This window comes from Mustela erminea, chromosome 7 (genome assembly GCF_009829155.1).
Source record: "Mustela erminea isolate mMusErm1 chromosome 7, mMusErm1.Pri, whole genome shotgun sequence".
In the NCBI taxonomy this organism is placed as follows: Eukaryota; Metazoa; Chordata; class Mammalia; order Carnivora; family Mustelidae; genus Mustela; species Mustela erminea.
Genome location: NC_045620.1, coordinates 89,291,275 through 89,363,363, shown reverse-complemented (window position 1 = coordinate 89,363,363; position 72,089 = coordinate 89,291,275). Strand labels below are relative to the sequence as shown.

General features: G+C 40.7%; 1 protein-coding gene and 1 long non-coding RNA gene across 3 annotated transcripts; both read left to right on the top strand.

Annotated features, from left to right (window-relative positions):
• Positions 1–9,430: 9,430 nt before the first annotated feature.
• Positions 9,431–17,982, top strand: LOC116596541. The gene is made up of 3 exons (XR_004288167.1): positions 9,431–9,506; positions 9,615–9,737; positions 17,886–17,982. It is a non-coding gene; the product is annotated as an uncharacterized LOC116596541 (long non-coding RNA).
• A 22,969-nt stretch (positions 17,983–40,951) lies between these two features.
• Positions 40,952–71,622, top strand: PAIP2B (poly(A) binding protein interacting protein 2B). Of its 2 annotated transcripts, XM_032352407.1 has the most exons (5): positions 40,952–41,162; positions 66,636–66,784; positions 68,673–68,739; positions 69,149–69,325; positions 70,223–71,622. In XM_032352407.1, exons 2-5 carry the CDS (start codon positions 66,711–66,713, stop codon positions 70,277–70,279), a joined length of 375 nt encoding a protein of 124 aa, XP_032208298.1. In that variant the 5' UTR covers positions 40,952–41,162; positions 66,636–66,710; the 3' UTR covers positions 70,280–71,622. The 2 variants fall into 2 exon arrangements, with proteins under 2 accessions (XP_032208298.1, XP_032208299.1); XM_032352408.1 differs by lacking the exon at positions 68,673–68,739 and having other exon boundaries at positions 40,962–41,162.
• The last annotated feature ends 467 nt before the right edge of the window (positions 71,623–72,089 follow it).

Sequence of the window (72,089 nt, the reverse complement as noted above, 5' to 3'; positions counted from 1 at the left end):
TTATTATTATGGAAAGCATCTCAGGAACTTTTCCTGAGGCACTTTGAGAACCATTCATCTAGCTACAGGATAAGTAACAACAATGCTTTACTGATACAAAATGTCTAGATACTCCCTTTCCTTAGGGCCACTCTTCAACCCTGTTGTAACAGGCAGATGCAGAGAAGGTGAGAGGCTTTGGCCTCCAGGTTATCTTTCAAGGGCAAGGATAGGACACGCCAGGATTCAGAAGATAAGGAGGTTAAGTGAAACCTATGGAGTAAACTGTGGGACGCTTAGTCCCTGGTGCAGAAAAGAATTCTCATAGCAGGCCTGAGATTTCTATCCTTTGAAAGGTCTGCCTGCAAAGTTAACTCTTGGCTGGAATCTGGGAACTTTGATTTCAGAAAGGATACCACCATTCCCTGATAAGAGTTGTTTGTCATAGCTTGCACAAACACTGTAGTTCATGCTGAACACCTGCTTTCCCTGGGAGTCTAGAATTTTGGTGCATGGTAGGCAGAAGGTGGCTATGTGAACAGTCCCCGGTAAAAATCTTGGGTACAGAGTCTCTAATGAGCTCCCTTGTTAGACAACACGTCACACAAGTAATCACAATTCAGTAATGAAGGGATTAAGGACATCCTGTGTGACTCCACTGGAAGAAGATTATGGGAGGTTTCTGCCTTGTATCCTCTGGACTTCACTCCACGTTCCTTTCCTTTTTGCTCATTTTTCTTTGAAGCCTTTCATGAAAATAAATCATAATTGTGAGTATGACCATATGCTGAGTTCTGCGAATCTTCCTAGTGAATCACTGAACCTGGAGGTGATCCTGGGGACTCTTGACACGGTCCCTTTCATTGGCCCTGCTCCCAGAATGTCAACACCCAGGATTATATCGCACACCACAGAGAACTGGAGGCTTTTTTCTGAAGAAACTGAAAGATGAAGAGATTAAAAAAAAAAAAAAAAAGATGGCAAAGGGTAGAAACAATGCAAAACCCAAAGGGAGTTCCCAAAATAAAGCTACAATGAATATCTTTTTAAAAAAAATAAGAAAATAGGGTGCCTGGGTGGCTCAGTCATTGAGCAGCTGTCTTCAGCTCAGGCCATGATCCTGGTGTCCTGGGATCAAGCCCCGCATCGGGCTCCATGCTCAGTGGGGAGTCTACTTCTCCCTCTGTGTCTCCCACTCGTTCTCTCTCTGTCAAATAAGTAAATAAAATCTTTTTAAAAAATAAGAAAATATACTGTGTTTATAAAAAATAGAATGCTATAAGAACAAGAAAGAGTAGTATGAAATTGAAAATATAATAAAATGAAATTCTGAGTAAAATGGCTAGGAAACAGTATGGGAAAACTTGCCCAGAGAAGTTGGGGGTTAAAAAAAAAGAGAGAGAAAGAGATGAAAAACAAAAAAGAAAAGATAGGGTAATTGAAGGATCAATCTAGGAGGTCCAAAATTCCAGCTAAGAAAAAAAGAGAAGAGAATAAATGCAAAGGAAGAAATTATTAAAGTAAATTTTACCACACTACAAAAAACACAAGGATCCTACCAAGTGCAGAGCACAATGGATGGAAAAGAGAATCACATCAAGGTCACCAAATTATTAAATTTCAGGATACCAAAGAGAAGATTATAAAAAGCTTTCAGAAAGGAAAAGCAACCCATAAAGGGATATGAGGCTTAATGATACCAGATTTCTTCACAGTTAATACTGACAACAGACATTCTAAAGTTAAATATTAATCATTCTGAGGAAAAACCTAGAATTTCATACTCAGCCAAACTATAATTCAACACCCCAGCCATGAAAAAGAACATTTTAAGACATACAAGGACTTTGAAGATTTCTTTTTTTTTTTTTTGAAGATTTTATTTATTTATTCGACAGAGAGAGATCACAAGTAGGCAGAGAAGCAGGCAGAGAGAGGGGGTGGAAGCAGGCTCCCTACTGAGCAGAGAGGCAGAAGGCCCAATCCACTGAGCCACCCAGGTGCCCCAAAGATTTCTTTCCTTTAAAAGTAACTGGACTGGGGGGCACCTGGGCGGCTCAGTGGGTTAAAGCCTCTGCCTTCGGCTCAGGTCCTGATCCCAGGGTCCTGAGATAGAGCCCTGCATCAGGCTTTCTGCTCAGCAGGGAGCCTGCTTCCCTTCCTCTCTCTCTGCCTGCCTCTCTGCATATTTGTGATCTCTCTCTGTCAAATAAATAAATATAATCTTAAAAAAAAAAAAAAGTAACTGGACTGGGATGCCTGGGTGGCTCAGTCAGTTAAGTGGCCGCCTTCGGCTCATTCATGATCCCAGGTTCCTGGGATCGAGCCCCATATCTGGCTCTCTGCTCAGCAGGAGCCTGCTTCCCCCTCTCTGCCTACTTGTGATCTCTCTCTGTGTCAGATAAATAAATAAAATCTTAAAAAAAAAAATGTAACTGGACTAAGTGCTTGAGCAGAACAATTGTGTCAACCAAATCAAGTTCTAGGTAACATGATCCAAACCAGGAGAGAGGTAAACCAGGATTATAGCTATGCACCAAACCTAGAAGACTTTATCTTTATCTTTCCGTCCTTTTTTTAAAAATATATTTTTGAAGATTTTTATTTATTTATCAGAGAGAAAGAGAGAATGAGGGGAGAGATCAGAGGGAAAAGCAGACTCCTTGCCAAGCAGGGAACCTGATGTGGGACTCAATCCAGGGACTCCAGGATCATGACCTGAGATGAAGGCAGTTGCTTAACCAACTGAGCCACCCAGGTGCCCCTACCTTTCAGTCTTTCTATTCAGAATTCCATTTTGGCTATCATATGTTTAATTTCAGAGAACTCTTTCTAGTTCTCTGATTGTTTCTTTCCATAGCATCCAAACCCTATTTCATGGGTACAATCTCTTTTCTTAACTCTTTAAATACTAATCTTTAGGTTAGTTGCAAACCTAGAAATAGACAAGATGTATGTGAAGAATGAGACCAATAGGAAGGAAATCTTATGGAAAAAATGAAGCTGACAGAGTCTTGTAATTGAGCATTTGGCAGCATTTGAGTACTTGGAAAAAGCCAAACATTGATAGAAAATTAGGTAAGTGAAAAAAATATCTTTATCTTTTGGCTCAAAGGCTAGTCATGTTTACCTAATCATAAAAATATAAAATCTAACTACTTATTTAACTAAATGTCAAGATAAAGTCTCAATTGAGAGGATGGAGGAAGTGGAAGTAGAACAGAGAGAGAGAAAAAAGGCATTAAATCTTCATCATAAAGTATCAATTCTCAATTTATAAAAAAATAAAATAAATAATAACTAAATCATTTAAGTTAAGAAATAGTTATAAATTATACTTTCACTTTAAGACTTTAGGAGGTAAATACTACAAGAAAAAATTAAGAGTTGAAAGTAATTGCCTCAACAACGAGAAACAAGGACTTAAGACAAATGAATGTGTGTCTCATATTTTTGTGGCAACTGCTTTATTTTTAAGAACTGCTTTATTTTCTTCAAATATATATATACACATATATGTATACATTCTAAAATTAATTAAAATTAATTTAAATAATAATTTAAACAATTTAACAATAATTTAAATAACTCAATTTAAAATAATTAATTAATAATAATTAATTAATTAAAATATTCAAATATTTAAAGTTAATTTAAATGATTTAAATTTAATTTAAATAATTAATTTAAATAATTAAATTAATTTAAATATTTACATATATTTAAAATTTTTACTTCAAAATGTATATATTTTATATATGTATGTGTATATATGTATATGTATATATATGTATGTATGTATACATGTGTGTATATACATACATATATATATATTTGATTTTAAAGTAAAATTTTTTTTTAAATGGGGCACCTGGGTGGATTAGTTGGTTAAGCGACAGATTTTGGATTTCATTTCTGCTCAGGTCATGATCTCAGGAGGGTGAGATTGAGCCCCAAGTCAGGTTCCGTGCTCAGCACAGAGTCTGCTTGCCCCTCTCCTTCACCCTGCTTGTGCTCTTCTTCTCTCTCAAATAAATAAATAAGATATTTTTAAAGATAATTTAATACTATTTAAACTGGAAGTTTTTACAATTCCATATGCCATGTTCAAGTACACTAAGTGGTTTCCTCTTCACTCAGCAAGAGTGCCTTGTACTCAACAACCCAACCATGAAGAAAACTTACTTTGTTTTGCTTAAGGTCCTTCTCCTTTCTTTATACTGTCTCTATGTTCTAACCACTTTTTTAAAACAACCTTTTATTGGGGCACCTGGGTGGCTCAGTCAGTTAAGCATCTGCCTTCAGTTCAGGTCATGATTTCTGGGTTCTGGGATTTAGCCCCACAACGGGCGGGGAACCCACTTCTCCCTCTCCCCCTGTCTTCCACTCTCCCTGCTTGTGCTCTCTCTCTCTGTCAAATAAATACATAAAATCTTAAAAAAAAAAAAACTTTTATTGAGGAGCTACGTACTGATATGAAAAAAGTCTCCATGGTACACTGTTGAATGGAAAAACCAAGGGAAAAAAATGGCAAATATATCCAAACAGATCTATTTAGACTCAGGTATGCATAAAATATTTCTGGAATGATAAACAGTGAACTAGTAATAATGCTCACCCAGGGTGGGAGAATTGGAGAAATGAGAATTGAGGACATGAGGTACAAGGGAAAGAGGGAAACTTTTCATTGTATAATTTTTGTTTTACATTTTGATCTTTAATCCTGTAAAATCATTGTCTACTCAAAAATATTTTTTTAAAGATTTTATTTATTTATTTGACAGACAGAGACCACAAGTAGGCAGAGAAGCAGGCAGAGAGAGAGGAGGAAGCAGGCTCCTTGCAGAGCAAAGAGCCCGATGCGGGGCTCGATCCCAGGACCCTGGGATCATGACCTGAGCCGAAGGCAGAGGCTTTAACCCACTGAGCCACCCAGGCGACCCTCAAAAATATTTTAATTTTAAAGATATACCTCTTTATAATCTTTATCTTGGTACAAAATTACAGTCATTTTACACATTGAACTCTCACATTTATATGCTGACTTGAGAACTTAATTACCAGGCTTTTAATCATTATATAAATTAATCTATTAAGCTGTATTAAAATAACTAAGGCTCAGATAAAATAGAAAGAATAAATCTTGGGGATGAGCAGGGACATATGGATAATCCCCATTTATCTCTAGGGATTTGATGATTATTTCAAAGACAGAATGGTTTCAATGCCTACTTTCATAAATATAGTCTTTGCTTTTTTCCTTCTTTAATCTTAGCTCAAAGGTTTTTAAAGTTTACCGTGCAGAAGAATTTCTCTCAAAATGACAAGGTTGAATATTAAATCAAGCATAATCTTTACTACACTTCAGAATCATTTTATACTTCTTTTAACCGAAATGGAAAAATATTCATACCTTTTAAGTATTTTTTTACCCTGTATTATATTATGACCATCTTTTGATTTTGTCAGTTTTTTTCTACAACATGACTAGTAATGGCTACATTTACATTGTATTAATATATTGATCCTAATATATTAATATATTAATTAATATAATGCAATATCAATATTGCATTGTATTACTATATTAACATAGTATAATAGTAATCATTACATTGTATAGATATTCTCTTACTTAAATTATTTTACCATTTCCCTATTTTGGGACATTGAGTGTTTTCAAAATTTCACCATAATGAGCAAAATCACAACAAATACCCAAATAACTAACCCTATGTACATATCCATTATTATTTCCTTAGAATAAATTCCTAGAGGTAGAATTCTGGGCCAAAATATATCAAATTTCAAGAATTTTAACAACAATGGGCAAAATGGCCTCCAAAAACCTACTTAACTGTTAATAGGAAACTAAATATACGTAAGGGAAATGACAGGATGCTTTAGATTCAATGTGAGTCCTTAGGTACCCGAGTGAATCCCCAAATCTCAAGCTGTGAAATATTGCACACATAACACATCAAAAAGTCAAAAAAGAGGGTAATTAACCTTAACATTAAAACCACAGCTCTTGGGTGCCTGGGTGGCTCAGTGGGTTAAGCCTCTGCCTTTGGCTCAGGTCATGATCCCAGGGTGCTGGGATAGAGCCCTGTATCAGGGCTGCCTGCCTGCCTCTCTGCCTACTTGTGATTTCTCTCTCTGTCAAATAAATAAAGTCTTTAAAAAGAAGAAAACAAAACAAAAAACCATAGCTCTTACACAAATGCTGCAAGAAATGTAGAGGCTTCAGAGAAAGGGGGGAAAGAACTCTTAGCAATGACAGACACATCACTGAAAAATGGGAGATTCGAGTTCTCAAAGCCCTTCAATTTAATGTCATTGTAGAAGTCATAGTATCTCCTGTTAGTTATAACATTCAAAATTATTAAAGCATTTTTTGTCATCACACCCATATCTTAAGGGAGAAAAATGCCATAGAAATTTCTGCTGGTGCTGATATTCCAATGGAGAAAAATAAAATAGTTAACACAACCAATAAGCCCCACACTCCCTGAGGTTGCATATTCAACACCATAATTTAACACTGTTCAAAATTTGGAGCCTGAATATATACATAGTTATGGGCCAAAGCAGGCCTAAGTAAACTGGGAAAAAATAAACTTTCAAAATTGATGACTCAAAACACTGTATGTGGATTTTTCTCTTATTTTTCTACATTTTGCAAATTTTCCTCAATAAAAGAAAGTGCATAAACATACATTAAGAAAGCTAAAACTTATCTAGGAAACAAAAATGTGAGTGTTGCATTCAAACCATTACCCTGACATCAAAAACTATTTTTAAATGAGATACAGCATATTATAAAATTATAGAAATCACGAGAAACATAATGTAACTTTCTTTTTTTTTCATAATGTAACTTTCTTAAAAAGAGCAATCCCTACAAATTCTTTAAACCATGATATTCTCACAGATCAAAACTGAGTAAGTTCTCCTTACTGCCACAAAATGTCCCCAGAGGCCAAAGGTAAAAAATCACACCTGTGATAACTCACTCAGCTCTCCTCTCTAAAACACACTTAAGGTTCAAAAAAAATTGTTTTGACTGCAATTTAAAAAGCACCTTTGTTTCAAAAAGAGGGGAAAAACCTTAAAGTTCAAATAAGAAGTTACTAAGAATCCCGATGGCTAGGGACAGCGAAACATTACTCAAGTCATTTAAGCATATGCAAAAAAAAAAGATATACAGAAAAGATGAACTAAGGGTGCCTTTTGATTTTACAAAACAATTCATAGCAATTGTAAAAGGGTGTGTTTCAAGTACATACACTTTTCCTAATTACTAAATAAAATAGAGCAACATTTTTATTTTCCAATCCCCAATAAGAACAATAATTACAGTATTCTCCAATCTCTGATGTGCTCTCATTAAAAAAAAAAAAATCCATAATCTTCTGATCCTTGGAAAGCAGCAAACTAAATTCCAGCACCTTTTCCCTCAAGCCAGGAACTCCTTTCCCTAATCCTTATAGAATAAGAAATAGACACTCCTTTTCTTTTTCTTTTTTTTTTTTTTTAGAGATTTTATTTCTTTGGCAGACAGAGATCACAAGTAGGCAGAGAAGCAGACAGAGAGAGAGGGAGAAGCTGGCTCCCCGCCGAGCAGAGAGCCCGATGTGGGGCTCAATCCCAGGACCCTGGAATCATGACCTGAGCCGAAGGCAGAGGCTTTAACCCACTGAGCCACCCAGGCGCCCCTAGACACTCCTTTTCAATTTAAACCAATAAACGGGGTCTTGGGAAAGAGCAGAGCAAGCTCCAACAACGTCACCAGAACGTAGATCTAGAAAGGAGCGCCAAGAAGCATGACAGAACACTGGACGTTCGATTCTGCAAAATGTCTCTCTTTGTCCTCTCTGGACTCCCATCGACTCGCACAAACGCCACAAAGATTGGGAGAGGGCAGCACAGCACAGATACGGGGTTGTCAGAGCAATTCACTTAACAACTAACTCTAAGCCTCGATTCAGTCTGCTCCAGAGAGAGGACCAGACGCGGACTCCCGCCACAGAGCGAAAAGAGCTGATGCTGCTACCGAGAACGAGCTCCTGGGCGCCCCCCGCCCCCTTCCACCTCCCCGGGCTGGGATGTGACTAGTATCCTAACAGGTATGCAGCTCGCCTTTCTGGGGGCTCTCGGAATGTACAAATAGCTGCAACAAACAGCCGGCCCCAGCGGGCGTCCTCTTGCCCTGCCGGGACAGCGCGACAGCCTCCTGGAGCAGGGACAGCCCGGAGTCTGCAGGCGGAGCTGCTGTCAAGTGGGCTGGGGGCGGAGCCGCCAGTGCTATTTACACCATTCCAAAGTCTGGAACCTGGGTATGCATGCAGTTGTGGGTGAAAGCAAATCGAAGCAAACTGGGAAAGCAAAATCCCTCAAAACGGATGACTAAAAAAAAAAAAAAAAAAAAAAAAAAAAAAAAAAATTCAAAACACTATCCACGGCTTTTTTCCCCCTGTACTTTGAGAAATTCCTTTCATTAAGAAATCTATTACTCTAAGAAAGCTCAAACTTACTATTTAAGTAACAAAAGTGTCAACGTTGCATTCAAATGACGACTACCCTGCGATCAAAAACTACTTTTGGATGAGATACAGTATATTATGCATGCTACAAAGTAATTTTTTAAAAGAGCAAGCTTTAAAAAAAAGCTGCGGCTCGTCGGATCTGTTCCTCTGATTGAGAAGCGAACACCACACTGTTGGAAGACTCATCACCGCGGCGCCGTGCCCCTGCAGTGTAAACGATCGTTTACTTAATCGTGCTCTCTCAATACCCGCCCGCACAGCGCCGCGTCCACAGAGCCTGTCCAGACCCGGGGGAAAGCTGCTAGGACCGCGAAGCCAGCGACAAGTGTCCGTGAAGCGTCCCACCGCTATTCGGGGACCGCCCGAAGCCGCCGCACATACAGCTTGGGCGGCGCTTCAGACTGGCCTGCTGGAGAGGTGACAGTCAAGGAGGGGAGGGGGGGAGGAAGCGGAATTTGAACCCGAGCCCCGTGACACGAGGATGCCTGGGCACCGACCCTGCCGGCCCGCCGGCTCTCGCCAGCCCACCCACTGCCAATAGCCCCAGAGGACGCAGCAGGTCGGGGAGCCTAGGCGGCGAAGGAAGCGCTCACCGCCTCAGATGGTCCGAAGCCCGCCGAGCTGCGGTGGTCGCGGAGACCAAGCTCTGCACCGTAGCCCCTGCTGCAGCCCGGGTTGGAGCCCCGGCCGGAACCGGATCCCGGGGCATCGCCTGCGGCTACCACAGCACCCGCGCCGCTGGAGCAGCTGGGCGCACGCAGTCTCTTGGGCCTCAGGGCACTGGGCTCCCCGGCGCGCCCCGCCCACCCCCGAGGAGGGCCAATGGGCGCAGAGCGCGGGAAGCCGGGGGCGGGGCGCGAGAGGCCCGGCCGCCCCGCAACGCAGAGGGCTGAGAGGTTCTCGCCTACCCGCACAGAGCAGCCCCGCTTTCCAGGTCCCTCTCCTTGGTATCACGTGTGTCGGGAGAGTGTGGACAGGGTAGGGGAACCACACTCCGCAGTTAAAGGATCTGTGAGAGTCTGAGACGTTCGAGACACACTTCTGATTTTGCGGGGTCTCTTTTTTTCTCTCTTTTTCTCTTTTTAGACTTCTTCGTCCGCTGTTTCCAGAACACCAGCCACCGTGTTTGGAGATGCGCAGGAATGAAAAACAGCCCCTACTTTCGGGGGTCTCCCAATCAGTCGGGTGGAGGAGCAGATGAGGGAACAGGTAACTTAGCAGAGCCCTCTTAAGATGCATTCCAAAATCAAAAGTCAGGTTTTGCAATGGGGAATGTGGGGGGAGGTTCTGCCAGGTGAGAACTAAAAGGCTTGTTACTCTCCAATACTTGTAGCCAGGATTCGCAGTGAACAGTGCATGCATCTTTAGGTTTTCTTTTTTTCTTAATGATGTCCAGATAATATGCACGACCGTTAAATATTTCAACAGTATCAAAAATACATTCATGCAATGAGAAAAAAATTTCCATTATCCACTGCTCCGTCCTCCTCAATTTTCTTTACTGTTAGAGTATCACCGCTAATTTGTTGTATGTCCTTTCAAAGACACTCTGTGCAGTAAATACATATATAAATACATAGTATAATAAATATAATAAAATAAAACTAATTAATAAAATAATAAATGACAAATAAATAAAAATATACAAAATATATAAGTGTATATATATATATATAACATATATGCGCTGTGTATTTATATATATACTCTTCCTCAATCTCCTCCCTCTTCCCTCCGTCTCTTTTTCTCTCTCTCATACACGGTACTGTACACAGTTTTGCCATTTTGGTTTTCTTCACTTAACACTATATTTTGGCAAATTTTATTATTTGTGCTGATTGCATAGTATTTCATCAAATTATTGTTTCAAGTTTTTCCCATTCTTTTGCTTTTACAACGATGTTGTAGTCAGTAGTTATATTCTTATTTATAGCCACTTGGCATGTGAACAAACGTCTGTCTAGGCTAAATAGCTGGCTGTTGAATGCTGGATCCTAAGGTATAGACTTCAAAAATTCTGATAAATGTTGCCACACTGCTCTCCATACAGTTTGTGTCAGTTTATGCTCCCATAGCAATTTATCAGGGTGTCTGTTTCCTCACATCTCTTTATACAGTATGTTATCAAACTTAATTTTTTAAAACTTGCCATTCTGTGAACTGTCTGCTCATATCCTTTGCCCATTTTTCTGTTCAACTGTTGGTCTTTTTTCCTTCAATGTTGAGGATTTATTTATTTGTTTATCCCTCTCTCTATATAAATAAAATTAGTCCATTGTGAATCAATTGCATATCTTTCCCCCACCTGGTCTTTTGGTCTTGTTTATTGTATTTTTTGCAATGAATTGATTTTATTTTCATATAATACATTAATTGATTTTGATTTATGTTTCTGGGGGGTTTTTTAAAAATATTTTTTTCATTTATTTGACAGAGAGAGAGAGATCACAAGTAGGCAGAGAGCCAGGCAGAGAAAGAGGGAGAAGCAGGCTCCCCACTGAGCAGAGAGCCCGATGTGGGGCTCAATCCTCGAACCCTGAGATCATGACCCAAACTGAAGGCAGAGGCTTTAATCCACTGAGCCACCCAGGTGCTCCTGGGGTCTCTTTTTTAAAGGGCGCGAATACCATACATGAAGCCTCCACCTTTATGACCTAATCATCTCCCAAAGGTCCCACCTTCAAATACCATTACCTTCGGGATTAGGTTTCAACATATGCGTTTTGGGGAGATGTAAACATTTCAGTCTGTTGCAGTTGACAAGTATTATGAACTGAATTTCGTCTCCCCAAATTCATACGTTGAGGCCCTAACCACCCCCCATGAGACTATATTTGGAGATAAGGTCTTTAGAAAAGTAATAAAGATGAAATGAGGTCATAATGAGGTCATTGAGGCCTTAATCTAGTGTGACAGGTATGCTTAAAAAAAAGGAAGAAAAAAAAGAGAGGGGAAAAAAAAAAAAGGAAGAGACACGAAAGATATGCATGGATACACACAGAAAAGGTTTTGTGAGCGCACAAAAATGTGACTATCTGTAAGCCAAGGGGAGAAACCTTAGGAGAAACCAAACTTGTTGACATCTTGATCCAGAACTTGCAGCCTCTGGAACTATGAGAAAATAAATTTCTGTTGTTTAAGACGCCCAGCCTGTGGTATTTTGTTTTGGCAGCCCTAGAAAACTAATGCAGCAAGAATGTGCAGAAATCGGAACCCTCATACACTACTGGTGGGAATGTAAAATGATTCAGCAGCTTTGGAAAACACTCTGGTAATTCCGCAGTTAAACAGAGAGTTACTGACCTTATGACCTAGCAGTTGCACTCCTACATATATAACCCAAAACATATATCCACGAAAAACTTGTTTATGAATGCCTGTGGCAAATTTACTCATAATAGACAAAAAGTGAGGAAAACCCACATGCCCATCAACTTTATGAATGGATAAAGAAATGTGATATAACTGTACAACAGGATGCTATTTGACAATAAAAAGGAGTGAAGGACTGACACATGCTATAAGATGGGTGAACCTTGAAAACGTTATGCTAAATTAAAGAAGTCATTCATTAAGGACCATATATTATATGATTCCATTTATATAAAATCTCCAGAACAGGCAAATCTATAGAAACAGAAAGATTCGTGGTTGTCTAGGTCTGGGTTGGGATAGAGGGATTATGGGATAAAGGCTAGAGGTACAGGGTTTCTTTTCTTTTTTTTTTTTTTTTAAAGATTTTATTTATCTATTTGACAGAGAGAAATCACAAGTAGACAGAGAGGCAGGCAGAGAGAGAGAGGGAAGCAGGCTCCCTGCCGAGCAGAGAGCCCGATGCGGGACTCGATCCCAGGACCCTGAGATCATGACCTGAGCCGAAGGCAGCGGCTTAACCCACTGAGCCACCCAGGCGCCCCATAGGGTTTCTTTTTTGGGTAATGAAATGTTCTAAAGTTTATTGTGAAGATGATTGCATAGCTCTCTGAAAATACTAAAATTCATTGAATTGTACACTTAAATGCATCAATTGTATGGTATGTGAATTATATCTCAATCAAGGTGTTAAAATCCGTACCCAGACTTCACTGGACAGAGGTCAAAGTATCCGACCAAATATTCCATACATGAAATAACTCAGAGAAGTAAATTTTGGGGAAATGATTAACCTTGTTGAGAGGTTAATTGAAAATCACAAGGGAGAGTGTCGGCAGAGCCAAACAAAATGGCTTAACTCATAAGTTGATAAAATTACTTATTAGGGCAACTTTTGATGAACATACTGAGGCAAGCACAAAATCTATGAGATTACTCATATTTGTCCCATAATCTACATTTGGGAATATATTCCCTCAAAACAATCCAAGTGAGAAAACCAATTTTCACTAAAAGTTTATAGCACCACTCTTTATAATACAAAACTGAACTGGGAATACCTCAAGTACCTGATAATTGGGAGGGTGTTTATTAGAGTGGGAAGCCTGGGCTGCATTCATAAATGGGAAAGTATATCCAAAATAACGAGAAAAGTAGAATTCAAATGAGTCTGGGAGTGCTGTTAAGTGTACATAAATAAACGTACATTGTTGAGTATGAGGAGGAAATGTAGTGTTAAATGGCACCAGGATTCCTTTTCAAAAGAAACTGTCTTCATTTGGAAAAATAACCTGATAAGCTCTTCCCAGTATTAGGTAAGATTCTAAGGGGCGAAAAAAATGGGAGCAGTTAAAAGCCCTAGCAACACCAGAAAAGTTGCTTTCCATGTAGACACTGGAGGAATTGACATCTGCTCTTGAGAGAGAGGAAAGGAGCAGTGAGAGGAGGGGGACCACACAAGGAAGGGCGGGTGGGAGAGAGGAGTCAGGAGGGCAAGCTGGTCCCTGCATGGAGTGAAGGGCTACTGGGAAATCTCTGGTGACTGGGCGGAAAAATGAACCTTAAAGAGAAGAGTGTCTAATGTATAAATTTTTAGTTGTTTTCTCAAATCTTAAAATCTCACTAAAGCTGTGTGTGAATGGGGTTTTGAAGAAGAGGCTGAAGATGGGACAGATGGAACAGGGAAAAACCAGCAACCACAGATACACAGACTCAGGGCAGAGAAGACAAGAAAATGAGCCCCCTGGGGGAAATTACCAGTAATCTTGGGAAGGGCTCTGAACACCTGGATTGGATGTTTGGTCCAGTCTCCTGGAGATTACAAGGGAAGGGAGGTTCTGGCTGACATTTGCCTTACAGAAAGAATGGGAAAATAACATGAAGTAAATGCAGGTGTTTTAAGTTTATGACAGGCTTCAAAGTATGATTGATTGATTGGTTGGTTGATTTTAATTCTCATTTGGAACACCTGGGTGGCTCAGTCAATTAAGCATCTGCCTTCAGCTCTGGTCATGATCTCAGGGTCCTGGGATCAAGCCCGACGTTGAGCTACCTGCTTAGCGGGGAGCCTGCTTCTCCTTCTCCCTCTACTCCTCCCCCTGCTCATGTTCTCTTTCTCTCTCTCAAATAAATTAGTACAATCTTAAAAAAAAAATAAGTAACAAAATTCTCATTTGTTCTAAAAATACTGATCCTCATCCAAAAACCAAAACAGAACGAATGGATCCTGGCCAAGCCCCTGTCATGGAAAAATCAAGTGGGAGTGATGTTCAGGTACACCCTGGCTAATGGCTGGGGGAATGGAAATAAGTGTGTAAAATGGAAAAATTTATCTTCATTCTCTCTTAGCAGTAAAGTCTGAAGGGATGTAGTTAGGCTGTCGTATTATGGAAACATTGTTCTATGTGTTCTGCATTAAAGTGTTATTAGAGCAAATATATGATCAAATGTTCAAGAAGGCTGGTCTGTGGAAAAAGTTCAAAAGAACCAATGTGCAAATCACTCTCAGTGAGCATGCTGAAGTTCTTAATTGCCCAACTCCAGAATTAATGACTTCCACTGACTTAGCCAGAGGAAGGTTACTAACCAGGCCTAATTTACAGATGGCAGGTCTGTGGCAGAAGGCCTAGAAGTGATTTTCCCAAGGTTATAGAGCAAGCCAGAGGGTAAGCTGAAAATAGAACCGTACCTCACACTCCCATGCAGGCTATATGATAACTTGTGTACTGTCAGCAAAGAGTGGAGGAATGAATGTCCTGGAGAGGTTAGCATAGTTTTACGGCTAAAGGAGCCTTGCTCAACAATTGCAAATGCCACCTGACAACAGCAAATGACCTACTTAATCCTATAAACAGTGACAGTGTAGGCAATTAAGCAAAAGTTTTAAGGAAAAAATTTCTTTTTGAAAATAGCAAAATTTAAAAAATACACAGCTCCATGATCACGAAGTCACTACTTGTGTAATGCATACACCTTAGTGATAGTCACCCTCTTCCTCTAAAGACTAAACTTCCAAATGATAACTCTCTTTTTTTGAAGATTTATTTTATTTATTTATTTGAGAGAGACAGAGAGAGAGAGTGAGCGCGCGCACAAGCAGATGGTGGGGCAGAGAGAGAGGAAGAAGCAGGCTCCCCACTGAGCAGAGAGCCTGACTTAAAGCTCCATCCCATGACCCTGGGATCATGACCTGAGCTGAAGGCAGACATCTAACCAACTGAGCCACCCAGGTGCCCCCCAAATGATAGTTCTTAACACGTAATACCAGCAACCTTAGATGATCTGTCAGAACTGCCTAAACATTTTCAGAAGTGTAGGATTTTTCTGGATTTCTAGAAGGGTAGGATTTTAGGTCTCAATGATAATGTTCTGTAAGTTTCCTTACTGAATTAAAAGAACTGGAAAGTACAATGGGATAGTCAGGTAGTTAGAGTTCCAGGGCTTAGCCATGAAATTTATGTTTCTTGGGTACCCAGAAGATGGGTTTGCTTATGAAGGGATTGCTTAGCCAGCTGCTCTGCTTGGGCTAGTATGCTCATATTTTTAGGAAAAACACTAGAGTGAGTATCACTGTTAGGTGACCCTTGTCTAGAGTAGATTTTTACGTTGCACTGATCTAGTCAACAAAAAGCTTTATAAATTTATGTTTTCAAGAGTGTTGCTAATCCCATTCCCACTTTTCAGAAAGGTTCTTTGATGATTGCTGTGCTGGGTGATAATTTTGGGCCAGGGGGTGCCTGGGTGGCTCAGTGGGTTAAGCATCTGCCTTTGGCCCAGGTCATGATTTTAGGGTCCTGGGATCGAGCCCCGCATCGGGCTCTCTGCTTGGTGGGGATCCTTTCTCTCTACCTGCCTCTCTGCCTACTTGTCTGTCAAATAAATAAATAAAATTAAAAAAAAAACACTCTGGGAGGCGCCTGGGTGGCTCAGTGGGTTAAAGCCTCTGCCTTGGGCTCAGGTCATGATCTCAGGGTCCTGGGATCAAGCCCCACATCGGGCTCTCTGCTCGGCAGCGAGCCTGCTTCCACCTCTCTCTCTATCTATCTGCCTGCCTCTCTGCCTACTTGTGATCTCTGCCTGTCAAATAACTCAATAAAATCTATTGAGCCTCACTGAGTATCAAGGTCACCAGTATATAAAAAACATACTTTATGGTTTTGTTTTGTTTTGTTTTGTTTTGTTTTTAAAGATTTTATTTATTTATTTGACAGAGAGAGATCACAGGTAGGTAGAGAGACTGGCAGAGAGAGAGAGGGAAGCAGGCTCCCTGCTGAGCAGAGAGCCCGATGTGGGACTCGATCCCAGGACCCTGAGATCATGACCTGAGCGGAAGGCAGCGGCTTAACCCACTGAGCCACCCAGGCGCTCCTACTTTATGTTTTTTAAATAAAATATTTAAAAAAAAAAAAAACTTTGGGCCAGCTCTAAGAGAATATCACAATCACAGACTATGGACTTCTTGACTGCAAGTTTCCTTCCTTTCACATAAAAGGCTGCAGCATTACTATTTAGCTCAGTGCTTCCGTGGCTCCTTCTATAAGACCCTGACCAAAAAGATAAAATCTAACTGTACAGTAGAAGAAGGAAAGTGATACATCCAGCCACTATTTCTCAGAGAACTCTTACTTAACTGGGAAGAGTAATGGAAGCTAGTCCCCTTTCCATAGCATAACATCATATTTGAAACCATCTTACAGATCAAAGTGTTCACTAATAAAATCCAGGTTTTAGAAGTGGTTACTTTTTGCAGGTATTTTATTTTTATTGTTACTTTATGCTATTGTTATTTTATGTTTATAGTTACCTATTGCAGGTATTTTATTAATATATTACTAAGCCAGTTATTGTGAGGTGAAGGAAAAATCCAAACACCCAAATTTGCATGAAATTTTTTGGCTCTTTCAGGCTCTTTTAACATAAATATTTTGACTGCTACCATTTTTTTTCCCTTTTAAGCAGTACAGTGACATAGGTTAAGACTTTCTGGGTTAAATACACATGAATACTTAGATTAAACACATTTGGGGTGGGAAGTTAATCCAGCGTTATTCAGAATACCTTTTGAGCACTTTGGCCATTCTGTCTAAATTCTGGCTGTACACGGGGTTTGTTTCTGCTCACTGAAACAGGTAGCCTATGTTTCACACAGAAGGAAGAGAAATCTGAAAAGTCCCAAAGAGTCCACAGTGTATCTGGGTCATCCCTTTGCTCACTTCTACTCCACGCTTCTCAGTTGTCCAGTTCTGTTTTATAATGAACTTTGGTTTAGCAGCTTCTGTACGCACAGTTCCAACATATGGACTATTTAATTGATTTCACATAGTCATCCATTTACTCAGCAAGATTTTTGTCACTCCAGGGCACATAAGCATCCTCTACCTTTTTTTTTTTTTTTTTTTTTTTAAGATTTTATTTATTTGTCAGAGAGAGCGCTCAAGCAGGGGGAGCTACAGGCAGAGGTAGAAGCAGGCTCCCCTCTGAGCAAGGAAACTGATGCAGGACTCAATCCCAGGAATCCAGGATCATGACTTGAGCTGAAGGCAGATGCTTATCCAAGTGAGCCACCCAGGCACCCCAAGCATCCTCTATGCTTAATAAGGCTGCAGTTGTGTGACAGAGATAGCCACCATGACAAACACAATGTAAGAATATACAAAATAAGTGCTAGAGGTAAGCTTTGGGGTCAGAAAGACTTAAGTTAAAATCCGGCTGTGCTATTCCCTGACCAAGTGACCTTGGTAGAATTATTGAGCCTCACTGAGTATCAAGGTCACCACGCAGGGAAATGAGTGTGGCAGTTCTCTTTTAAGATGGTCCTCAGGGATCCTGGTCTTCAGGCGCTTGTATAATCTTTCAAATGTGGGCTGGACCTAGTGACTTGCTTCCAAAAAGAGAACACCATAAAAGTGATAGGATGTGACTTCTACAATGAGAATTCAAAAGACTGACTTCTGTCCTCCTGGCTGTTCTTTCTTCTCTTCTTAGCTTATGTGCTTTAATGAAGCAAGCTGACATGTTGGAGAGCCCCACATGGCAAAGAATGCAGAGAGGCCTCCAGGCTCCAGCCAGCGAGGAACTAAATCCTGCCAGCATGACTGTAAGTCAGCCTGGAAGCAAATTCTTTCCCGGGAGGGGCTTGCCATGACCATAGCCCAGTGTGATCCAGCCCTTGCAGCTGGAGACCCCACTAAGCCAGCCCACACTCTTGACCTTACAGAAATTAAGAGAAATGTTGTTGAAAGCCACTAAATTTGGGGGTAGTTTGTTACAAAGCTATAGATAGCTAGTACAATGGGATAGCATGTTTCTTGAAGAATTACCATGAGGATCGGAATGTATATGAGGAATAGAAGAATGACAATAATGATAACAACAAGGACAATAGGGGATCCCAGGGATCTAAGCTTAAATTAAGATTCAGAACCTGCAAAACGCTTCTATTGTGAAGTTATTTCTAGTGCTCCAGCCCCTGGAGGAGTACAAGAGAAAAGAAAGTATGAAGAACAGGGTATCCTATTTCTCAACCAGGCACAGATTATGTCTGACTCTGATAGAAAGGGGCTTGTGATCTGAGCTAAAGTAGCAGGTTTGTGAGAGCCAGTGAACAAGAAGCGTGGGGGCCCAGGTGACAGAGTTTCACCAAGACCCGGGGAGTGGGTCATTCTCCCACTTCTGCTCAGATTGGAGCATGGCTACAGCTATAAACTGAAGTCAAGGGATAGTGCAGTTGTTTAACTCAAGATTCCTGCTTTGGGAGCGTGGAGTATAGGACCAGGGGGGAAGGGTTTTCATGTGGGACACTGGTTACAGTGGAGATGACAAGGCCCTCCTGCTTCTCCTAGGATTGGCACATAGCTCTTTCTATGTTTGTGGTTGGTGAGCAGTAAAAGAGACTATGGGAAAGGAGCTTAAGCACATTTGATGCAGGGCAGCTTCCATAAAGGGAAGTTGAGGACTGTTGTCACCATAAGCCAGGAAAACTAGGTTATAGGTGTTTTAAAGGACATTCAGAGTTCTGACAGGCAAAGAAAGGTAAATAGACAAACTAGGGGAACAGCACATGGAAAGATTCAGAGCTGTAAAGAGAAATCATTTCTTTAGGGAAAAGCAAGTAGTCCTGGTTGAACAGAGAAACATCTTGTTAACATCTCCTATTCTGATTCTGTATTGGTTTCTAAACTAGTGATTCTTAGACATTGGGTGTTGGTTTCCCTTTACATTCTTAAAAATGAGGGGCAAACTCAAAGAGCTTTTGTTTATGTGGATAATATTTTTTGAATATTTACTGTATTAGAAATTAAAACAGATAACTTTTTAAAATATGTAGTTTGTAAGCATCTAAAATAATGATAATAAACCTATAAATATAAATACCACATTTTTAGGAAAATTAACTGTATTTCCTTATACACAATAGAAATAAGAGAGAAGAGTGGCATTCTTTTACATTTTTGAAAATCTTTTTCGTATCTGGTTTGATAGAAGGCAGCTAGATTTTCTGCATTGATCTCTTGCTATCTCACACATCACATCGCCCCTGGCAAAGGGCGCTCAGTGCTCCTTAGAGAATGACAAAATAGGTTTTCATTCATGAACACAATTTCCCCAGACCTTCTGTAAGAATTCAGGGGACTTATGGAAGTCTCTGGGCCACACCTTAAAAATCAGTGCCCCAGAGCAGGAGCAGTAGATGTTCCTGAGAGAAAAAGCCAGAATTTACAACTGTAATTGGTGATGAGAATACTATTAATAATATCGATAGCTCACATTTCTTGGGTGCTTACTCTGTGCTCTTCTAAGCACTCACCAGAACCAAAGAAGAGGTTATAATTATATTTTCCAGATGAGGACAAAAAAGGGGGGTAATTTGCCCAAGTTGCCATAGGTCCTGAGCAGTAGAGAAACTGGGGTCTGAACGCAGGCTGGCTGGCCCCAGGGCCTGTGCTCACCACCACTGTCCTGCCTCTCCCAGGGACAAAGGCCTGCAGTGTAAATCACAAAGGATTGAGTCATCCCACTCAGCCACCCCTTCTCCCTCCCTCCCCCTGCCATTTTAGATTTCAATGCTCTTTTCTCTCTCCCTGTGTTTCGGGAACTCATATTCCTTTTCACTCTGCAGTAAGTCCTTGTACACGGCCCGTTGTTCATTATTCTCCTCACTCCACAGAAGCTGCTCTCTCTAAAGGCACCAACGACCTTATAATGACCAGATTCAGTGCCGCTTTTCAGTCCTCATCCTCCTTGCTCTTTGAGACATGGGATATTATTGACGGTTTTCTTTTTTATTCAGATTCTCGCCTCTATTGGCTATTCTGACGCCACACAACTTCTATTTCTCTCAGCTGCTTCTCCAGTAAATCCTTCTCAGAAAATTCTCGATGAGGTCCTTTACCTTGGCCTATCCCTTGAACATCTTCCTTCTTCCATGTTCGGTCCCAGGCCCCTCTTTCTTCTCATTCGATAACTTATCCAACTGCCACATCATTTACCTCCCTGGCTTTAATTACCAAATATACGCTATTAACACCCAAAGACATTACTTACAGCCCAGCCTGCTGTCATATATCCAAATGAAGTCTAGAGATTTCTCAGGTACCTTAAGACATGCAAATCATCTCTCCCTTCAAAATGATTACTCCGCCTGTGGTCTTTCACCCAGGGAATTACACCACCAACCTCTGTGAGCCAGATGCTTGAAAGTCATTCCAGACTTCTCTGACCTCACCCCTGTTTAGCATCTGCCCGGTGGTTCTTATCGACCTCTGGAACATTTTTGCAATATCCCTGACCCTAGTTCAAACCATCCTCTTCTCCTACCTGGATTATTACCCAAGCCTCATGGGTAGTGTACTTTCTTCTGGTTGTGGCTGCTGACAATTCATGCACAGTGGCAGGAGCTGCTCCCTTACATGTCTATAGGGACTGTCATTATATCAGATCCCGTATTATTGGTACTCCCTGGCCTTGGGCAGCACTCAGGCTTCATACACACTGCTGCTGACATATGTCTTCTAAATCCCGTGCGTGACTAGGTTCCTCCATAGCCTGAAACCACTCTGCTCTGTTGCCTTCAGGATAAATCCCAGACCCCAACACACTGTTCCAGTTAATATGGCAATGTAACAAATGACTCTAAATGTAGTAGGGTAAAACACTAACCATTTTGTTGGACTTGTAGATTCTGTGGGTCAGAGATTTGGAGAAGACATAGCAGGAATGGTTTGGCTCTGTTCTTGATGTCTAGGCCCTTATCTGGGGGTGTCTCCAGAGCTGTTTACTGAGATCATCAGAAGGCTCAATCCCTCCACATCTGGAACCTGGGCTATGTGGAGAAGATTATTAGGTCTGCAGACTAGAGCACTTTCATGTAGCCTTTCCATCTAGCTTGGTTTCCTCATAGCATGGTGGCCTCCTGCCTTATGTGACTTTTCAGAGTTCCAAGTACAAGTGCTCTAGCAAATAAGGTGAAAGCTACATAACCTTTTATGAGGGTTCACACAGTGTCATGTCTAAGTTCTGTTGGTTATAGGCAAATTTATCCAGATTCAAGGTGAGGGGACATAGACTTTACCTCTCCATTGAAAGAGTATCAGGTCACACTGTAGATTAGCATATGAGATGGGAGGCATTGTGGCTATCTATGGGAAATACAATCTGCCACACAAACTATACCAAATCCTGCTGACAAGTCCAGCGTCCCCTTATGCCATCTCTCCTTGACCTCTGTACTCTGGTCACACAAACTTCTGGCTGTTCCCTCTGGCACTTGTTGCTTCCTCTACCTGCACACTCCTACAGCTCCTTTAAGAGTTAGCTCAAGCATCACTTACTGAAGACAGACTTAGGAAGGCATAAATTAAAAAAAATAATAATCCTATAAGCTTCCAGCCAAAGAAACAAAAAATGAAAACAAAACAAAACAAAACCCAGGTGGCTTTAGAGAGTTAAATCCCATTTCAGGAATGGCAAAAGACTAGAGATAAGGATCCCTCAAACAAAACAGAATCCAGGAATAGACTCAAAGATACACTAGAATTTCTTATTTGACATCTGGCTTGGAGGGGAAAGATAGATGCCCAAACACTCATTAAAGAGTCAGCTTCGTCTAGTAGGCACTGGAAAAGTCGACATTTGTCAGACTTCCCCCTTATCTTCTCTTGAGTTATCTATTCTGGCTCTGCTCCTCCCAGCTTGCCACTTGTCCACCTGGGGCTCCTAGACACATCCCCCATAGATTCTGCTCCTTCAATGTCCACACCACCACCACCACAGAGGACCCTCCAAGTGCATTCCACTCTACTGAAGGATTGGGGAAAAGGACAGGAAATCACAATGTAGTGAGGGGAACTTAAGAGCTGAATGCAAAATAAGATTTTTCTACCCCAGAAAACACCTATGATGTTTATTTAACATGTGAACAGTATTTATTTAACATGTATTTATTGAGTATTTTCTATGTATCAGTTCTAGGTGTTGGGGGTAGAATAATGTAGCAGATGGTGTTATGGCTCTACCCCGATACCTTGGGTCTTATAGTGCACCCCATCCCACTTCTCATCTGCAGTATCTGCATCTTTTTGCCTGTTGACTTTCTTCATCAACCAGAACATGGCATGGCCAAGGGCGAGTAGGTCCCTCAGGCCAGGAGTACATAAGGATTAACATACCCTAGAAAGAGCCATTCTTTGGTGAATAACAGGAATTGGTGTATGACTATGTCAGCAACCACACCCCCCAGGGTTTGTTCTTAGAGGGCCAGGTTCCTCTGCAGGCCCAGTTACATGCAGTGAAGACTTGTGGATAGTGCATTCTCTATTGGGGGTCTTCTCATCTCTGCCTCACTTCTCCACACTCCTACTGGTATTCCCTGGAGGTGTGGCTCATAGAAGCAATCACACTAAAACTTTCATTTCGGGTGTACCTCTAGGGAAATCCAAACTAAGGCAAATGATTGAGAAATACTTGGAAAAAAAGGCCAAGTCCTGACCTCTTGAAGACAAACAATAAATAAGTAAACGAATGAATATATGAGTTTAAGAAAGGAACAGGGCTATGAAGAAAAACAAAGCAAGGTAAAGGATAGATTAGTGGTTTTAAGAGGATGGGATACTATTTAGATAGAGTGATCAAGGAAAGACCTCTGAAGAGGTAATATTTGGAAGAGGCTTAAATGAAGCCAGGGAGGGAGCACTGTAAATGTTTAGTAGAACGTTCTTGGTAAAGGTTAAAGATGCAAGAATGAGTTCCAATCTTTGAAATACAGCAAGAAGGCCAGCGGGGGCCCTTTCCTCCTCTGCATCTGCACTTATTCCTGTGGTGATGCCATCCAGTCTTGTGGGTTTGAACACCATCTATAGACTTTCAACTCCCATAATCATATCTCTAACTGAACCTCTTTCCTGGAATCCACACTCATAAATCTAACTATCTACTTGTCTCCATTTGGATATCTAATGGACATCTCAAACTTAACATGTCCAAAGCCAAAATCCTAGGCTTCTCCCCAGATTTTCTCCTCCCATTGAGATGTCTTCCCCCATCTCAGTAAATGGACAACTTGGTCCCTCCAGTATTCCATGCCATGACCGTGGGGTCACCTTTGACTCCTCTCATTCACCTCTCTCATCTAAGCCAGCTACAAGTCCTGTCAGTTCTGCCTTGAAAATATATCCAGGGGCGCCTGGGTCGCTCAGTTGGTTGGACGACTGCCTTCAGTTCAGGTCATGATCCTGGAGTCCTGGGATTGAGTCCCGCATCAGGCTCCCAGCTCCATGGGGAGTCTGCTCCTCCCTCTGACCTTCTCCTTGCTCACGCTCTCTCTTACTGTCTCTCTATCAAATAAATAAATAAAATCTTTAAAAAAAAAAAAAAAGAAAATATATCCAGAATCCAGTTACTTCTCACCACCTTCACTGCTGCCATCTCGGTCCAAGCCCCCATCATCCTTGCCTTACTGATCTCCCTCTTGTGCCCCTTGCTTCTCCTAAAGTTTATTCCTGCCCAGCAACAGAAGAAATCCTTTTAAAATGAAGTCAGATCATCTCACTCAGAGTAAAAGTCAAAGTTCTTACAATGACCTACAAGATGCTACGCTGTGTTCACTCCCACTTATCTCGGTGCTTACTACTCTCCCTCTTACCTACTTCATTCCAGCCATGTGAGCCTTACTTGCTTTGCCTTAAATATGCCAGGCTCATTTCCATTTCAGAATCTTTGCACTTGCTATTCTCTCTACTTAGAATGCTCTTCCCCCAATTGTCCTCCACCTCCTTCAGACACTGGTTCAAGAATCTCCTTCTAAAGGATATCATCCCTGCCTGGGGCCACTGGCCAGAGGGACAACTGGGGCATTGAAATCCAGCCTCAGTACATGACACACAGTATGCACTCCTTAAGTATTTGTTGAATAAATGAATGAATGGACAAAAGAAGGAACTATTAAATCGGACATATGTGACTCCTGATTCAGTATAAACCCTCAAAGAGGACAGGCATTTCTTCACTTAAATATCTAGAGCCTCTCACACTTGTGTCCAAGTCTCCCATTATTATGCAGAACGCTGTTCATTCCTCTCCCCTTTCTGGCCTCCCACGTTGTGCTCATTCTGGCTTGCTGAGAATAAGAAGCCCAGTAGCTCTTTATGGACTTTCCTCAGTTGCACAAAGACTTGGCCAAGGCTGTGGAGATTACTATAATGTTCTTAGTGACTGAATTACATTCTTACCCCAGAACAACATCTTCCTTGGTTTCTATAAGAGAGCAGGGAGAGGGATTGTATTATCCTTTTTCTTTTCTTTTCTTTTTTTAAGATTTTATTTATTTGACACAGAGAGAGAGACAGTGAGAGAGGGAACAAAAGCAGGGGGAGTGGGAGAGGTAAAAGCAGGCTGGGGCTGGATCCCATGACTCTGGGATCATGACCTGAGCCGGAGGCAGTTGTTTAACAACTGAACCTCCCAGGTGCCCCTGTATTATCCTTCTTAAGAAACAGATTATTCGAGGGGCGTCTGGGTGGCTCAGTGGGTTAAAGCCTCTGCCTTCCTGGGATGGAGCCCTGCAAAGGGCTCTCTACTCAGCAGGGAGCCTGCTTTCCCCTCTCTCTCTGCCTGCCTCTCTGCCTATTTGTTATCTCTATCTGATAAATAAATAAAATCTTAAAAAAGAAAGAAGAAAGAAAGAAAGAAAGAAAGAAAGAAAGAAAGAAAGAAAGAAAGAAAGAAATTATTCTAACCCATGCTATTGGGACAACTGGTTAACCAGCTTGAAAAAAAAATTAGTTGGATTTTCTACCTCAATTTATAAATCAAAGAGATAAATTTCAGATGTTTTGGCACTTAAATGTAAAAAATTAAAACTGGTCCTAAAAGAAAATATAGTGAAAATATGGATGAGAGAGACATTTCTAAGCACAAAACAAAAGTCATAAATCATAAAGGAGAATAGATTAGTTTGACCTACACAAGAATTTAAAAAGCTTCTATATGGTCATTTAGGAGTCATTATAGGTGGGGTAGATTATAAAGAAAAACAAGAAATGTTTAGTACAAAATTCTTTATAAAGGTAACCTTTGGGGAGAAAGTTACTCAGGATTTTGCCTCTATAAATTATCATATGGAGTGAATAATACAAATATCTAAAGATATATTTGCAAGAGTATTAATGCCAGTATTATATATTATATATATCATATAGATAAATGAAATATATATACTATATATAAATGAAATGGAAGTTCATTAATAGGGATCTGGTTAAATAAATTATGACTTATATACAAGCAATGGAATTCTACACACACATTAAAAATGATGTTAGTCTGGATATATTAAAATGAAAAGATATCCACAATATTTTTCCACATGAAAAAGAGGATTAGAGAACATCATGTGTACAATGGTCCTGCCTGTGTGTATTGTTAAATAAAAAGAGAGGTATGTGGAAGGAAATTTAATAGTAGTTATCTCTGGATAATATTATTTGTGGAAACATTTGCCGCCTTCTTCATATTTTTTGAATCATTGGATGTTTATTAATACAATATACCATTTTGTCTATAAAATAGTTTTTAGCTTTTAAAAATTGAAATACTAAAACAGTGTTTCATTAATTAAATTAAAAATGATTAAACATATCCCATCCCTATTGACCCAGGGTTTTCATATACCTCTAGCATTGAGGCATTTCCTTCCCTTTTCTCACTGTGTATCTCAAGCCCATGCTGACCTCCACCCCCACCCATAGGTTTGGGTCCCTGCATTATATCTTCTTTCTTTTGGTAGAACTGTATAATCTCCTGTCTCATTACTAGAGCCATTCTAGAACCTTGGTTGACTGGACTCCTAGCATACCACCTAACTTTTACATCAGTAAGAATAACTATGTGAAAGAAACAGACTATATCCTAAAACATAAAGCATAGCACAGAAGGGAATCTCACCCTCTTAGATGTTAAAATGTATAACAAAGTAACTATAATCAAAATAATGTAGTATCCTTCCATAAATTGGACTATGGTAAATGGTATCAAGTATGTCAAAATTTAGTACATGATGAAAAGAGACTCCACTGAAATAAGTGAGTGAGGATTACTTAATAAATGTTATTGTAGTAAGTGGTTTATAGTCCAAAGTAACCTCCAGATGCATGAACAAGCAAAATATTAAAATGTAGTAAAATATATTTAAAAAGTAATAAAATAAAACAGAAGTTAGTATCAGATCCTGGAAAGAAAATGCTTTTAAGCATTAATGCAGTATTATAAATCTAGTCAGCAAATCAACTCTATGAAAATTTGGATTTTGTACTCAATCCAAAATGGTATCACTAAATTGCTACACTTGAAATATGTATGTAACAAATATGACTAACAAGGAGTTAATATATACCCAATTCATGTAACTGATATGAAAACCTATTACCTCTGTATGTAAATCTTTGAAAACTACACAGTGAAAAAGATGGAGGACAGAATTGAACGATGTTAAGATAGAGAAGGCCTTTCCAAGGAGTATGTGAAATTCAGAATACCTGAAGGGAAACATTGACTAGATTTGACTACATAACATTTTTGAAATTTCAAATAGCAAAATGAATAAAGTTAGAGCACAAATGTGAAGAAAATATTTGCAACAAACATTGAAGGATTAATATTCATGACATATTAATGGCTCCTATGAATCAGGAAGATATCATAGGGAGAAAATGAGCAAAGTTATGAAGACACTTCTTAGAAAAAAATTCAAATGGCTATCTATATACATGGGCTTGAACTTCACAGATTCATTTATACCTGGATTTTTTTCAATAAATACAGTACAGTATTATAAATATATTTTCTCTTATGATTTTTAATATTTTATTTTCTCTAGCTTTATTGTAAAAATACAGTATATAATACTCATAATATACAAAATATGTGTCAGTTGATGGTTTATGTTACTGGTAAGGCTTCCAAACAACAATAGGCTGTTAGTTAAGTTTTGAGGGAGTTAAAAGCTATATATGGATTTTTTTACTGCATGGGGATATGGGTGCTGCTAACCCCAGCATTAAAAGGTCAACTGTATATCTGAGTGTGTATATACATGTAATTTTATAACCTCACTAATAATTAAGGATAAGCAATTTAAATAAATAGTACTGTTTGACTATCAAGTGGGAAATATTTTATTTTATTTTTTTAAAAGATTTTATTTATTTATCAGAAAGAGAGAGGGGGAGAGAGCGAGCACAGGCAGACAGAATGACAGGCAGAGGCAGAAGCAGGCTCCCTGCTGAGCAAGGACCCCGTGTGGGACTCGATCCCAGGACGCTGGGATCATGACCTGAGCCGAAGGCAGCTGCTTAACCAACTGAGCCACCCAGGCGTCCCAAGTGAGAAATATTTTAAAAGATTAAAAATGTGCAGGGCACCTGGATGGCTCAGTGGGTTAAGCCTCTGCCTTCCGCTTGGGTCATGGTCCCGGGGTCCTGGGATCGAGCCCCGCATCAGGCTCTCTGCTCGGCGGGAAGCCAGCTTCCTCCTCTCTCTCTCTGCCTGCGTCTCTGCCTGCTTGTGGTCTCTGCCTGTCAGATAAATAAATAAAATCTTAAAAAAAATAAAAAATGTGCAATGTTATCGTATAAGAGTAAAGCCCAAACTGTGGTAGCTAGTCTCTCCAAAGAGGGCCTCCAACAACAATAAAATTTTTCCTTTCCCTCTATGTGTATGCCCCTCCTTAGATCAAGAGATGAAATTAATTTCCTCTCTTACTGATTCCAGCCTGGCCTTGTGACTGATTTTCAATAGACTGAAATGGATACGTTTTTTCTGGGACTTCTGAATCCAGGCCTGAGAGAACTGGTTACTCGCTTCTTTTTTCTTGGAATACTTTCTTAGAACCCAGTTGTTATGGTGGAAGTTGGGTTGGGTTTCTTGGGAAGAGACCCAAGCCAAATGGAGAAGTCATATGGATTGAGCCACAACACTCTGGTTGACAGCCCCAACTGAGCCTGCATCCCCTACCACAGACAGAAGTGAATCTTCCAACCGCAAATAATTTTTAAAAAAATATTTTTTTTGTTTATTTGACAGATTGAGAGAGAGAGAGATGGCAATTTGGCAGAGAGGCAGGAGGAGAGAGAGAAGGAAGCAGGTGCCCTGCTGAGCAGAGAACCCTACTCGGGGCTCGATTCTAGGACCCTGAGATCATGACCTGAGCCGAAGGCAGAGGCTTTAACCCACTGAGCCACCCAGGCACCCCCCACAAATGATTTTGATCACTAATGAACAGGACCCAATTAACATTTTACAATCTAATCAATCAGATCAGAAATTTCTCTTTCCTAGGGTAGATATAGAGGAGTTGGAAGAGCTAGAAAAATTATTAGTAACCCCCAGTGCAACCAGTAGTTGGTGTGGCGCACTTATTTTGCTCATATGCTTGCTGATAAGTCCCTGAGTAGAGCCCATCAAATCTCATCCCTGATGGGCACAGTCTACAGCTAGGCTTTGAGACAAGCACTGGACACTACAACTCCCATCTAGACTTGGAGCCTGCAGTGTGTTTCATCCTTGGCTCCTTGTTCTTTACTCTGAGGTGACCTGGCCATGTATCATGCCTTGACCCACCTATAAAATAAACCACAGCTTCCCCCAAGTTATGATAAGGAGTACAACCGGCTTGGAGCCCACTTACCTCATCTATGAGTAGGAGAGGAGAACTAGTAAAGGACAAATTAAAGCAGTTACCTTACTTTCTACTAGTTAGAGGCCATCAGCATTTGGAAAGGGAAGTCAAGATGCAGTCATCCACCAAAGGATAAATAATGGTCCCTCAGTAGGTTCCACTGCCCACATAAGCTCTTGAACTCTCCCTGCTTCGAGATTAGGTAAGAATGGTTGAGGAAACTGTGGATATCTGTTGTCTGCCCAATATCCCTTTTTCCATGGAGAACATTCCCTTCCCTGTCCTTAGCAGTTCTGGTAGTAGTATCAATCACAGTGCTGTACGCCCATCATGGGGCAGGGGTGGGAAAGTGCCTAGGGCTAGACAGTTGTGATGCTTCCTCCTAATGTCCATGGTAGTGAAATGAAGGGTCATGTGACATGATTATAGACAATCACCGTCACTACATGAGATGGATGGAGAGCAAGACTCTATCTTTTTCTGGAACTGAAAGTTGTCAGAATCATAGTCAAAAGCTGCGTGTGTTCTTTTTTCCTACCATAAAAGAGAGGTAAGAGAGGGTTTAAGAAATAGAGCTTAATGACATTGTTTGAACACCTAGATCAAGCCATGCTTGAAGATAATACTAATCCTAGAGCTTTTCAATTAATTGAACCAACAAATTCCCTTTCTGCTTAAGGGAATCTGGAGTTGGGTTTCTGTCAGCTGTACTTAAAGAGTCTTGACTAGCAAAGGGCACTACCCTTGATCCTTCCCTGACACCTCTATCTTGAATTATGTGAAGGGGAGAACACTAATTATTCACCCTTATCTAGCCAGAATATATTCATTCTTCAGAGCTCTTGATCATCAGTTCTAGGAGGGGGTAAAAGAGGGCAGGGAAATTCCTTCATTTTTCATATGTAACATCTGAGAGAGAGAAAGATGAAGGGTCTTGTAATAACTCTGTAGCTGTTCAATTAAAAATGTCTACTGAAGGGGTGCCTGGGTGGCTCAGTGGGTCAAAGCCTCTACCTTCAGCTCAGGTCATGATCCCAGGGTCCTAGGATCGAGCCCTGCATCGGGCTCTCTGCTCAGCAGAGAGCCTGCTTTTCCTGCTTCTCTCTCTGTCTGCCTCTCTGCCTACTTGTGATCTCTGTCTGTCAAATAAATAAATAAAATCTTTTAAAAAAATGTCTACTGAGTAGTATATATATACTGAATATACAGTATACTGAGTAGTAGTATATAATTAGCACTGTGCTTACCACTGTGTGGAAGTACAGGACCATCACGATCATCAAGTAAGGAATCTCGGGGAGACAAGATTTATATACATGCAACACCTAAATAGCTATCACAGACTCAGTACATCTTATAGGCTAAAATAAAATGCATGAATAGCATGTATCATCAAAATTTGAGAAATTTCAGAGTTTCCTGGTCAGATAACAGAAAACCCCAAAGAAGAACTTGGAAAGTATTAGTATGCTGAAACAATTAGCAAATTTGGCTCCTTAGGGCAAAGGACAGGTGGAAACTCTTTCTTTATTCCATTCCTATTTGTACGTCCTCTCTATGCTCCATAAAGTCCGAAACTTGTTGGTGCTCTTATTTGCATTTTATTTTTTTCTCCACTCCCCATGTGTCCCTCAAAGACAAGAACCATGTCACATTCATCAGTAAGTCCCTGGCATGAAGCTCAGCAGCTGGTATAACATAGATGGTCAGTAGGTGGGTGCTGGATGGAGGGATGAGTGAACGAGGCAGCGTCATCTAGACCCAAGCCATCTAGACCCACAGACCATTCCTGTTCTTCCTTACTACACTTCCTAACTTTCCTCTCTGCCATACAGATGCAATTAAAACATATGTCATTTGCCAGGATACAAGATGCGAATAAGCAAGTGCTGGGGAAGTAACAAATTAGAGTCAGTGTCCTACCTATTTCCCTAGGCCTTGAAGTCTGCGCTCTGCCAAGGGCTCCCTGCCCAGGGACAGAAGCTGGTCTCTCACTCTTGCCAGCTTGCTGTGCTGACAGCTCTAATTGCTAAATGAACAGTCTGTGTTTCTAGTGAGAGAGAGGTTCTCAAAAGAGTGTTTGCTCCTGCCACCCTGGGAAGGGAACATAATACTGTGCAATCAGAAACTACCACCTCAGCAGGAGCTGCATTTTCCATTACAGGAGGGGTAAATTTGGAACCTGGAGGCATTCTTGGAATTTTTGTTCCTATAGTATAGAGATCCTTCTTGTCACTGGGAATGTGGATAAGCTTTGCTTTCAGAATGCAAGCTATTATATAAAAATAATGGTTTGCAAAACAAATTGTGTCACAAGTAGTAGAGTTTTGTGGGTTCTGCAAACATATTCACAATATGAATCTTTAAAGGCCATCCATAAATAAATATTTTTGGGATATGTGCATGGGGGGGTAGAGAAATCAAGAATTCTAAATTGTGACCCTTAAGGAAGTGGCAGTATTATTGAGTAATAGATTAGGGAGTCACAACGACATAATTAAAAATGCTAGGCAAGGGATGCCTGGGTGGCTCAGTTGGTTAAGCGGCTGCCTTTGGCTCAGGTCATGATCCCAGCGTCCTGGGATCAAGTCCCACATCGGGCTTCTTGCTCGGCAGGGAGCCTGCTTCTCCCTCTTCCTCTGCTGCCACTCTGCCTGCCTGTGCGCTCGCTCTCTCTCTCTCTCTCTCTCTGGCAAATAAATAAATAAAATCTTTTAAAAAAATGCTTGGCAAAAAATAATAAGAAGCACAGATACAAACACTCAGAAGAAGAAAGAAGTCATCACTCCCAATATCCTTAAGATAAATCAATTTGCAAACAAATATTGAGATTATTAAAATCAGGAAACATCTATGAAGCTGTTGGAGAACTTAAGAAAATATTTTATCAGTCAGATCTGATTCAGATTTAATCTGCAGAGTCTATGTTAAAGACGTTTGGCCAAAAGTTTCTGGTCAGTCCTCAACAGCCAAACTGGAAGGAGCTTAGATGCCCTTCAACGGATGAATGGATAAAGAAGATGTGGTTCATATATACAATGGAATATTTACTCAGTCATCAGAAATGATGAATACCCACCATTTGTCTCGACATGGATGGAACTGGAGGGGATTATCCTAAGTGAAATGAGTCAAACAGAGAAGGACAATTATCATATGGTTTCACTCATATGTGGAACATATGGAATATCAGGGAGGACGATAGGGGAAGGGAAGGAAAAGTGAAGAGGGAGAAATCAGAGAAGACGACGAACCATGAGAGACTATGGACTTTCGGAAATAAACAGAAACAGGGGGTGGGTGGGACGAGGTAGCCAGGTGAGGGGTATTGAGGAGGACACGTATTGTGAGGAGCACTGGGTATTACATGCAAACAAATCACTGAATCATTGAACGATATATCAAAAAACTAATGATGTGCTATAATAACCTGAAAGAGTTTCTGGTCAATGTTGATAATTGATCACATTTTCACCCACATAGTCTTGATTTCTCATGAGTATAATCAATAACTTATTACATAGCTGTATTTTAGTTTCTGATTTATCCACTTATAAAACCTAATGTTTTAGCTTTCTTATTTTAAGTTTTATTGAGAAAAATATTGAAATAAACAGAAAATTAGAAAGAATAGTACACCAAACAGCAATATACCCATTACTTGATTCCAAAACTAGTTAACTTTTTGTCATATTGACCTTCTCTAGGTGTATGTATGTGTGTATTGTTAAACCATTTCAAAGCTAATTTCAGGTATCATGACAGTTCATCCTTAAATATTTTATCTTGTAGCTCTAAAAAATTAAGAATTTTCTCTTTATTAACCACAATGCTACCAATTATAGCAACAAAATGAACAATAATTCTCTTATACTAATATCTAGTACACACTTATATTTTCCCAAGTATTCCAAATGTATTTTGCAGCTCTTTTACCTTGTAACTTAAAAGCTCACGGAAATCACCATTACCAATAAGTAATTACTGTTAGTATCACTTTTATCACTTATATTCTAAATTACTTAATAATCCCTTCTATCCTGTGTTAGGCCAAAAACTAACACAAAGGAAGTTTGGGTATCTCAGCCCAATTTACAAGCCCTGGTTAGACTTTTTCCCCCATCTTTCCCCTTTGGTCCTCACCTTTCTATTACCTGGATCCCAACTTTTTAGTTTTACCTGCTTTTTGCCATCCTTCCAACCTGACACCATGGACCTTTATAGTCTTGGTCTTGGCTCACGTCTGAACAGTTTTTGGACCTTCCTCTGTATCTCTTTTCCTCAGCCATTTCTACTCTACTTGACCAAACTGATGCCAACATTCACCAAGCTATGCCTTGGAGATGTTCCAGCATCCCCATCTAGGGGGATGGGACATTTTTGTATTTAGCCCATGGTGAGTGGGGTAGAGGGAGATTCTAGGCACCATGTAGATTAATCTTGCCCTGCCTTTGCTGTGGCTGACCACTCTTTCATGGCTTCATTGTTGCTCTTATCTCTCCATCTAGCATCTTCAGATTGATGCTTCATTTAACTATAGGTCTGGTGTGCTTCAGGCCTCAACTACAAGCAGAGTTTTTCTGATTCCAACTGTACTTGTGTAGAGTTTCCCTACTTGTGTAGGGAGAGAAGGTCCAGTTCAGGACACACAGGGGCCCAGGGAAGCTGATGATTTGATGCAGCATTAAATCAATGCTTAATAAATATTTGTTCAATGTTTCTTTAAAAAGAAACATTGAACAAATATTTATCTGAGAGAGAGAGAGAGAGATCACAAGTAGGGGCAGGAGTAGAGGGAGACTCCCTGCTGAGTGGGGAAGCTGATGCAGGACTCGATCCCAGGACTGAGGGATCATGACCTGAGCCGAAGGCAGATGCTTAACCCACTGAACCACCCAGACACCCTGCTCAATGTTCCTTTAGAGGAAAAGTCACATACTACGTGGAGTGGTGTGGAGAAGGACAGTAGGTAATCACATACCACTTGCATACTTGACTGAGGAAAACAAAAACTTTCAGTTAACTGGATCCACTCTTCTTTAAATAGTTGGAAGGAGGAAAGGAAGCAATGTTGCTGAGGTTGAAATGGAGGGAGGAGCAGCGACCCAGAGGACCACTTCATTCTAGCTGTTCTTGGGGGCAAAATGTCCAGAGCCAGCTGCTATTAGTCCCATGTTGCCCTCACTGTCTGAGTTCCTTGGCCTCTCCAGACTGAGGTCCAATGAGCAAAGCATCCCTTGAAGGACTCGTGCCTCCCACCCATCAGCATTGATTGGGTCCCTGGAGCCAGATGGACACCCCCTACAGAGAGCCTGAGGAGCTGCCCTGTTAGCACCTCCCTCTCCCTATTACAAGCATTCAGTTGAACAGGTGCTCAGCCTGAGTTTCTGCCAAACAGCTGCATTCCCTCTTCTAGCCTGCAGTGGAAGCTCTTCTCACTAACCACAATACCAATTTCCCCCAGTGAGACCCCAGTGACCTTGGTAAAGAACTCCTCCCAGGGTTACTGAGGCCCCAACAGAGCTCATCACCAGGGACGCCTGGGTGGCTCAGTTGGTTAAGCAACTGCCTTTGGCTCAGGTCATGATCCCAGCGTCCTGGGATCGAGTCCCACATCGGGCTCCTTGCTTGGCAGGGAGCCTGCTTCTCCCTCTGCCTCTGCCTGCCATTCTGTCTGCCTGTGCTTGCTCTTGCTTCTCTCTCTATGACAAATAAATAAAATAAAAATCTTTAAAAAAAAAAAAAAAAAGCTCATCACCATATCTGGAGACATCGAATATTAGGAATGTTCCTTTACTCCTCTCATACTCTGATAGTAACACCTTTGACCCACTCAGAAGGCAAGGTGCTTTGGTAGCTCCCTGGAAGCTGCCTTATAATCCAGAGCTGTAGGCTTTGTTTATCTAACCTTCTCTAAGCCAGTCTGGCATTTTATAGTCTCTAGACCCACAGCTTATACCAAAGTAATAGAGACAACTATATCCCAGAGGAATGTCTGGTCGGGTACCTTAACCGTGTGCCCATTTCTCACAGAAGATGACCCCAGTGTAGGTCAAATATTATCCCAGAGAATGGGAATTCCAGCCTAAAATCAGCTTGCAGGCACGGTTTCCATCTGAGGGTAGGGCACCCATCCTGTCACAGCCTCTGGGCCGCTGCCACAATTCCGCAGCTGCAGGAATGTTTTGTTCACATCAGGAAGGCTGCTTCTTTAAGTGTTCAGAGTTTTCAACCTCATCCAGTCCAGATAGCCAAAACTGCGAGCTAGACTATCTCTTTCCCTGAAGTTCAAGAAGCATGTGCTCAGGGTGATGTTCTGTCACCGTGCTCCTTGCCTAACTTTAATGAGCCCTGAATATGGTCTCCGAAGTACAGAATCAAAGTTGACACCTTGCACAGTACTGCTATATGAGACTCACCCTCATGTCAAGAAGTGCCTGGGAATCCCAAGGACTAACGTATCCTCCTAGTGCTTCCTTCTGTATTTCTGACCCAAACTCATATTGGACATTTTCCATATCGGCCCCTCTGTTCCTCCAACAGCCACTGTGTTCATCAGTGAGGACCCACTTGTTATGGTACATTTGCTTGTTACCCCTTGTCAAGGCCCACTCCTGTGCCTCCATTCCCTCTGTCACTCCTTGTTCTTGGAAGAAACTTCCATTCCTTCCCCTATTTTCTCATTCCATGTTGGCTCTACCACCTGGCTCCTACTCTTCATTGTCTGTAGGATGAAATTTCCAGTATATGATGTCTACTTTTGCCCCTGATTCTGGTCTCTGTTTGTGGCTCCAGGCCACATAAATATGGGAAGGAGGAGCTCTGCCGACATCTGAGGCCTGGAACACACCAAAGCCTAATCTGACTAATCTGGCATTAGTCCTTGTCTGGTTTAGATACCTTCTGACAGCAGAGGTTTAGACACCCAAAGTCCCAGACTTGCAGCTGGAGGACAAATACCAAAGCTGTGTCCAAGGACTGGTGCCAACACTGAGGAACTCAGCCAGTCTAGTCATCATGCAAGGAGCCAGAGGCAAGTAACAAGATCCGGAGACAGAGACAAGGTCAGGGCTCTGGGGAACATGAGAGTAGAGACCAGCAGGGAGGACACTGCAAATAGAAACTCTACCAACAGGGTTCCCATATTCACACCTTACAGCTTTCTAATTAAATTTCTGTAGTCAAAGCTATGCCTACACATGTTTTGCAAAATCAGCTAGTTTTATCAGGCTTAAAAAACAAAAAACAAAAAACAAAAAACGAGCCTTTAACAAATATCACCTCCTTGGCCCTTGCAGCAACTTTTTATTTTTCAACATTTTTACAGATTGTGTGTACATCCCTATTTCTTTTATATATATCCTCATATATTAATAATTTCACCATATGCTTATTCTTAGAATTTTTTTAGTTTCAGACTATTTAGTCTGTCACTTTTCTGCTGTGAAATATGGGGAATTAGCTCGATTATGTTACTCCGAACATACTTCCTTTCTCCCTGTCTTCCCAGTGTGTTTAGTTCCCAAATTTTGTTAAATCCATTATTTAGTGTTACCATGATTGTGACTATGTAAATATTGTCATAGAGGCAGCAGAGAACAATGCTTAAGAGTAAGAACTCAGGGGGCACCTGGGTGGCTCAATGGGTTAAAACCTCTGCCTTCAGCTCGGGTCATGGTCCCAGGGTCTTGGGATCGAGCCCCGCATCGGGCTCTCTGCTCAGCGAGGAGCCTGCTTCCTCCTCTCTCTCTGCCTGCCTCTCTGCCTACTGGTGATCTCTGTCTGTCAAATAAATAAATAAATCTTAAAAAAAAAAAAAAAAAGAGTAAGAACTCAGAAATAGATTACCTAGATTTGAATCCTGGCTTTGCTGCTAGCTGTGCGTAATAGGCTGAACAATGTCTCTTCAAAGATGCTCACACGTGGGGCGCCTGGGTGGCTCAGTGGATTAAAGCCTCTGCCTTCAGCTCAGGTCATGATCCCAGGGTCCTGGGATCGAGCCCCACATCGGGCTCTCTGCTCAGCGGCGAGCCTGCTTCTCCCCTCTCACTCTGCCTGCCTCTCTGCCTACTTGTGATCTCTATCAAATAAATAAATAAAAATTTAAAAAACAAAACAAAACAAAAAAGATGCTCACACCTTAATCTCTAGAACCTATGGATATGCTACCTTATACAGTTAAGTGGACTTTGTAGACATGATTTTGAAATGGAGAGATTATCTTGGACTACCAGGTGGGTCCAGTGTCATCACCAAAGTTCTCATAAGAGAAAGGCAAGAGAATCAGTCAAAGAGAGACAGTGAGAGACAATGGAAGGATGGAAGCAGAAGTCAGAGGGAGAGAAGATGCTCTGTTGCTTGCCTTGAAGATGGAGGAGGGCCACAAGCCAAAGAATGTGAGTGTCCTCTAGAAAGGCAAGGAAGTGGTTTCTCCCTGAGAACCTCCAGATGAATGCAGGCCTGCAGACAGACACCTTGATTTTAGTTCACTGAAACTCATTTTGGTACTTTTGGCTTCCAGGACTGTAAGATAATAAGTTGGTGGTGTTTTAGGCAATTAGGTTTGTGGTATTTGTTGAAGTAACAAGAAGAAACAAATACACTATTTGACCTCTTTGCCGAAGATTTCTTATTTACAAAATGAGTTGTGAAAATTAAATGAGTTAGTAGATGTAAAACATTTAGATCAATGCCTAGCATATAGTGCTATATGTATATTTGCTCTCATTCTTTGTAGCTAATTCACCAAGAGTATAGTATGATTATGTGCCTTTTCTTTTGTCCTTTCCTGGTGCTCATAATTCCATCTGAGTCTTCTGTGATTTACCACTAACTCTTCCAGCTGTGAAATCACCTGTCCATATGGCTATAAATGTAAGTGACATATTCACTCCCATTTTTTCTGGGAGCCATCCCTTCTAGAGACTGGAGTTCTCCTCTTCACTCCAAGCAGGTTGCTCTCTAAGCCCCTTCATTGTCATTCTAGGGATTCCCTTCGTTCTTCTCTTCTGTTAGACCTGCTTTCCTTAATTCTATGTCTTCCTCGTTCATTCTTTTTTTACTCCCAGCTTAACTGGGATAGAATTGTGTCCTCTTCTTTTTTTCTTTCTTTTTTTAAAGATTTTATTTATTTGTTTGATAGAGAAAGAGAGAGAGATCACAAGTAGGAAGAGGCAAGCAGAGAGAGAGGGAAAACAGGCTCACTGCTGAGCAGAGAGCCCGATGCAGGGCTCGATCCCAGGACCCTGAGATCATGACCTGAGTTGAAGGCAGAGACTTAACCTACTGAGCCACCCAGACGCCCCCTGTGTTCTCTTCTCTCTTGATTTACTTTCTAACTGTGGTGGTGCCCATCCTCCAATAGTCCCTGATAAGGGATACCTGAGAGATAAATTTGTTGAGAACTTGATTGTGTGAAATGTTTTTATTCTACCCTCACACTTAATGGATGGTATGGCTGGGGACAGCTTCTAGTGCCATACACCTGTGTCACCCCAAATTTGTTGAAACTTAATCCCCAATGTGATGGTAATTTGAGGTGGGGCCTTTAGAAGGTCGTGAGGGTGAAGACATCATGAATAAGATTAGTGCCATTATGAAAGAGGCCCTAGAGAGTTCCCTCATCCCTTCTGCCATGTGAGGCTGTGGCAGACAGACTGCCATCTGTCAGTCAGGAAGATGGCTTTCACCAGATACTGAGTCTGCTAGCACCTTGATATTGGACTTCCCAGCCATCAGAGCTGCAGACAACAGATTTCTGTTGTTTTAAAACCATCCAGTCTATTTTGTTATAGTATCCCAAATAGACTAAGACATCTAGATTAGAGATAGTTTCTCTCCAAATTTTGAAGGTAGTGCTCATTGAGAGATAGTTTCTCTCCAAATTTTGAAGGTAGTGCTCATTGCTTCTGTCTTCCTGTGTTACCTATAGAAAATCTGGTTTTCTTAATTCCTAATTTCATGTATGTGACCTATTTCTCTCCAGAAACTTTTAGGATCATCTCCTTATCCTTACTACTTTGACTTGAATTTGACTTGTAATAGAGAATCTGTCTCCATTTTTTACATTTGACTGCTGATGATTTTTGATCCCCAGGCCTCCCTCTTCTCCTCTTGCCCCACTTGCAGGCAAAGCAGTAAGCCCAGTGTTTTCTCCTTTGGGAAGCTCAGGTCATGTGAGCCACCACCAGTCTGTACCTGAAAACCCTTATCACAGCACTACTCACTAACCACAATTAAAGCCAAAGTCAGTTCCCCCTCCTGACTCTCTCAAGACATATTCTGCCCTGCGTGGGAGCCTGAGGCATGAAAGACCTCATTATATGCATAATAAATCTCTTAATGCACTCTTAGTACATGTGTGGTATCATCAGTATTGACATCCAAATCCGTTCATCATCTGCAGAGGGACCACAGTGTAGCTCCACCACTAATGATTCGGGTAAATTACATAATTGTTTTTACTTCAGTTTATCTGTTTGAAAATGGGGATAATAACAGTACTCATGTTGTTTTGAAGATTAAATGGATTAATCCATGTTAAGGACTTAAAGCAGTGCCTGGTACATAGTAAAAATTTAACAAGTATTTCTACCGGTGTGAACCTTTTTAATTTAAAGTTTGGGGCACTTGTTGAGTTCTTTCAATTAAAGGACTCAGGTTAATTCAGTCATGACACATATTTTTGGTATCATTTAATCATATCCCTGCCTCTGTTCTCTACTTCTGAAAACTTTCTCACACTTTGTCTCCTATTTTCTGTCAAATTTGCTTTTTGTTTCGCCTTATGGGATATTTCCTCAACTTTATCTTCCAGCTTCATTTTCGGTGGGCTTTATGTCCATTCTCCTTTAAAAAAAAAAAAAAAACTATTTTTAAGTCATCTACACCCAACATGGGGCTCAAACTTATAACCCCAAGATCAAGAGTCACATGCTCTACTGACTAAACCAGCCAGGTGCCCCTCCATTCTCCTCTTTTTAATTAATAGTAGATCCCTGATTTTTAACTAGCCTTGTATTAGCTTATTTATATTAAATATATATTTAACATTGTTATTTAATCTGAGACTTTATTTCACTCTCCTTTTCATTTTTATCATTTACCCACTCATTGTGTAATCACTTACAAAGCCTCTACTTTGTGTTATGTGTGCAGTTAGCATGAGAGGTGGGGAGAGACAAAGATGTATAAAGATCCATAAAGAAATCCCTACTTCTGAGGGATACGATTCAAAGTCCTTAGCAAACAAAAATGGGATACCCTTAATTTAGGGGGAAATTTAAGAGCCCTCAAGAAGTCAGGTTTGTTTGTAGACGTGTGAGAGAGTCCTCTGCTTCTTTCCAGCCCTTCCAAGTACCCCAACTCCCCAACTTCCTGATTGTGAAGCACTGCGAGTCCTATCCAGCTTAGCTCAAAGCTCCTCCCTTGCTAATGGACAGTTAGGGAAATCCCACTGAGACCCGCCCCCATGCTCCTCCTTCCTAGATTGAATGGCGCAACCCGGTGGGAGGGGCCGCTGGCCCAGCCAATAGAAGGAAGCGCCAGCAAGAGCCTGTGTAAACAAACCCAGAGGTGCGGCGCCTAGGGCTCCTCCCCACGTGGGGGCTGGACGCATCTTTGGCTCCATGCCTATCCAGGACGAGCGTAACATCCTTTCAGCCAATCAGAGCCGATGTCTCCCGAAAGGGGGCGCTCCACTCTGAGAGAAAGAACGAAGGGAGCGAAAAGACAGATGTTTATGCCAATCGGAAGCTGGAACTTCTGAGGGAGTGGGCGGGAACTGATTCATATTTAGACCAATAAGCAACACACATGCCCTTCTAGGTGACTGAGCGGCATCATCTTCGGTCCAATAGGCGAATGGGGCGGTGCCCAGCAACCAATGGCTTGGGTTCGGAGGCGGAGTAAGGAGCCAGTGTGCTGTAAGAGGTAACCTGGCGAGTGGCAGCGGCTCTTCTCCCGTGCTGTGGCTCACGCTTTGGTACTGGAGGCCGAGACTGTCCTGGCGACCGCGACCTCTGCGGCGACGGCTGAGGCTCTCGGAGAAGCAGAGGAGTACAACCTGGAGGAAAGGCTTCTGGTCAGGCCAGGTGGGCTCGGGGACCCTGGCTGCTGGGGAGGAGACCCGCGGGAAGCGCCGCTCTCCAGGCTCTGGGGGCGCCCTGCGCCTCCCTTTCCGCAGCCGTCGGGGCTGTGAGGGGCGACACGCGCCTGTCCGAGCTCCCGTGGTGAGGGTAAGCCGGCGGGTCCCACGTCGTGGCCCTTGGCGAGAAGGGGCGTCCGCTGGGGTTACCCTCTGCCTCCCGCTGGTGTTAGGGGGTCTTAGTCCCTTTCTCCCCGCACAGGCGCGCAATTCTTCCCCCGCCCCTCAACTTCCCAGAGCCCCCTCAGCCTCCTTCAGACTGAAACCTCTGGCTTGCGAGTCCCCTCACTACCCCAGCGCAACACGGCGAGGCAAACTGACCGGTGTTGCATCCCCGGGTCCCCTCCCCGGGCGAGTAGGGGGAGGAGTTGCGCGTTTTCACCCCTCCCCCATTCGCGGGCCGGGGTGCGTTATCTGCGTTTCTTCTACTCCCTCCACCTCCCACTTTACTCCAGCTTTCGTTCTTGATACCTAATTTGAATTAGTCCTGGTCACTTCTCTGCTGCCTTCCATTCTGCCAGGGAGCCCCTTACCCCTCCCACCCCTTAAATTTCATCCACATCTCTCATGGAAACTAACATTTTCCACTTGGTCCTTCCAAGCAGCTGGAAGGTGAACGCAAGAGACGCAGAATGCACAGTACAGGGAGCTTTGCAAGGTTGGAAAGTTTAATCGGTTTTGTTAATGGTAAACTATTTTTGCCTTCCTTAAAGTGGCATTTGATCGTAATATTCTCTCTGAAATCTTTGTCCCAGTACAGTTGTTTTGGTGACAGTTCCTGAAAGTGCAGGTGGGAAGGGTTCACTGGCCACCGGAAATTTAAAGTGTATTATTTTAAGTAGGCAGTTTTCATTATACTTTTTTTTCTTCTTTTTTTTGCTTAACATCATGTTTTAAATAGCCTAACTTTAGTGGCGCAGAGTTTGCAGTGTAAGGGCCTGTCATATATTTATCATAAAATATACAACATAGTTTAGCTGTGTAGCACAATGTGATTTGCCCACACCAAGACTATGGATAATGTAGCATCGAAACTGTTTAAAAACAATATTCTCTTTTCCTCATTCACAGAGGATTTGTATTCACATTTATAGTATATCAGTTTGTGTTTTAATGGTGTTGCTTCTAGATAATAGTGCAAACTATGTTATGCCGAAATAAAATTATGCCAAGAAATTTATGGGGAAGAGTCACATTAGAGTTTTGAAAATATTTATTTAGATACTGGACCGTAGAGGTTTTTTTTTAAGAAAATGGAAGTATTGGATTAAGAGTGATGGGCCCCTTAGGCTGCGTGTGTTTGAGAAAGAGTGTGCAAGAGAAAATACTCGTGTACAAAACTTTGTAGGTTCTCAAAGTACTTAGTTTTGTGACTTCATATAAATTGGAATTGTTTTTCTCAGTTTACAGAGGCGAAATGTAAGCAGTGAGTTTAATATGTACACTGTGTTTGGGCCCGAATTTTGCAAGTTTTTGTGAAAAATTCTCATTGTTTTCTTTAGTTGTTATATTTATGTGTATATATATATACACACACACACACACACACACACATACACACACACACACACACACGTTGTATTTTACTATGGTAAGAGACTGTACCTTGTATATAGAGAAATAAGTCTAGTAGAGTGAAGTAATAGGAATTTTGACTCTGAGAAGCCAGCACACTGCATTGTCTATAGACCATATGTTTGAACCCTGTTAATAAATCATGTGAAAAGAGGAAGATCTTAAAGCCATTCTAACAAATGCCTAGGTACTAAGAAAAACAAAAGTATTAATTACAGAATTATTAATGGTCATCAAAGAAAAGTCCTGGAAAAACTGCAAATCTCTGAGTTGGTTGCTATTTTGAGTTGGTATAGGCTGTGGTTGAAAACCAAAGTTATTTTTTTTACAGTCTTTTCAGGTGTATTTGAGCTTAGTAATTACTTGTTTGCAGATTTAAAAGATTATAACTATGATTTTTTCCTAGAGATCTTGTCTTTAAGGAGCCCACAGTTTAATGGGAGAGAGACCTGTAAACCAAGAATTAAATGCAGAGGGAGAAGTTCTGCAGTGCAGAATAGTATGGAAGGCACAGAGAAGCACTGTGACCCCCTGTTCTGGCCTCATCTCCTGCTCCAGACTTTCTGCAGGGCCATTTCCTAAACCTACCTGTTTGTTACACACTTGGGTTTCTCTCTGTTTGTGCTGTTCTCTCTCCTTAAAAGCCTTATCCATACCTGTATGCCTGGTGAGGTTCTATTTCAGAATCTCTTGAACCCTAACACTGACCTGAACTCAATCCAAATAATTGTGTTCTATATCTTTCTGTTATTTCATTGCAAATGATTATTTTTGGTTCTCATTACTTACAGCAATTTTCTATAAAATCACCAAGATTAGTAAATACCGAACCACTGCTTCTAGGGAAAATATGTCCATATATACATCTTACATAGATTGTAATCTTATATAAATACAGTTCATCCTGGTAAATTCTATTTTCTTTATTTTACAAAAGAGAAAAGAGGTTCCAAAGTGTTAAGCGACTTCCCTGAGGCTGCCCTCTAACAAGTGCCAGAGTTAGGCTTCAAACCCTGTCTGATTGATTGGCCCCTGAGCCAGAGTTCTTTGCACTGCCCTGCACTGCCCCCTACCATCTGTGTCCTCTAGTTATCCCTGTATGAGGCTGGAAACACAAATGCAGAGCCCTGCCTTGTTCTACTTAGCTTGGAATGTGTTGCAGAAGTGACTCAATTTTTGCACTTTGGGCATGTCTGTGGATGACTGAGAAAGCACGGAGAGTGTTGATTTTGTGGTTACAAAGACATTTTAGCAAGGAGGAGAACTTGCAAATACAGGATCCATAAAAAAGTGAGGATCAACTATACTTGTAAATGACCTCTGGAGTTTATTTCATGATAACCCTTCTTGGAGTCCACAGTAGAATGTTCCTATATCTTCTTCGAGAATTTGTTCACTTACTCAAATATTTATTAAGCATTTACTGTAAGCTAGGCTTTGTTTTAGACTCTGGTGAACAGATAGATTAAGCTCTTACCCTTACTGATACTATATTTGAGTAAGAGACAGACAGCTAACAGCTCAGGGGAGAGGTCCAGGTTGGAATGATAAACTAACTTGACCAAAATAAAATCTGATGTGCCCCCCTCATTTCACATTTCCTAGCATATTGACTTCCAGAACATTTCTGTTTTTACTCTGTGCATAAACTCTTCCTTTTAAGCCTCTCTCCATTAACCTTTGGCAACTTTTTAAGTGTCCTCAGTTGCTTTTGAGGCCATTTACCTAGCAGATTTTCAAGAAAAATCAGATTTGGTCTTTGATTTCTGGCTTTGCCACTTACCAACTGAGGGACTGTGGTCAAGTTGTAGGACTTTTAAGCCTGTTTCCTAATTTCAAACATAGTGATATGGTATGTTAAGCCTTTATCAATTGAAAGGAAGAGGCATGCATGTATTGCCTCTGATGATGAGGGTTTAATGTAAATTTAAATAGGAAATCATCTCAGCAGCCATATTGTCCCTTGGCCCTACTGCTTTCAAAACCTTAAAAAACAGGAACTAAGCATTATTTAGAATAGGATTTGGACCTCGAACCCTGTCTTCTTTTACTTTGCTCACCTAACATTTGTATTTCCCAAGGGGAACTTCACTGGGTTGGTTTGTCACCTGAAACAGAGGACCCCTATTGGGCAGAATTTTGAGCCAAGACATGTCCTAGGTGTTCTCTCTCAAGTTCAGCCTGTAGATTATCTTTAGTTAGGGCTCTATGTGCTAGTCCATTTGCGTGTGGCCCAAGAAGCAGGGTTGGTTTCATGCATTATCTATTGTATAGATCTTAGCATATATAAGAAGAACTGCTTGGAGGCAGTTTCTTCAGAAGACAGTTGAGAGTATAGCAGTCTTTAGAGCTTTAATGTCTAATGAAGAATGTAACAAAGTAAACATATGTCAACTATTCCATAAGTCTTCCTTTTGGTATTACATTTAGTATTATTACAGTGTGGTTATTTGTTTATATGGCTATCTTCTTTCTTACTAGACTGTGACCTCCATGAATGTGGGGTCCACATCTTCATTTTCTTTTTCTTTGTTTTTTTTGAAGACTATTTGTTTGAGAAAGTAAGAGAGTGAGGGCTCAAACAAGGGAAGGAGCAGAGGGAGAGGGATAAGCCAAGTCCACACTGAGAGCATAGCCCAACATGAGACTTAATCCCAGGATCCTGAGATCATAACCCAAGCTGAAATTGAGAGTTGGATGCTTAACTGACTGAGCCACCCAGGTGCCACTCCACATCTTCATCTTTCTGTCCATGGTGCTTATGTAGTAGTAGATGCATAAATGTGTGACTTGAGAAATTTCCTTACTCTTCCTGGAAGGATGGGAAGATATGAAGGCTTTTCCAAAGACGGTATTGTTTAACCTGATTCTTAAGGATGAGTAAGAATGTTTTCCAGGTGCATAAAACTTTGAGACAGCATTCTGAGCAGGGACCAGCGGGTGCAAAGGCACAGAGATATAAACAAACAAAAATCACCTAAGGAAAAAACTGAATGGGCTCGACTAGAAGACATGTCACAACTGAGTTAACTCTGACCACTGTTGCTCAGTAATGGATGCAAGTTTTAGGGAGAGAGCATAATATTCTCACGCTGTTGGCAAGGTTTCGCTAACAGTATAGAAATACAAGAATTGAATTCTGGGGAACTGTTACACCTGAAGAAGTGACTTTGTTTACCTGCTTATCTTGAAGCTCGTATGTGCCCTACAGTGTTCAAGGTGCTGAAAATACAATCAAACTTACTCTCAAACTTACCATCTAGCAAGGAGACAGATGAACTGATTTATCATGTGTTAAGTGAAATAATAGAGATATAAATAAATGCTGCATAAACCAGGAGGAAGTAGCAATTAGTAATATAGTGAGCACTGGGGAAGATTTCTCAAATGAGATATTTGAGCAAGGCTTTGGTGGGTGATGAAGAAGGAGTTCACTAGATTGAACCTAGGAACTTTTTAAAGAATTAAGACATCTGTGTTAGGAAAGATTTAAAAACTACCCATTTTTGGATGTCTGTTGCAGGTGTTCAATTAATAGCTACTTTTATTCAAGCAGTTAGTCTAAGCATGAGATGTAAATAGTTACGCTACAGTAGAAGAATTCTGTGTCAAAATAAACTGGGTTAAACAGAGGTTTCTGTGACACAGGACTTCTCTAGAGCCTTCATTATATTAATGTCCACTGTGAACTGTGGATCTCCAAAAGGGGTGCATTGTATTTAACTATGGTCTTTCCTTTCCACCTTTCTGAAACATATCTAATCATATTTTGGAAAAGAGTTATATGAGACATAGTTTGAGGAATAATGAATTAAATATATTTTGGGGCAGCTGGGTGGCTCGGTCACTCAGGCATCCAACTTTGATTTTGGCTCAGGTCATGATCTCAGGGTTGTGAGATCGAGCCCTGAGTTGGACTGGGCTCTGTGCTGAGTGTGGAGCCTGCTTAAGATTCTCTCTCCCCGGGGTGCCTGGGTGGCTTAGTGGGTTAAAGCCTCTGCCTTCAGCTAAGGTCATGATCCCAGGGTGCTGGGATGGAGCCCTGCATTGGGCTCTCTGCTCAGCGGAGAGCCTGCTTCCCCCACCCTCTGTCTCTGCCTGCCTCTCTGCCTACTTGTGATCTCTGGCTGTCAAATAAATAAATAAACTCTTTAAAAAAAAAAGATTCTCTCTCCCCTATCCCTCTTGCCCCTTCCCCACTCCCTCTATTAAAAATAAAATTAAAATTAAAAAATAAAACCTTTCAAAAACATACTTTAACAAACCAAGATTTATCAGTGGTCTCCATGTATATTATAAAATAACCTGTATAATTTTTTTAAAGTATTTTATTTATTTATTTATTTGGCAGAGAGAGAGCACAAGCAAGGGGAGTGGGAGAGGGAGAAACAGATTCCCTGCCAAGCAGGGGGCCCATCACAGGACTCCATCCCAGAACCCTGCAATCATGACCTGAGCCAAAGGCAGACACTTAACTGATGGAGCCACCCAGGTGCCGCTACCCTGTATGATTTTATAGGAAAGAAGGAGAGACAATGGGGAGAAAGAGTACATCCTAGTCAACTTATTATCATCTTGGTCCATAAGTCCCAAGCTTGAAAATATGTATATTTTATAATCACCATCTTGAAAATATGGCTTATTCATATTTTGAAATTACATGAGGAGTTTGGAGACCAGACTAGAGCAGGAGTCAAAGACAAAGGTTGTCTTGAAGGTGAGAATCTTCCAACTTGAGAGGATGTTACTTTTATTAGGCATTCATTTGGGGCCATATTAGACATAAACTTTGCCAGTTAAGTAATTTATTTATAAACATCCCTCTCCTAACTCTGGAGTTTTGCCAGTTGTATGCTAGCATTCTCCCTTCAATAAGATCTGATTATATGATCTTTAGGAACTGAGGCCTTATACTGTATAATTTTAATTCATCTGTCAAATTCTGATTATGTGAGTAACTCCTGAAATATTATTAAAATTAAGGAAGCAACAGTTATGTTTTTAAAAGTACACTGAATCTGCATTCCAAAGATCTAGGTTTGAAATTTGTCTCTGCCAGGCTTTCTGTTTGAATGACCTTGAGCACAACTGCCTAACCATTTGTTGCCTCCTTTTCCATTTTGATAGAATGAAAATACATAAGATTAGTTTAAGAATTAAATGAGGCACATAAACATATTTCAGGAACTCTGAAGCACTCACTGTACAAATATAAGACAGATCAAAGAAATGTATACAGATTAATTTGAATTAACATTTTACTTACCATTTTAAATTTTATATTACAGAACTAGTACATTACTTTTGTAAAATTAGAAAGCACTGATGGGCAAAGAGGTGGGGAGGTGAGCTACAAAGCACTCTGTAGATCTACCATACTAAGGCAGTGGTTCACATTTTTTTTTTTTAAAGATTTTATTTATGTATTTGACAGAGAGAGAGATCACAAGTAGGCAGTAGGCAGAGAGGCAGGCAGAGAGAGAGAGGAGGAAGCAGGCTTCCCGCTGAGCAGAAAGCCCGATGCGGGGCTCGATCCCAGGACCCTGGGATCATGACCTGAGCCGAAGGCAGAGGCTTAACCCACTGAGCCACCCAGGCGCCCCTGGTTCACATTTTGATAAGTATATTTTACACTTTTTATGTACATTCATCATTTTTTATAGAAATGCGTTCATTTGCATGTTTTAGTCATTTTATTTTTATGAGATGAATCCCCTCAGAGTACAATTGCTTGATTCATGGAATTGTTCCATCTTTTGCTACATAATGCTATATATAATGAGAACTAGAAAAGGGGCTAACTTCTCAGCCTGGTGAACGGGTGACCTTGTAATCATCTAATATCTTGAACCATTCCAGAAGCTTCATCAAGGCACTTTCATGAACAAATTTTTTTTTTTTAAGATTTATTTATTTATTTGACAGAGATCACAAGTAGGCAGAGAGGCAGACAGAGAGAGAGGAGGAAGCAGGCTCCCTGCTGAGCAGAGAGCCGGATGTGGGGCTCGATCCCAGGACCCTGGGATCATGACCTGAGCTGAAAGCAGAGGCTTCAACCCACTGAGCCACCCAGGCGCCCCTCATGAACAAATTTGATGTATGCATGTGATTATGGTTGGTATTGTTTGTAATAGCATGGTAGGGATGACCCCAGTGTTTGTCAGCCGGGTACTGGTTAAGTCAACTGTGGCCCATGTAAACCATGGACTATTGCATAGTTGTAGAAAAGAATGAGGGAGACTATGGACTGATGGGATGGAAAAGAGCTCTAAGATATATTGTGATTTTTTAAAAAAGAGGCACAGCATGCAACCATGCATTTCATATGCTACTTTCTGTGCTGAGAGAGAAAGAAGGGTGGAATAAGAATATATACTTATTTATATATGCTTATAATTGCAAAAAGAAGTTCTGAAACCATAATATAAGAAACCAATGGGAGGTACAGAGTGGAGATAGGATTTCTCCATATGCCTTTATATATATTAGAACACTTTGGGGGGCACCTGTGTGGCTCAATTGTTAAATGTCTGCTTTCTGATCCTGGGGTCCTGGGATTGAGCCCAGCATAGGAGTCCCTGCTCAACGAGGAGCCCGCTGCTTTCTCTGCCTGCCCCTTCCCTATCTTGTGCTCTCTCTCTCTCTCAAATAAATAAATAAATAAATAAAAATCTTTCAAAAAAATTGTTTTAGTAACAGTTTTTTGAATCATGTGCTTGTGTTTTTTACCTTTTCAAGAAATGTATGAATGAATGAATGAAATGGGGTTATGAGAAAGGAGAAAGGGTGTGAGGGGCTGCCCATTTTCTTGATATCAGGTGAATACATAGCAACAGTAGCAAAGATTGAAAGAGTGGCCCCAAGTAACAAGAGTTTGGCAGGGTTTTTTTTTCCTTACTTTACTCCTTTGTATATTTAAAAAATACTTTGAACACAATAAAACCACTGAAAACAGTGTTTCCAGATGGCCGCCCCATGGCTTCAGTAGCTGCTTTCTTTTTCATGTTCACTTGTAGTATTTTTTAATGCATGCATATTCTTTTCAATTGTAATCACACTTTTCGTATTTGTAACTTACCTAATTTTTTTTTTTTTTCTGTGTTGCTACTGGAGGACCTTTAAAAATAATTCAGATAAGGGTGCCTGGGTGGCTCAGTTGGTTAAGCATCTGCCTTCAGCTCAGGTCATGATCCCAGAGTCCTAGGATCACAATGGGGCTCCCTGCTCAGTGGGGGGGTCTGCTTCTCCCTCTCCCCCTCCCCCCCCCCCCCCCGTTCCCTCTCTCTCTGTCTTTCTCTCAAATAAACAAACAAACAAATAAATAAAACTAATGAAGATAGGGCAACTTTGTCCAGCGCACATCCCAGAAGCTTGCTGTTCAACCTCAAGAGACAGGAATTCAAGCCCTGTTGTCTATGTGTGACACACATACATGAGGAAAATAAGAAAGAGATTTAAATATGTATAAATGAAAACATTCCTCCCTAATTGTAAAAGAAGCCATACTCTTCTTTATAATAATTAGGAAACAAAATATAAAGAAAAATGATCTGTAATTTTGCTACCCAAAACATTCTAGTTTTTTGCTTTTTAGCCCTTTATTTAAGCTTAGAAATATCTTTGAAGGTAGACTTGGGATATATATATTTCTGGCAACTACTGAAATTTTCATGTAATCATGAAAATTTTCCCCCTTGCCTGTTAATATGAAAAACTACATTTTTATATTTTGTTATTTTAGACTATCCTTGCATTTCTGGGCTGAACCCTATTGATCAGTGTTATTGTTTTGTTTTAAAATAAATTGCTAGACTTTATTTGCTCTTGTTTTATTTGAAAGTGCATGTCTATAGCATGGAAATTGGTCTGTGGTTTATCTTTTGTGCTGTTTTTGTTTCTGTTTAATGTATTGAGCTGTAAGCTAATCATTTCAAGGCTCACTTCACTTGTTCTCTGAAACAGTTGCATGGGAACTGTTTGCTTTTTGAAAGTTGGTGCTTTGTGGACTGGAGACTGGTGTTGCCCCCTTCTTTAAAATGCAATAATATTAGGGCAAGTGAAGTTTTATCACAGTGATTTTAATAGCAACAAGAGCAAAACAGGATGTAATTGGATTTGTGCTATAGTGGTATTCTTGGTGTCTTTATTACCTAGGCCAGTGCCGAGGTATTAACACTCACTATCTGAGGTTTTACAGGACCTTTATTTCAGTATGGAACAGATGTAACCGTTTTATTCTGCAACCTTGCAGGTATGCAGAATGGACCTCCCAGGACTCTGCTTTATCCCCACTAAAAGCAAAAAGTAATGCAGTGAAACTTGGCTTAGCTAGAACCTTTTAAAGAATGGGGTGTTCTGGTTTAATTGTGTTAGCTTGGAAGTATAAAAGTGAAAAGAAATCCCCAATTCCCTGTTGAATACAGTTCTGAGATGTAGCAAATAATTCCACTTTTTTTCTCTAATAAACTTGATATATTCAGACCTAGTTGATGTTTTATTACACAATTCCTGAAGTGTCAGAGGCTTACATTATGAAGATCCGTTTTTGGAACTTTAGATGTAAGAAGATGTGAATGGCATTGTGTGAAATCAAGCTGGAAGGGAACTGTTAAGTATATGTTTTTTACTAAATCTCAGATTGCGGCTTGTTTTCTTATTTAGCTCACAAAAATAAAATACTCAAATGAGGGTAGGAGTTGTGGGGAGAGCGTGTCTTTTAATTGGATGTCTTTATTTCCTACCAAGATAGAGTACACGACACCTCTGGCTTTGGACCAACAGAAGGAATCTCGTGTTTTTTACTTGTTGTCTTTACTTTTTTACTTGTTCTCAAACTTGAACAGGCTTCAAAAGCACCTAAGGGCTTATTTCAACACAGACTGCTGGGCCCCACCCACAGTTTCTGATTCAAAAGGTCTGGGGTGGGGCCTGAGAATTTGCATTTTAGCAAGTACTGATGCTGCTGGGCCTGGGATTAAATTTTGAGAACCATTGCTGTAAACTAACTCAGTATTAGAATTCTGGCTCTAGAAGAAAGCTGAATTTGGTCTGGGAGTATAAGAAGTAAACTGGTTATGGAGCAAATCATGAAAGATTCACTTCTCTTGCTGCCAGCATAGTGTTGAATTCAGGTAATCAGCAATACACAGTGACATAAAACAATTCTTGTTTCATGATTGGAAGTCCCAGATGAGTATCAAATGAGAGATGCTGTTTCATTTGCAAAGCTTAGAGAGACCAAGGGATTCTGGTCAAATAGGGCTTAGTGATTAATCCCATCACAATAGGAGTTCTTTATATGTCCTGTCACTGACCATTTAGCCTTCTTTGAGAAGGTTCCACTAATTTTTTTAGCTGGGACAGAAGTTTGATAGCTTATTGAAAGTTTTGTGTGTTTTTTAAGATATTATAATAGCTATGTGTGTTCTTAAGAATTTTTAAAAAACAATAGCGAGAGAGTAAAACTTTTTGCCAAAAAAAGAAGATATTATTGGAATTAATTTTATCTTTTTGAACTTTTTTTGTGTTTTTTGTTTTGTTTTGTTCTGTTTTAGAGAGACACACACAGCAGAGAGGGAACACAAGTAGGGGGAGTGGGAAAGGGAGAAGCAGCCTTCCTGCAGAGCAGGGTGCCCAGTGTGGGGCTTGATCCCAGGACCCTGGGATCATGACCCAAGCGGAAGGCAGACGCTTAACTGAGCCACGCAGGCACCCAACTTTTATCTTTTTGGAATGTTGGAGAATGTAGCCTGCTGCATCAAACATCAAGCATGCTGTGGATTTTCCGTTGTATTTATGATTTGTCATTGTATTGTTTGAGGTAATAGTGATTTTTGTAATCCCTCTAAAAATGAAAATTGAAAGTCAAAATCATAGACCTGGCACAGCAGCTGGACACAGAAGACAGCTATGAAGGATTAGATAGAGACAGACATATGCATACATGTATAAATACATATTCATACACACATATATTTTTTAAATTATTTTTTTTTCCAGCAAAGACAAATACACCTGTGAGTTAAGTTAATCTTTGAGTTAAAGAGAAAGAAATTCTGGAACCCACACTTTTTCATAGAGGAGTTTTGCTTCAGCAGGCTTTTCTTGCTTGTCTACTACCTAATTTCTGTTGTTCTCTGCTAACAACCTCAGTTTGCAAGTTGACGAACTGGTCCAGCATTGACTATTGGAGGAATAACTGCTGTTATTAAAAAATAGGTTGGGCAGGCTCCCTACTTGGAAACATTTCTGTTTTCCTCTCCTTACTCCCTCAGAAAAGAATTGAGGGGAGGGGGAAAAAAAGGTGGAACTAGATCCTACAGACCAGACCAGTGATTCTGAAGCTTGGCTACACATCAGAGACAACCCACAGGCTCTCTAAAACACAATATAGATGTGGCCTAGACTTTCATGTAGGATAGATCTGCAGGGACTGCACTCTTGACCATTTCCTGAAGCAATTTTTTTTTTTAGCCAGCTGGGCTCTGTACCTCTAACCAGAACGGTGCTGGTCTCCAGTGAATTTTCCCCAGCCTGTGGTGAAATAAGAAAAATTAAGACCACAGACATCAAGTTAAATTTTCCATCAAGTTAAATTTATTCAATTTAAAGAATTGTCTTTTGCATTGAATTGAGGCCTACCTGTGTTTTTTGGTGTTGAAAATATCCTTTTATAAAACAATGTTGATAGGATATTTTTTATCATCCTTAGTTTTTATCATACTTAATTTTTAAAAATTGTAACTCTGTGTTGTCTTCAAAATAGTTTTAAAATTTACTGGCCTTGGGGCGCCTGGGTGGCTCAGTGGGTTAAGCCGCTGCCTTCCGCTCGGGTCATGATCTCAGGGTCCTGGGATCGAGTCCCGCGTCCGGCTGTCTGCTCAGCAGGGAGCCTGCTTCCTCCTCGCTCTCTCTCTGCCTGCTTCTCTGCCTACTTGTGATCTCTCTCTGTCAAATAAATAAATAAAATCTTTAAAAAAAAAAAATTACTGGCCTGTGAGATCCTGAAGATCAAGTACCTCTGATCTAATCATTCTGAGAAATTGTTTTTAAAATGCTTTGGAATACAAGCCCATAGAAGGTCTAAAACCTTTGCCTATATGAATTTCAGAATTTAGAATTTTTCAATTTTTAGAGAGATGCTTTCTGTGTGTGTTATGTAATGCCCCCGTGGTCTGTTGCAGCAGCTTTAGTCACACACATTAGTATTTCTGAGCAAAACAGGAGTATTCACGCTAAGTGGGATAAATGCAGGCTATATCTAGCTTCACATCAATTCAAGTTTTAATGTCATCTGAGTTTTGACATAAAGCATATGGAAAATTTTTAGTTTTTAGAGCTTTGTAGATGCTTGGAATTGTGCATAAGGGATTATATACATGTTTGGGGATCTGCTTCCTCATCCTAAAAGGACTAGCAAGCTTCAAATTAAATGGAGCTTTGTATGTTTATGGTAGAGAACACAATTTATTTTTATTTAAATGCACCAGCATGTGGTATGACCTTGTTCAGTTTCCTTCCAAGACCTAGTCCTTTTGTTGAATAGCATTTTTCTTCAGCCTGGTTCCCCCACTTCCATTAGCAATATCTGAGAAAATTTCGAGTTTTATATCGTAAGCATTCTGGAGCTAAAGTGGGAAGTGTAAGAGGGTAAGGTAGTAGCTAAGAGCATGAGCTTTAGGAAAAAAAAGACCTAAACTTAAGCCCCAATGGTGGCTCTTACTACATTATCCCTTAGGCAAGGTATTTAATAAATTTCTGAATGGTGGAGAATTCATTTGAAAAGCAGGGATAATGTCAGCACCTACCTCATAGAATCTTGTGAACATTGAAGAAAGAAAGTGAAGTACTCAGAAGAGCTGTTATTTTATTCTTATCTTTTCCCCTTGTATTTGGGTAGATTACTTGTTTCCTCTTTGTAACTTAATTGTCCTGTAACTTATTGCCCTCTTTTTCCCTTAGACATCTGGGTAAACTTGCTTCAAGTACTTTCCCAGTTCACAACTGACTTCTGTTCTGCCTCTGTAATTTAGACATCAAATCCTACCTCTTCAGTGGTTCCCACACCAAAAAGTCCATCAGCTTCTAAGCTTTATATGGCCCTAGAAGTTTGCTAAACATTGAAAGTCTTAGAGTGAAGACCATATTATGCAGGATAAGGCCTCCCACTCTCTGAAATATACCACTCTTGACTCATTTTTTACTTCTTTGTTGTGTTCCAGCACTGTGTCCCCCTTAATCCCCCTAGGGAAACATTCCCCTCTCTCCTGTGGAGCAGTTCTCTTACTCTGGTCCTTCAAGGACGCTCCTTCTACCCCAAATTAATTTTCAAGGGCTTTCCTCACCCAAAATGGTACCTTTCCTGAAAAGTCATAGAGTAAGACAGTTTTCTTAATCTCATTACATATGTATTTAGAGTGGTTGGCTCCTTTCTTCCCACTTTGCTGGGGCAGCATTCCTTTTTTCCAAAAATATATCAGATTAAATGAGCATGTGGTCCCTTTTGGTGATACCTATTGAAAATCCCTGATACGGATTTCTTCCAGTTTAGGTAATTGCACTGTGGCAAGCTTTTATGCCTACTCATGAGGAGACTATTATAGCCACCTGGTCTTACTAAATGTTAAAATAGTTAACAAGAACATATAAAAATACTTCCTAGAATAGAAATAAGAATTTTTTCCACCTCAAGAGTAATTAAACCTGTCAAAAACAGATTCCTGAGTTGTGTTGTCACTGGCTCTGGGGAATATCTGTAACACTCAATGAAGAATGCTCAACCACGGATCATAGCTCCTAAGGGCTTCCCCTAAGGTAGCCCTTCCTAGGAAATGAGATTTAGAATACAGCACTCTGGGGACTCCTGGGTGGCTCAGTTGGTTGGACAACTGCTTTCGGCTTAGGTCATGATCCCAGAGTCCCGGGATCAAGTCCCGCATTGGGCTCCCAGCTCCACGGGGAGTCTGCTTCTCTCTCCACGGGGAGTCTGCTGCTCCTCGCTCATGCTCTCTCTCACTGTCTCTCTCTCAAATAAAATAAATAAAAAATCTTAAAAAAAAAAAAAAAGAATACAGCACTCTGAAAATGGCACTTAGTCAACAAATTATGTATTGAGGAACTGGTGGGCACACAGAGGCATGCTAAAAGCTGTAAAGACTTGATTCTTGCCCTCAATAAGCTTCTGAGGTTATAAATAGATTGGTCTCAAAACAAATGAATAATAATCACTCAAGGATAGGTATAATCAAATGTGAAATGGTGGAGGTACGGAGAGACTGGGGGCAGAGATTGTATTCAGGTTTCTACAGTGGCATTTCTGTATTACTGTGCACTTAAAAGTCAAGTGGAAGCGGCATCAGAGTAGTCTAAGACATTTAAGGTCCTTTATTTTGTGATTGGGAAAAGTTACACCTATTTCATATGTAATAATTTGCCCATAATAATGTTTTCAATTAGCGTAATCTGCTAAAGACTTCAGTTTTCATTGTTTCCGCTATTAATAGCATATATCCATCTGGAGCTGGATATGGAGAAGTCAGGGTCCCTGTGATGACCACCATTTGATGTTATCCTGGGAAGAAAATTGATGGCCTTTACCTGGGGAAGAAGAACTTGAGGGTTGACCTCTGGGGTGCAGAGAGCTTACCACTGATGTAGGCAAGTAGGTAGGCAAGTCTGTTGATTCTACCTTAGAAGTGAGTTTAAATGTTTTATGGAGTGCATTTTATATCTGTTTCATACATTTCCAGTAGGATAATATCACAGGCATCCTTGAGGCATTGTTTCTAGAAGTTAGTGGGTCATTAATAGGTGCCAGATTAAAAATGTAATAAATGAATAATCAGGCCATTAATTGATTAGGGAAATGCTTGGTAGTTAAAAAATGAGTCTTCTCAGAGAAATGAATTCACTTGACTGTGTTTTTGGGCTCTTTGTTTTTTTGAAGAGCATTCACTAATTTGGGAACTGCTGATGTAGGAATTAGGGTAATTGGGATTTGGATTATTCCATATAGAATTTGCAACTTTATTGGAGGAATTATTCTTAGTCTTTAGTCTTTCTCTACTTGTAATAAACTATGGCAGTTAACAGGCAAAAATACAAATGTTGGGTGTTGGCTTGGACCTAATAGGTATGATGGACCTGAAAGGTATGATGCAGGAAAGCTTCCAGGTGCATCAAATGTTTAGACTAAAGATTGAGAACTACTGGATAGAAATTGAGAACTACTGAAAAAGAATAGAGATTGAGAACTACTGAATAAGAATATGCCTTCTGGATATTTTCTGACTGCATTCTTAATCCTGTTTGAGTATGCTAATAAGCTTTTGAAAGCATCTTGTCAGCTTCTAATTACAAGTTAAGTTTTCTGCATGCTTAACAGGCACATTTCTTGCATCAAAGGGGAGATAACTATTGGAGCATTTATGTATTGAGGTCAGCATGGGAAAGTTTAGCAAGGTGACTACTTACTTATTTTTTGTTAAAGTTTGTGCAGCTTCTCCAAGAACAATGAAATGGAAACAGAAGGGACAAGATCATTCTAATTAGAGGTTGACTTGGAACCCGTTTTTTAACCACCATGTACATATTCTACATGTTCTTCCCACCTCACTCCCCCCAAAAAGCTGAACTACTCATCCTGCTTCTTTCCACCTGGATCGTCCACCAAATAATGGAGAAAAGCTGATGGGTTTATTTACTTAGTAAAAGAAGGCTTTGTTGAACAAGGAAATAGAGAAATTATTTTAGTGCGAAGTATGACATGGTATTCAAAAATATGTTCTACGTGAATTTAAAAGGCTTTATGAAATTATTTCTTATATTGCTTATGTATCTTTAAAATAAAATACACACACTCACATACACTCAACCCTGCAAAAAATTAGAAGAGGAAACCCAGAAAGTTGGAGTTTGGTAGGTTTATCCATCAACTGTGCAAGTAGGGAGACTTATACTTGGGGGATGAAAGGGAGCAAGTTTAGTCACCCCAAGATAGCCCTTTGGCATCTTAGTTATTTCAAGCTGTTTATTTTTAAGAAACTGCAGACCCAAAAGAAGCTCTGAAAACTGAGTAGAGACATTTACTTTTATAAGGGAAATCTCTATTTGTTGTAGTCTCCCTCAGTACCAGGAAGAAGGGGGATAACTCTAAATCTCTAGTAACTGTTTTTGATGGAGAAGGGATGGACTTAAATCTTAAGGCAGACTTAAATCTGTATAACAACCTTATCCCTGTTTACTGTGCTTTTCTTGTAGACTTCCATAACTGACTTCCCACCGCCAACATTTTCTTTTGTCTTTAGCTGGAGGTGGTATTTAAGGTGATGCCTTTAGCCATTTCAGTGAGTTACTAAGTTTTCCTGGGTCTCTTCCATATCTACAAGAGGTGTATATGTTAAACTTTTGATTTTCTCCTGCTAATCTGTCTCATGTCAGTTTGATTCTTAGACCAGTTAGAAGAACCTTGATAGGTAAAAAAAATTTTTTTTTCCTCCCCAACAAGGGCCTAAGCATTCTTGCCACCAGGGAAGTAAAATATCCTGCCATGGAGGAAGGATGTTTCATATGCCTTTGTGATGGATAAAATCACTTTCCTGATGCTCTTCTTCTCTCAGCTCTATCTTCATGCTCATCTTGCAACTATCTATTACTAATTAAGAATCCCTGGCATTTAGATTTTGAATCAGGGAATGTATTGACTATTCAAAAAATGAAGAGTTAAGTATCCCTTCCTGGCCTACACAATCAGTCGTTCCTTCTTTCTCCAGATTCTGTAGCATCTCCTTCTCCACTAAACCATTTCTACGAACATTTAAACAATCTCTAGACTCCCCAGTCATTGAAAATAGTTTCCAGGGATCTCTCACCCCTAGTTTCTGTCCATTCCTTTCCCCTTCCTCAGCAGCTAGACTCCTTGAAGGAGTTATCACATACTTCCTGTCACATACAACTCACACGCCCTCCTTTTGGTTTTCTTCCTTATTTCTGTTCATGGAAACTGCTCTCATTAAGGTCATCAGAGACTTCCAGGGTCCTAAATTCTATGGATGTTCCTCACCTTCCTCTTGACCTTTCAGAAGCCTTCAAAACACTCACATTACTGGATTTATTAGTTTCCTATGGTTGTTTCAACAAATTACCACAAACTGGTAGTTTAAACCAACATAAATGTATTCTCTTGCAGTTCTGGAGGCCAGAAGTAAAAAATCAAGGTGTCATTCAGCCTGTACTCCCTCTGGAGGCTTTAGGAGAGGGAAAATCTGTTCTTTGCCTCTTTAGCTTCTGGTGGCTGTAGGCACTCCGTAACTTGTGGCCACATCACTCCAATCTCCATCTCCATGGTCATATTGCCTCCTTCTCTTCTCTGCTTTTCTTTAAGGACACTTGTCATTGCATTTAGAGCCTACTGGGATAATCCAGGATGATGTACTTATCTCAGTGTTCTTTATTTAGTCACATCTACAAAGACCCTCTTTCAAATAAGGTGGCCTCACAGGTTCTAGGGATTAGGATGTGGACATATCTTTCAGGGAGCTACCATTCAACTCACTATATGGAGTTCTATCTTCCTTTGATTCCTTTGATGCCATACTCTTCTTCTGGTTTCCTTCTTAACTCTATGGCTTCTTCTTACTTTCCTTTTCTGTATTCTCCTCCTTCTCTACCTGACTTTTGAAAATGTTCATATGCATCAGATCTGGGTCTTGGATCCTCTTCTCATCTCACTTTGCCCTTTCTCTCTAAGTAATATCTTCTAACCCCATGGTTTCTATAATCATTTATATAAACAGCCACTCCAAATTTCTTTATTTAGCCAGGCCTTTCCTATTCTTGATGCATATAGATAACCTACTTAACATAGTCACTTGAGTGTTTCAGAGGCTTCACAAATTTAACATATCCAAAATAGAACACATCACCCCTTTTATTCCCCCACTCCTCATCACCACCCAAGAAAAGTCTGCCCTTCCCACAGAATTCCTTAGCTCAGTGAATGACATTACCATCCATCTAGTTGCTTGTGCCAAAGTTTTCCTTGATATTTCCCTCACTCTTGTCTCCCCACGTCCATCACCAAAAACAACCTACAGTAGTTCAGAATCTGCCTACTCTCTTCTTACTGCCATTACCTTAGTCTTAAGCAGCCACCATTTTTCCATCTGGATTAGTGCATTAGCTCCCATTATCCACTGTCAGTCTCTCCCATCCATTTTCCATATGGCAGCCAGAGTGGTTTCAAAATATAAATTGAATCATATCACTGTGCTGCTGGATACCCTTTTTGAAGGCTTTTATTGCTTTTAAGATAAAATTTTAAATCTTTCGTGTAGCCTCTAATGTCCTGCATGATCTGGCCCCATCTGTCTTAGCAACTTCATCTCTATTCCTTCCCATCTTCCTTTGACCATGCAACTGTATGCATCCCTACCTTCTTGTGTTTCCTGAGAGTTCCTTCCTGCCTCTGAATCTTTGCACATGTGTTTTCCTCATTGGGAAGGAAGATATTTTCCTTGGCCTAAGGTTCTTCTGGCTGGACTAAGAATTAAATTCACATGAGGCAGATAAACAGGTGAAATTAAATGTAGTTTCATATATATGGGAATCCACACAGACATGAAATTCCAAAGACAGTTGGGTGACTTGAAGCTTATATGACATCCTGAGTAAGAGTCTGAGAATACAAAGGGGAGGAAGACCTTTAGCACAATAGGGAGAAGAGATATTTTGGAAACAAAGGTTGCCCTGTTATACAGAAAAATTTCTTAGGTAAAGAGGAATCTTTGTTAGTAGCCCTCTTCCTGGTACAGGCTCTTCTTTCCAATGTAAATTTAGGCAACTGAGGGGGAGGTAAAGAGCTTTTCCTGAATCTGCTGAGTTTCAGCTGCTTTTATCCCAAAATAATCTTTATGCCAAAGTGGCCTATCTTGGGGTTCTTACACTTGGCCCGTACACCCTCTTCACCCTATTGCTAGCTAACTTATGTTCTTTAGGTATCAAAAAAAGTGTTGTTTGCTCAGGGAAACCTTTGCTAACCATCCCCCCACTCTCAGACTTGATTAGGTCCCTCCCACCATCCCCATTGTTTTCTAGATTTACTTTGGCTTTTATAACATGGGTCATAATTATCCTTAATTATTTGTCTCTTTCCTGACAGAATGTGAATACCACCAGGGCAAGGACTATTTACGCTGTTAAAGCACCAGTCAAGCACAGTGTCTAGGGTATAAATAGGCACCTGATATTAATGAGTAAGTGCATCTAATGACCTGAGTTGCTAAGATGTAACTGAGAATGGACCAAACTGGGATCTAGTACCACATATTTAAACTAAAATAACATTTTAAATGGTTATTCACAATATTTAATTTAAAAATGGTATTAACCAGACTGAACAAAATTCACAAAACTGTAGGAAACAGAATAGTAGAGATTAGTTTTTATAGCAATTGCTCAATAGACTTTTTCTAGATAATTCAGCCAAAAGTACCAAGTATTTTTCAGAGTCAAGCTGTTATCATAGGCACAATCCAGGTTTATAGCTTCTGAAAAAATATCAGGTTCAAAGAATAGCTAGTTTCTGGTATGAGCACATTGGATTTAAGAGCTGTGGGTGTTCAAATTTTTAAACTAATGAAGCATGTATTGTAGATGTCCTAGGCACATTAAAAGTCCCAAAGTTCTTAATAGTTGGGAACTAAGGCCCCTATTTCAAGCCCAATATTTTAGACAGGAGCCCTTGGTCCCCGTAAAGTGCTAAATCAAATAAATGCCTAGCAGGCTTTAGCACCCCTATTTTGACTCTCTGTCAGCTACATGCTTTCCCATCTTAATCCAAATGACAAGTCTTATTTTTCATTTTCAGGATATTTGCCAAGTAAGAGAGAAACTGAGGTGGGGGAGAATAAATTCCAAATAGTTCTCAGATTTCATAATGTAATATAGAGGCATGCCAGATATAAACTCTTTCATCTGTTTTTGATGTTTAATTCTTGAGGAACTTCTCAAGCAATGACCTACTTCAAACTGCACACCTGTTCTCTAGAAAAATAAGAGGAAATAAGTGACAACTGATGGTTCATATGGCGGAACTAGTTGTCATTTTTTATCGAATGCCTATATTTATTGCCATGTGACAACTTACTGCAAAGCTTAGCAGGTTAAAAGAGCAAACATTTATTATCTCACAGTTTTTGTGGGTCAGGAATCTGGGAGCAGTTTAGCAGGGTATGCTTCTACCTCAGAGCCTTTTAGGAAGTTCCAGTCAAGTTGTCACTTGGGATGGCTGTCTCATCTGAAGCCTTGACTGGGGAAAGATGAACTAAGCTCACTCACATGGTTGTTAACAGGATTCAATTCCTTGTCACATGGGCCTCTCCATAACATAGCTGACAACATGGCAGCCATTCTGATTTGTGATCCTACTTATGTACCCAGGCATTTCTCCCATCTCTGGAAGCTTTGAGGGTATTTTCTTTGGCCCCACTACACTAGGATGACACATAATATACTTTGACGTGGGTGAAGATCAAGTGAAATAATGGTCAAAGGTCAAAATAGGATAGTTAGGAAAATGCTGGGTACTTAGAGGGCAGGTGTGGTGGATGATGAACCTAGAGAGGAGCTGGGAACAGGAAGAGAATGTTACATGAAACTCTTGAGGCGGGAAATTCAGGGAAGTTATGCACAGTGGTCCTGTCTTACCTCGTGTTTTCCCTGAGTTGGAAGACATTCCCCAAATGCCTTACTTAGGAGTTACCACTATCCAGCAAAATCTCCCCATTCCCACCCCGCTACTAAAGTCTAGGGGCACATTAAACACCAGTGCATCGGTGTTAATAAACCAGTGTTATTCTTGAGCAAACCCAGCAAATCAAGTTGCTTAACCCTTGAATCTGGTACCCTCTTTGGTCTTACATATAGCACTAGCTTAATGTTTTTGTTTTGTTTTGTTTAGAATGAAGTTGGACAGATTACGTACCTGAAGTCAGAGTGTAGATATAAAAGTACTAGGGACACCTGAGGGGCTCAGTTAGTTAAGCATCTGCCTTCTGCTCAGGTCATGCTCTGGGATTGAGTCTGTCATCGGGCTCCTTGCTCAGCAAGAAGCCTGCTTCTCCCTCTGCTTGCTGCTTCCCCTGCTTGTACTCACTCTCTTTGTGTCTTTGACAAATAAATAAAATCTTAAAAAAAATAAATTGTTAAACATTATACAAATTAAGTTGTTGGATTGCTTCTATTTAAGGTAACCTAAGCTTTCCAATTGTGTAGAAAACACAGGTAGAATGGTATAAACTGCACATCAACACTGAATATAGCCTGCTGAGAACCACTTTTCTGGTATTAACAGTCCCATATCTCAATGTTTTCAACTTCTCCCAAGTGTTTGCATTAAATTGGGTAACATCCCCATGTTGGGATTATGGTACATTTCTGTTCTCTTTTTCATGAATGGCAGCATCCTGTGGCTTGCTCGCGGCGTTCCAACCCACTCTGGAATTAGGCAGTTATTCTATGCTTTGTTTGTCTGCCTTCTCTTTTCCCTATGGTCATGTGCACTTAGGATTTATTTTTCAGGCAAAGGCAGATATTTTGGAAAACTGAATACTGGTTCTCTCTGGGTGATTTCCATACTGATGGGGAGAAATCGCTATGCTGGTTGTGACCAACTGCCAAATGAGTCTTTGGAAATATAATTCTGTTTAACCTGCTACCCAGCAAGGGTCAGGTCCTTTAAGAGTTTCTGGGCTTAGGTATACCCTACTTAGTCATGCAATTGCCCTGGCATTTAGGGCAGGCTTGCTTCTGTCATTGTTGTGTTGCAAATGGAGGTGGTAAAATTAAAGAACTGGTTTCCTACCTTCTTTAGGCTTATAGAATTATTATTTTATAGCAGTATTTGGAGTAATCATTGTTTTCTTTTGTCTCTATTTAAAATGTGTTAAACCAATATGTTTTATACTAGGAATGCCCTATTTAAATCAGTAGTGAATTAAATGGGTTTTGTCAATAAATGAAATTCTTTTTGAAATATTAATGAGTTGGTTTTTCATCTAATTCTTCACCTATCACAATTCTACCTTGTCTTTTTTTTTCCCTACCTTGTCTTTTAAGAAGATTGAATTTTCTAATGTTCAAAACAGGTTAGGAAATTGAAAGAACTTTAAAGGGGAGTAAGCAGTAATTTTTTAGTGTACCCAGAAGCAGAGAAATAAGACTTTTTCATGAATGTTGCCAAGATGGAAATGAGTTAGGAAAAAAATTGTTAAAGAAAACTTAAAGATGCCCCAAGGAGGAGAGAGGAAGAGTTGGAATTGAGATTGAGATTATAAACCTCCATCTTGCTTTTCACAAGTCGAAAATCTAAGTGGAAAGAGAAAAATTATGCAATTTTGAATTATGAAACAGAGTTTCATTATTTTGAATTATGAAACAGAGTAGTTAAGTAGTATGAATTCCAAGCTCGCAGGTACAGGAACATAGAGGAGGAAAGCAGTGAGTAAAGGCTACAGTGATTTTTGAAGAATGGTTAAGATTTAAATCAAGAACAGAAAAAAGACACATTCCAGATGATAGCAAACACATCAGTGTGAATTTGGAAGCCAAGTGTAAGCAATTTAAAAAGCATATATATACTTTAAAAAGATAATGGATAGGCAGACACTCACACAAGATAAAGACAGAAATTAAGGTCAGCAGAAACTGCCATCAAAAAAATTAAGCAAACAAAACAAATACAGTATTTTTAATTTGTAAGTTCTTTTATGAAAAATAAAAATTATGACAAATATAATAAAAGTCCTTATAGCAGATAAAGAAAAGATACATACCCTGATAGAAAAATGGTCAAAATATTTCAGCAGAAAAATGACAAGATAAGAACTCAAATGACAGGTAAGTATATCTCAAAATATTCAGTCTCGGTAAAAATCACAGAAATGGAAATGTAAACCATATACGACAATTTTTCTCTTAGGAGATTGGCAATGTTTTAAAAGATAATAATAGGGCACCTGGGTGGCTCAGTGGGTTAAAGCCTCTGCCTGCGGCTCAGGTCATGATCTCAGGGTCCTGGGATCGAGTCTCGCATCCTCCTCCTCCTCCTCTCTCTCTGCCTGCCTCTCTGCCTACTTGTGATCTCTGTCTGTCAAATAAATAAATAAAATCTTTAAAAAATAAATAAAATAAATAAAATAAAATAAAATAAAAGATAATAATACTCAGTGCAGAGGAATAGGCACTGATATCCTACTGGTGGGAATTTAAATTCTCATAGCAGTGTGGTAATAAATCAAGAGCCTTAAAAAAAGCAAACATAGTTTCCATCATAGCAGTTCAGTTTCTAGAAGTATCCTAAGAAAAACATTGAAAAAGATGAACATGAGAAGTTCATCTACTCTTTATGACATGGAAACATTGGAAATACTCCAGAAGACAATATGGTGGTATTAACACAGAAATGAGAAAAGGCAAATGATAGAGCATCCATACTCTTAAGGATGGATGCTTGGGGGGATATGTGTGTGTGTGTGTCCATGTGTCTACATACACATAGGGGAAGTCAGAAAGGTTATATACACTACATTGTTATTAGTTTTTAACTCTCAGTAGTTGATTCACTCTGGTAAACTTAATTTTCTCCTTTTTATCAATACAATGAACATGTATTATTTTTTGAAATATGTTTTATAGAAAAACAGCTTGAGAATCAGAATAAGGGGGAGTCGCTCACAGTGTTCATTAAGAATGCATTTCCGGGCACCTGGGTGGCTCAGTGGGCTAAGCCACTGCCTTCGGCTCAGGTCATGATCTCAGGGTCCTGGGATCGAGTCCCGCATCGGGCTCTCTGCTCAGCAGGGAGTCTGCTTCCTCCTCTCTCTCTCTCTCTGCCTGCCTCTCTGCCTACTTGTGATCTCTCTCTGTCAAATAAATAAATAAAATCTTTAAAAAAAAAAATAAAAAAGAATGCATTTCCTCGGGCACGTGGGTGGCTCAGTTGTTAAGTGTCTGCCTCTGGCTCAGGTCATGATCCCGGGATCCTGGGATCCAGCTCCGCATCAGGCTCCCTGCTTGCAGGAAGCCTGCTTCTCCCATCCCCACTCCCCCTGCTTGTGTTCTCTCTCTCTCTCTCTCTCTCTTCCTGTGTCTCTCTATGGTCAAATAAAGTCTTAAAAACAAAAAAAAAAGAATGGATTTCCTCTACATATTCCTTATCATTAAGGAGGCCATGTGACCCTGATTAGGTTCTAGAACCTGCAAAAAATAGACTTGAAAAGATTTCCTCCTCCCACTTGCCTAGAATGGCTAACTAAGCCTGGACTTTTTTTTTTTTCTTTTAACTCTTAAGAGTTAAAAGAACTCTTAAGAGTTAACTCTGTTAACTCTGTATCTCTGTTAACTCTGTTAACAGAAGAGGAGGAGGAGGAGGAGGAGGAGGTTAACTCTGTTAACTCTATATCATCTGTATAATTGATAACTGCAGAATATGGTTAGTTTTCTAACAGTTACAGACCAATAACTTCTGTTCATCTATAGTTAGAACTTCGACTTAGAACTTCAGAAGCTTCTAGGGACGCCTGGGTGGCTCAGTTGGTTAAGCAGCTGCCTTCGGCTCAGGTCATGATCCCAGCGTCCTGGGGTCGAGTCCCACATCAGGCTCCTTGCTGGGCAGGGAGCCTGCTTCTCCCTCTGCCTCTGCCTGCCATTCTGTCTGCCTGTGCTCGCTCTCTCTCCCTCTCTCTCTCTGACAAAAAAAAAGAGTATTTAAAGAACTTCAGAAGCTTCTGGAAGAATCTGGATGTTCCAGGTTTTCCTTTCCTTGATCCTTTCTTTTGGTTCTGTTTAGGTTCTGTCATAATGAATGGATCCAGTGTAGCAAATACATCACCTAATCTGAAATCCAAAGAGGATCAGGGATTAAATGGGCACGATGAGAAGGAAAACCCATTTGCAGAGTACATGTGGATGGAGAACGAAGAAGATTTCAACAGACAGGTAAAGAAAGAAGTGGAAGGCTAAGACACATGTATCTCAACAGCTGTATTTTACCATCTGTCTGTAATGAAATAAATGGGTTTGTTGGCTTGAGAATAATTTAAGAATGCATGGAGGTCTGGTCTGGGCTGACCAAGAAGCCCCTTTAGCTGGTTAGACACCAGAGTAGGGTACTTTGGAGGAAGATACTGATCTTTTCCATCACATTGTTGCAAGAGAATCTCATGCCATGGTGATGTGGTATAGACCTGGGGAACAGCAGCTGTGTGCAGATGGGCCAGCCTGCCATGTTCCCAACGTGGGAATGCAGGGAATGGCAGAATATATGTGTGAGATGGACAAGTGTGATAGGTGGGGAAAGGCTAGAGAGTCTGAACAAAGAATCAGCAGTAATCCATTGTCCTGCATCTCTGTGACATTAATAGCTCAAGGTAGGCACTCCAGGTAGACAGTGATGTGGCGACCACATGGTTCTCCGATGGTGTTGCTCTGCCCCAGCCAGGGCATTGATCATCTGAATAACTGAAGGGTAACTGGAATTCTAGGAACTGGGAAAAGGGGAGAGCTAATGGCCAAAGAAGGGATCTTTTAACCAAGTGATGCCCAAGTGTTCACATCCATCAGGGAGGACATTACATGATGAATAGTTCCATGGCCATCGCCAGCATGGGAGACAGGAAATGCGCTTTTAACTGAACAGCCTGGTGCTTTGGGAACAAGGGAACAAGTTTAGCAGAGTGACCAGCAATTCTGCTCCTCCCTCACCCCCTTAATCCCACTGTGTCATAATTTGTGTGACTGGCACACAGATCATGCTTGCAGTCACATCACTATGCCCAGGTAACCATTTCTGTGGGTTGTACCTGTGAATCAGGGTAGATTTAATAAGGAGGAGCCCGTTGTCATGCTCTTGGGTAGAGGCAAGGCAAATCTTGAGCAGTCATGTTAAATCTGATGGCTTGGAAATATTTTGTGGTGGTTGTTACTATAAGTACTTCGTAACTATCTAATTTACTTGAGATCAGTGTGGCTAATTGTAATGTTGAAGACTATTTTTACATCTTCTGCTACTGGTGACTTTTTAATTCATGAATAAGTGTAGGGGCTAGTTTGGGTGATTATTATTATTATTATTTAGATTTTATTTTATTTTATTTTATTGACAGAGAGAGACATAGCAGGAGAGGGAACACAAGCAGGGGGAGTGGGAGAAGGAGACGCAGGCTTCCCAACAAGCAGGGAGCCCAATGCGGGGCTCACTCCCAGGACCCTAGGATCATGACCTAAACCAAAGGCAGACTCTTTTTTTTTTTTTTAAAGATTTTATTTATTTATTTGACAGAGAGAAATCACAAGTAGATGGAGAGGCAGGCAGAGAGAGAGAGAGAGGGAAGCAGGCTCCCTGCCGAGCAGAGAGCCCGATGCGGGACTCGATCCCAGGACCCTGAGCCGAAGGCAGCGGCTTAACCCACTGAGCCACCCAGGCGCCCCAAAGGCAGACTCTTAACGACTGAGTGCCCCTGGGTGATTATTTTCACTTGACTTCCCCTCTGATGGTGGTGCTAGTGAGCTATGAATCTGTCCACCACTAGCCTGCACGAAAGGGATGGCCAGATGTGAAGCTGAGGGCCTGTTAAAACCACACTTAATCTGCAGCCTGGACCATTTTCTTTAGGAAGAGTTAATGATGTCTGCAAAGAGTTTTACAATATCCTAGATCATAGTGCTTTAGTTTAGGGCAATCTTTAAGAAATACAGAGCTGTTTAAATATTCATACTTTTCCTTGTTTTGGAAGGATACCTACATTGATGACATCATTTTCTGCTGGTTTGCCAAAAAGTGTTCTTTATATCTTTCTTAGGTTCTGAAAGTATTTTTTTCCTTTAGGGGCCTCATTACCAGAAAAGAGGGCCAGAAGCTGAGAGTTGATTTTGATTTAATCTCCACTCTCCAGGTAGTGGTCTAGTTCTGTAATTCCTGTGCCTTTTTCATACTTGCAAAATGAGAAATTTAAGAAATGTGGCTTCTGAACAAGATTGAGAAAAGAATCTCAAGCTTTAAAATGATTCTCTGTAAGTGCCATCTGGATGGAACATGTCTGTGTCACACAAAGATGTTGGAAGGGTTGTGAAGGCCTAGACTTTCTGCTCTTCTTTTTCCTTAGTCTTTTTGTGGATGGAATTTGGTTGAAAAATCTAAAACTTGTATTTTCTCTAGCCAGTCATTTGAAGCGTCTTAATTCTTAGTACACAACATCATTCTGAACCTCAGACCAATAATCTCTGAAAGAAAGAGGTAGGAAACTGGAAGGGGCGAGTCACACTAGGACAGTAAGTGTGAGCTCCTCGCCCTTTGCTTGCTAGGTGGAGGAGGAACTGCAGGAGCAAGACTTCTTAGACCGCTGCTTCCAGGAGATGCTGGATGAAGAAGACCAAGAGTGGTTCATTCCCTCACGGGACCTGCCTCAGGCCATGGGACAGTTGCAGCAGCAGTTAAATGGACTGTCGGTCGGCGATGGTCATGATTCTGAAGATATTTTGGTAAGAGGCATATGTAGTTGCACATGAGACATAGTGAAAAGAATATGGGATTCAGAGTGACAGACTTCCTTTCTGGCCCTCCTACTTTGGGCAAGTCTCTGGCCCATGGGTTTCTTCACCCATCATCCCATGGGCTTTGATAAGAGGGTGCATGGAAGACACCCTGCACCACACATTGCAAAGGGGCAGCATCACTGGCTTTCATTTCCCACAGTGGGCCTTTCAAAGTAGAATTGGGATCAAGGATAAGAATTTGAACACAGAAGAGGTCTGGTGTCAAATGATCACTTGCTGTTGTTCTTTCCTTTTACTGTTCCTCAAATCTGTATTTATAGTTCTGAATGGTGCGGTTTTGGAAGGAACATTCTCCTAAGAGGCTATCTTCCACTTAAAATTAGAAGACTGGATAAACCAATTTCCTGCCTTTCGTGTTTACTTAAAGTCAGAACTCTGTGAGTGACTTAGTTCTCACAGAACTCACGTTCCAGATGACTGTGCGCTGCGGTTTGCTCAGGTTTTGGACATTCACTAGAGGGTAGATAACCCAAAGAGAATACAGCGAGGTGGGAAATAAAGGGACTGTGGTCACCAAACTGCTTTGGTGGAAAACTTGGATTCTCATTGCGTTAAGGTACCCAGTGAACTGAAAAATTATTTTTGGAGTCAGGCTTCCAGACCTCTAATGAAAGCATCATGAGGCGAACAGGAGTCTAGAGCAGGAAGGAGAAAATGAGGTTGGTCAAGGCTTAGTACGTCAGGAGCCACTGAGAGCAGCCTGGCAATAGCAGCCGGAGCTTTTTTCCCTCTTGGTGGCTGAGAGGAAGGTGCTGGTAATAATGAAGCAGGGAGTAAACAGCTTTTGAAGTGGGATTTATTATCTCTTGGTTCTTATTTCAGAGCAAAAGTAATCTGAACCCGGATGCCAAGGAATTTATTCCAGGAGTGAAGTACTGAGCTGACAGAAAGCTTTGAGGAGAACTTGTATGTCCCCACACCTTGGGATAGCGCTGCACAAAGAGGCAGAGCGGAAGAAGGGGGTGGGGTGGGCGAGGGGCGCACAGTGGGGAAGGGGTATAGTGGTTTAACTTGACACTGTGACTGGAGTAACTAATGTGCTCAGTCTTACTCTACAAGCCTCTGAGTCTCTGAGTATTTCTCTTTTGTTCTACTGACTTTGGTTTGGTGCAGTTTCCTATTGTTATTATTATTATTATTAGCTTTTTGAGTTAAGGAAATCGCAGTCTTTTTTTCCCCTTCATCAGGAATGTTCTGCTGTGTGTGTTTAAACAAAATAAGCTGACCAAGAAAATCTGGGAGTTTAAGAATGCCCTTCTCACCCTACTGTACACTTACTGAGGGCAATGTTCATTGCCTAGAGAATTACTTACTGAGTCTGCTAAGCTGAATGAGAAGAGGGACGAGTGGAAGAAGGAGGTGTTGCAAATTGGGGTTTACAGCCCAGCTCCCCTGACCCCAAGGGCTTTCCTGTGATGCAGCAGATTACCATGGCCTGCCAAGCCAGCGTGTTCTTGCCTGGAACCCCGTTCAAGAAAATCCAGACTCGAAGGACTGGTTTCTGGTAACTCTTCTGATGGTTCATGAAAGTTACAAACCAGCAGTGGTGGGCTGTGACAGTGATTGCCATTGGGGGTCACTCTGTCACTGCTGGCCTGTTCTTAAGTCTCTGCTTACAGCCACCATCAAAGTCATTATTCATTATTTGTGAGGTCAAAGAGCTCTAGGGTGGGTTGGTCACTTTATCCCTCATGGCATCTAGTCCCCTCTCTCCTTTCCATACCAACCCTGTTCTGTTTTTGAGAAAAGATATTGTTACCAAAGGGAAAGGAGAGGCATACTGTGCTGGCCATCAGCTTCACTCTGGAGTAGCCAACCCTGAGTCCTATTAATTGTGTCTTAAGAGTATTTTGGCAATTTTTTGCCAGCCCCATGAAGACTTGGTCCTCCTGGTATCTTCCCTTAGTAAATTATTCCCAGTAATTTTTCCCAAGTAAACATTTTTCAAGACACCAGCAAGAAACTCAGTTTATAATTTGGATGCCTCTCCCCACCTTACAGATTTATGCAAAAGAACTCAAAAAAAGCCTGTTAGAGGGAGTCCTGCTTGACCCATGTGACCATGTGACCCACCAGGACAGTTTCTGTAATTATAAAATTTTGCTGTTGCCATATACCCAGCTTTACAGCTTTTCTAGGTTGAGCTCTTTGGGTATATTCCTTTTGTTTTTCCTGACTGTAAAACAGCTGATACTCATAAGGGATTAAACTGGGCACCAGAAGGTGCCTTTGTGTGATAAGAATGTATGTGGCAGAGTCAGGTCTAAAGGAGACCATGTGGAGTCTTGGCCGTTCTCCTAGGATGAGGGTTTGCAGAGGCCTGAGGGGGACAGTGGCTTCTGTATGACTGCTGCTGTGTTGTGTCAGGCTATCAGGAAAAGACCACGTAATGAAATAAAGTCTGTGTAAAGTCAGTATGTGGATATGGGACAGAGGTTGGAAGGAAAGGACCGGTGTCTAGAAAGCTTAGAAATTTCTCCCTTTTCTTAGGTACTCCCTTGTTGACTTTTTGAATAGCCACAGGCTAATGTCAGATTTAAAATATGAACCCACATCTTTTTCTCATTAGAAGTCTATAGGATGGCATCGTTTAAAGAATGGCCTTCCTCGTTAGGACACATGTCAGAGGAGAGTAGCTTAAGGAGCTCCTATTGCCGGGTGTGCACATTAAATCCCAAAGCCTCTACCT

Coding starts and splice junctions, on each gene's coding strand:
- PAIP2B (XM_032352407.1), top strand. CDS start 66,711: ATGGGCACGATGAGAAGGAAAACCCATTTGCAGAGTACATGTGGATGG. Junction 68,740..69,148: donor ATTTAATCTCCACTCTCCAG/GTAGTGGTCTAG, acceptor TTTGCTTGCTAG/GTGGAGGAGGAACTGCAGGA. Junction 69,326..70,222: donor ATGATTCTGAAGATATTTTG/GTAAGAGGCATA, acceptor TTCTTATTTCAG/AGCAAAAGTAATCTGAACCC.